Source organism: Balaenoptera acutorostrata, chromosome 13, assembly GCF_949987535.1.
Source record: "Balaenoptera acutorostrata chromosome 13, mBalAcu1.1, whole genome shotgun sequence".
Lineage (NCBI taxonomy): Eukaryota > Metazoa > Chordata > Mammalia > Artiodactyla > Balaenopteridae > Balaenoptera > Balaenoptera acutorostrata.
The window spans coordinates 75049206-75112290 of record NC_080076.1 but is presented as its reverse complement, the minus strand read 5'-3'; the positions used below and the strand labels follow the sequence as shown (position 1 = coordinate 75112290).

At 54.6% G+C, this 63085-nt stretch overlaps 1 protein-coding gene across 3 annotated transcripts; it reads right to left on the bottom strand.

The window, feature by feature from the left end:
- Positions 1 to 6176: 6176 nt before the first annotated feature.
- FAM222A (family with sequence similarity 222 member A) lies at positions 6177 to 61448 on the bottom strand. Of its 3 annotated transcripts, XM_057526783.1 has the most exons (3): positions 61323 to 61448; positions 32694 to 32825; positions 6177 to 7580 (listed from the first exon to the last, which is right to left on the bottom strand). In XM_057526783.1, exons 2-3 carry the CDS (start codon positions 32773 to 32775, stop codon positions 6298 to 6300), a joined length of 1365 nt encoding a protein of 454 aa, XP_057382766.1. In that variant the 5' UTR covers positions 32776 to 32825; positions 61323 to 61448; the 3' UTR covers positions 6177 to 6297. The 3 variants fall into 3 exon arrangements, with proteins under 3 accessions (XP_057382766.1, XP_057382768.1, XP_057382767.1); XM_057526785.1 differs by lacking the exon at positions 32694 to 32825 and having other exon boundaries at positions 61323 to 61379; XM_057526784.1 differs by lacking the exons at positions 32694 to 32825; positions 61323 to 61448 and adding an exon at positions 31202 to 31346.
- Between the last annotated feature and the right edge of the window lie 1637 nt (positions 61449 to 63085).

Genomic DNA, 63085 nt, shown 5'->3' with positions numbered 1-63085 from the left:
AGGAATAGCCATGTGAACCAGTTCTGGACCATGAGACAAAAGGGGAAGTCTGCCAAAGGAGGAAGAATTCTGGGGAAAAAAAAGAGAAATATAAAAAACACTGTCTTCTCTTTTGCTGGGCACTGTCAGGTCTGGATGTGATGCCCAGAGCTGCAGCAGCCATTTTGTGACCATGAAAGGGCTTGGTGGAACAGAAAGATGAAAAGGACATGGGTCCTTGATGACACCATTGTGCTATTGAATTAAGAAACCCTGGAGCTACCCTACCATAGGGTTTCTTATGATTGTTTGAGATAATTTTTTTTCCTCATTTATACCAGTGAGTCAGGGTTTCCTGTTACCCTGCCAAAATCATGAAGATACAAGAACAAATTTTTCTGCCTATTTTACAGATGAAGAAAGTGAGATCCAATGAAGTAAAGGCATTTGCTTAAGTACACACAGCCTGGATGTGGTGGACTCAGGATTTGAATCCTCTGGCTTAGAAGGAGACCCCTGCTGGTGGGTAGCAGGATTTCCTTTCTTTCTTTTTTTTTTTTAAGCGATTTGGCCTTTCCACAGCACGGGGACATTCTGTTTTTCTATAGCAACAGGCTGCTGTGATGGCTTCTAACAGGTGAAGATGGGACAGGTTGGGTGGAGCTGGGACTCAAACCCAGGTCCCCATATTCCAGCTCAGAGCCTTCTCAGCATCTCAAGGTGCACAGTGACATCAGAGACTCCCCCCTCTATCTCAGCCCCCCTCAGTTTGGGATATACCCACTGGATCCCACAGATCTGCCTTTGGCCACTACAGGGTGGGGCGGCTGGTCGTGGAGTTTGGCCACCAGGGGCTGCTGTAGTCACACCCAGGAGCCTCCTCGGAGGAGGCCTTAGGGAAACTTGGAACCTGGGGACGTGGTCGGGAGGAGCGCCTAGAGTGAGCTCCCCATTAAGTGAGGCTGACGCTACAAGACTGAGGAAACCCTGCCACTGCCACTCCTGCAAGGAGAAAAAGGAGTCTATATCTGCCTCTGGAAAGTCTAGGACCTAGTTGCTGTGTGCTCTCAGGCAAGTTGCCTCCCTTCTCTGAACCTCACTTTTTAAATTTTCAAAATGGAGGATCATCCCCAGTTCTCAAATGAGGGCTTTCTTTCTCTCCCTGGTGGTCTTTCCCTTCTTTTGGGCCTAGCTCTACACAGGTGACAAAGACCAATTAGGACGTGAGGCCCAACGACTCAGGTCAGGGTTGGATTCCAGTTCTGGCTCTGCAGCAAACTCATTAGGAGTCTTTGTGTTGCAATTGGGGAAACTGAGGCCCAGTGAGGAGAAAGGACTTAGTTTCCCCAATTGCAACACAAGAGTTAGGACTCAGTATTTCCTGAAGTCCCATTTGTTCCTTGGGATGCTAACAGATAGAAACAAAAACTTAGGTGATCGGAGAAAGTTAGGGAAATGCTGGGTAAAACCTGGAAGGGTATCTTGCCTGCAGGACTTTTCAGAGCCTTTAATATGCTAATGTGATTTGTGCATCTCCAAGGTGGTGGGGGGAGGGGGACATAGGCATCTATTTCTCAAATTCTTTTAACCTAGAAACCCACTTTCCAAGGTGAAAATCAGCCAGACTAGGTGAAGACAGAAATAATACATCTACAGAACAGGATCTGTGCTGCCTAGCGGATATGACTACCTGTCTCCTCTGTTCAACACCACGTGGTACGTGTATTGTAATATTAGGTTCACTTTACATTTGAGACATAGGTGGCTCAAAGAGGGGCAATCACTTGCCAAAGGCCACATGCTGGTGGGCGGCAGCCTCAGGACTGGAACCTTTGGGCCCCGCTGCTCTGGGGGTGGGTCCCACTCACAGGCCCAATTTGCCCTGTCATCCTCGTCACACATCACCTGATGCCATCCCAGTCCTTCAAAGGCCTCCACTCCCTTTGACAGAGGCTCAGAGAACTGGAACCAAGGCTCAGAGAGGCCCTACAAGTCACCCAGGGTCACACATGGAGTCTATGAGGACACTGAGGCCAGTTTTTCCTGACTCCTCCCCTCCTCCTGCCACTCTTTAGTGAGCTGGTGATGGTGATGATTTAAACAAAAAAACCTTTTGTCCACCGGGTTTGCCCGCCGCCCTGGCTGGGCCCCCTTCCAATGGCCAGCGAAGGGGGCCCTGTGGCGGCCGTGTGGGCCCTTTAAGAGCACCCGGGACGCGCGGGCGCAGGCGCAGTACAGCGCATGGGGAAACCCAGGTGCACGTGGAGTCTCAGATGCAGCTCAGAGCAGAGCGGTGCGGGTTCGGGTTCGAAGTCGCTGCTTGGAGGCAAGGCAGGGGTCGAAATGGGAGCGGGATCTAAAGGCTGGGATGAGTCAGGAAAACACGGAGCTACCCTGAAAAGGTGAGTGTTCCCCACGTGGATTCCCTCCACTCAAATGTTTGTCGAAGCCCTGCCTCCAGTCTGATGCCTCTGGAAGATGGGGTGATGTTCTAATTGTTGTTATGACCGGAAGTGGTAGTAGTAGACGCGGTTCTGGGCCAGCCACACGTGGTTACCATATTGGACAGCTCAGCTCTAACTGGGGGTGAACCCAAGACAGCTACACGGAGAAGAGGCTCCTAGCGTCCTTATGAAGAGAAAGGCTTGCACCTCGGGTGGGGGGAGGGGGCTGGATCGGCTGGCAGCGGCTCCCCTCTCCCTCGTTCACCCAACATGAAGTCCCAGCAGCGCGGGGTGCGGCAACTGAGGCCGGACCTGCGTTCTGGAGCCAAGTAGGCCATATTTGGGGGTCGGTGGTAGTTTTAGTCGCTGCATAGCACAGCAGTTAAGAGCTTAGACTCTGAATCAGAGGGCTGGTGTTCTACCCGAGCTGCTTCTCTGAGCTCCATCCTCAGCTGTGTGCCTTTAGGCAAAGTGATTGCCCTTCTCTGGGCCTCATCTGTGACGTGGCGGTGTGCACCCATATCAGGCGCACCTGAACAGTTGTGAGGACTAAATACCATTTAGCGCTGAGCCTGGTAGCCAATCTGCCTACAGTAACTGGGCTGTCTGTAATTGTCGTAATGATAATATCGCTGACACCTGTGCTGCTCCTCCAATGTGGTATAAAGGGCAGGGGTGCCTCATGCCAGAATGACGAGGCTGGAGGGCCCTTTGACATCAGCTAGCTCAGCTCCCAGGGAGAAGAAACCTGGCCAAGGCACCCAGGGAGCCAGTGCTAGGACAGAGCTAGAACCCCAGCTGGGTCCTGGGGCCATGCCCCGACTGGCTGTGCTCTGTGCCTGCACCTGCCCCGCTTGCAGACCCACCCTGCAGAGGGTAAGATTTTTCCCAGGATAGGGGGCGGGTCCTCACCCCCGGTGTGAGGAACCTGACCTGCAGGGTGGCTCCCATCTCTGTCCTCTCTCCTGATGCCCCAGTGTGGGCGGGCCTGGTGGTGGGCCCAGGACGTGGGGACCTGGGCTACCTAGAATTGGTGCTGGTAGCCCCTTAGAACAGCCGAGCCACAGGCTGCCACCCAGCCGTAAACCTGGCTGTAGACCCTGCTGCTCTGCTCTGCGCCCCTCCCAAGTACCCGCACTGTGCTGTAGTCTCCTTGAATCCCATCTCTGGTTCTGGCGCTGCCCCCTGTGGGGATGGACCTGTTCCGGGTCACTCAAAGTACCATTGGTAGGATTTGCACCCAGGGCTAGCTCACTCCAGGGGCTGGGTTGCCCTGGGCACTGCGATGCCCCCAGGCGTACGTCAGTGATGGATGAGGATGGAGTGTCGAGGCAGCCTGGCCCAGGGCGTGGGGCTTGATGCCGGAACCCGGCTCCCTCTTACCATCCTTGTGGCTGTTTCTCAGATTCTCTGCGTCATCTGTAAAGTGGGGATGCTTTTATTACATACCCGAGAAGGCTGTCATGAGACTCAATTATGTGTGGTCAGAAAAGCACTGTGTCAGCTGCCGTTTACATCCTATTTGTGATAACTCCCAGTGGCCTTTCACGCAGCTCTGACTTCCCTAGCTTGTCTCCCAGCAGGACCCCTGCTCCTACTCTCCAGGGCCTGGGTGGTGTGTTTGGTTCATTGACCCAGCTCAGAAGGGCCTGGGTCCCGCCCTGGACACAGCCTCTTCCTCTCGGAGCCTCCGTGTGCTGCCAGGCTCGGGGGTGTGGCCTTAGGGAGGTGGATGTCTGCACTGCAAGGTCACATCCAGGGTGTCCTCTCTGTCCCTCTTCTGCCCTGAACCTGCCATGCCAGGCATCCAGACAGGGCTCCGTGCATGAGAGGGGAGGCCTGAATCAGACTGGGGACTCCCCCTGTTCAGACACTGGGCCAACAAGCCAGGGGAGAAGGTGGGGACAGGACGTGAGGAAGAGTCTGTGCTTTGCTGCTTGAACTACGACTTTCCACAGACTTGCTGTGTGACCTCAGGCAGATCGCTTCACATCTCTGAGCCGCTTCTTCCTTGCAAGCAGTGGTGAGGCTCCAAAGAGCTGCCGTGTATAGGAAAATGGCCAGCACACAGTAAGTGCCTGATAAATGCTGAGCATCCCGGAGCAGGGATGGTCTCCTGGACATCCCCAGGCACCAGGGCACGGGGTGGGTGTGTGCTGGGGCTGGCCAGGGAGATGGCCACTGCTCAGCCACTTTGGCCTGTCCCCAGCCACTCTGCCTCCAGGGAAGCGTGGGTGGTGCCAGGCACAGAGGAAGAGCTGGAAAGGAATTTAGTGACGCAGGGGAACACCAGCCCCAGGAACACCTCTGTACCCCTCAGGGAATGAGCCAGAGCGGCCCGGACTCAGTTCTGTCTCGGCTGCTCTAGGACCGATCACTGACCCAACTGAGTGGCTGACACGTAAACAGGGTAAATGACAGTGTCCACTTCGAAAGAGCTGGAGAAGTAAATGAAACATTGCATACAAAGTGGCCCAGCAGAGGAGGGGCCAGGAGGCTCCTGGCCTGCTTCCGAGGGCTCCAAGCCCAGTCAGCAGGGGAGGAGACAGCCCGTTTGACTCCTAAGGGGAGGAAGGAAGAACGAACAAAAACAAGAGCTACAAAACATCCCACAGCTGAGACACCATCTGTGTTTTCCTTTTTTTTTTTTCTTTCTCTTCGTTTTTAAAACAATATAGTGCAGACCGCACTTCTCACAGTAGAATATAATGGTCAATTTTAGTATAAAAAAAAAAAACATTCTCAGAGATTTGTAAATGCACTTAGTGCTTGAACAGGCCTTGGAGAGAGATACAGTACCGCTTCCGGAGTGCCAGAGGGGCCAGGACTTGGGGAAATCGGGCCCTGGAGACTTAATGGGGGGACCCCCTGCCTGCCTTATACCCCGGAATGGTGTGGGGCAGGCCTTGGAGGGTGGCTTGCAGGAAAAGAGTTGGATTGGATCTCCCAATTAAAACCAGCAGGTTGCCCCCACACTGGCTCCTAGGAGAACCCCTGAAGGAGGCGGGGTCTGGTCCCTCTGACATTGTTAGCCCCTATGGCGCCTTTGTGCACATAGGTAAATGGTGCCCCTTCCTCAAGATTCAGAAAATTGCTGTAATAAATATACAAGTCTAGGATGCAAATGGTGTCTCCTCAGATGAGTTGCCCTTGTGCAGTACACAGCCTGCACAACTGTGCCCAGAAGCCCTGTAAGATGTACTGAAGGGAAGGGAGAAGGTAGTCCAGGGTTTGGAGAATGGAGATGGGATTCTGTGTTGGGAAGGAATGGTGGGGAGGGGAAGAGAGTCTAGAAGAGGAGGAACAGGGGGACCTGCAGTCCCCGGAGCCTGTATTAGAGTGGTCTTCGCCTGGAGAGGGCAGTGAGGGCGCTGTGGACTCGATGACTTCCTCTAGGCCCCCTCTGCTCTTTTTCCAGGAGATTGGGGAGCTCGTGGAGGGAGGAGCTGTCTAAGCCCCGGGGGCCACTCTGATCCCACCCCGACTCTAGACCCTAACGTTTCCTTCTGCATCCCACTGTGGTCTGACCCCCCTCTCCTGGAGAGCCAGAAAGAACCACTCCTGTTTTAAGTGGTTTCTCTCTCCCTGCCTCTGCCAGCTTGGATGGAGGAAGGCGTGGACGTCGGCAGCTGCCCCTGGCCCTCCGCGTGTCCTGGGGCAGCTGATGGTGGGGAGGGGCCTTGGTGAGTGAGGTCACCTTGCCGCTCCCCGTCGGCAGCAGCCGGCAGCAGCCGGCCTGGCTTCCCTGTGGGCATCAATGGGCACTCGGACGCAGGGCGGGGCTGGCGCCCCCGCCCCGCGTGCTGCCCACCCTGTTCTGCGGCCTGCCTCCCCCCGGGGCGCCCTGTCCGTCTGCGCATCTGCCAGGCAGGCCTTATCTGTAGACGGGCAAGCGGATGTGGGCGTGCTGGTGGTCGAGCAGCCGGGGCACAGCCACCGTCTCGTAGCCCTTGCCCAGCATCTGCTCCTTGATGCATGGGGGCCGGATGTCGTTGATGAGATACTCCAGTGACTGCAGGCTGCTGCTCAGCACGGCCGTGTTGCACACGCTCTTGCTGGGCAGGCCTGAGAGGGTCTCGGCCGGCGGCCCCGCCAGCTCCCGGGCCACCCCCGGCCCCAGCTCGGTCACGGCCACTGCCGCGGCTGCCGGATTGTAGCAGTCGCTGGTGGGGGTCACCAGCACGCTGTTCCAGGGGGCGGCGAAGTACTGGCCCACGGTGAAGCTGGTGGGCAGCCCCACGCCGCAGTTGACGGGCGACCCGCCGGCCCGCTCGTATACCCGCCCCCCACAGGCCTCGGGGGACTTGCTGGCCACTGTGCCGCCGCTGTAGGCCCGCAGTGGCTGGGGCAGCGGCGGTGGCGGCTTCTGAGGCCACAGCAGGTAATCCAGGCCCCCGTCTGCGTACCCTGTGGGCTTGGTGGCCCCAGCCAACGTCAAGGCCGGCGTGCTTCCCTGGCCCAGCTCGGCGCCCTTCCGGCAGTCGGGCGGGCCGGCAGTGGCCGGGTAGGCCAGGCTGGGGAAGCTGGGCACCGGGCCGTGCTTGGCTGGGCTGGGGTGGGGAACGGCCACGGCCTGGCAGGCGGTGGGCGCAGCGCCTTGGGCCTGGCACTGCTGGTTGAGCTGGTAGAGGATGCTGTGGATGGAGGGCAGGTTGGAAGGTGGCAGGGGCAGGCCGCGGCCGGGCAGGGGGATGACGGAGGCGGCGGTGGCCGCGGCCGCGGGCAGGCCGGGTGGCGGGGCGGGCGCCTCGGGCGGCTTGGGGTAGGCCAGGGGCCCCAGAGTGCTGGGCGCCGGGTAGGGCGCGATGCCCACCTGCACGGCGGCCGGCGACAGCTTGGTCCGCTTGCCCTCGGCGCTCTTGAGCACGCTTTTGGTGAGCCCGGGGGGCGCAGCCACGCCGGAGGAGGAGACGGCGGCCTTGACGACGGCGAGCAGGCCCTGGTAGCCGGCCGTATGCGGCGGGTAGGGGCTGTAGCGCTGGCCACTGGTGTCGTAGCCGTTGACGGTGCGGCTGAGGTGCTTGTGCTGGGGCACGCGGATGTTGGTGGGGAAGATCTTGATGGAGAGCGGGCTGTTGGCCACCTTCTCGGCGTAGGCGTCCAGCTCGGCCGGGCTTGGGTAGCGGGAGGAATGCATGGAGCTGGCCACTGTCTCGCCTGTGGGGACACGGGAGGGGAGGAAGCACAGGTGAGAGCCAACCCTGCGACCCGGGGAGGCCCGGAGGCCGCACCCCGCCACTGTCCCTGGAAGGACTCTCCAGCCACCCCTCCCTCGCTTTTTCCATCCAGTCACTTGCTCCATTCATTCTTTCTAAATCGTTAAGCTTCGGATCGAACTGTAAAGTACGTAAAGGAAACTGCATACATCACAAGCTTGCTGCACTTTCACAAACAGAACACACTCGTGTGACACCTAGGTCAAGGGAGAGGCCTGTGCCAGTCCCCAGAGGGCCCCCTGCGCCCCCTCCTAGTCAGTACCCACACCAAGGGAACGGCTCTCCTGGCTCCTAACGGCGCGGGCTCGTGGTGCCTGGGCTTGGCACAGGTGAGCTGGGATCCCGCAGTGCATGCTCGTTTGCACTGTCGGGTCTCCGCCACTTAAGGTTATGTTTCGAGGTTCATCCGGGTGGCCATGGGCGCGGCGGTCCGTTCATTCTCATGGCCATGTGATGTTTGAGTGTGACGACATCACAGTTTACTCATCCTTCCCACTGCTGATGGCATTTGGGTCATTTCTGGTTTGGGGCTGATACAAATAGTGCGACAGCCCCTGGGGCACGTATTCAGTGAGTCCTGCTGGGAATAGGCCCAGGAGCAGAACTGCTGGGACAAAGGAGAGACGAGAATGCTCAGCTTCAGGAGAGAATGCCCAACAACTTGCCGAAGGGACTGTGCCAGCTGCGCTCCCCGCCCCCCCGCGCCCAGCACGGGAGTTATGGGGGCTCCAAACCCTCCACTCCACCTGCCCGGTACCGTCGTTCATTGTATTGGGTTGGCCAAAAAGTTCGTTCGGGCTCCCCCATGCCGTCTTTTGGAAAACCGGAACGAACTTTTTGGCCAACCCCAATACCACCACTCTGGTGGGTGTTCATTCCTTCCGCCCCTTTACTTGTCCTCTCGGTGCCTCCCCTTCCTCATCTGTAGAATGGGGTGATGACGACCCATGGATGGTTCAGTGAGTTGCTACATGGGCCTGGCGCTGGGCAAGTTGCCGCAGTTGGCTTTCATCCTGGTGCTCACCAGGCAGCCGGGAAGGAGGGGTTTTGCCCCCGCTGGCTGCCCATCCCCTCCCCAAGTCTGCCTGTCACCTGCAAGACCTGTGTGGTGGCCACTGCCTTTTTTGTGAGCTGTCAGCACGTCAGCTGAAGGGTGTACTGTTTATTTTATTTATTTATATTTATTTATTTTTTTGGCCACGCTGCACAGCTTGTGATATCTTAGTTCCCTGACCAGGGATTGAACCCAGGCCCTCGGCGGTGAAAGCGTGGAGTCCTAACCACTGGACTGCCAGGGAACTCCCTGAAGGGTGTACTTTGTGTGACAGGCTGACTGTCCCCACTGTCAGTGGGCACAACTGGGCCCTGCTGTGGGGGAGGTGGGTTGCCGGTGGGCAGGCCCCCTTCTCCCATCCAAAGCCCCTCCCTGGTCCTAAGACATTCCTCAGTGCCGCCCAGGAACCCCTCTGGGGCGGGGAGTGGAGCAGGAGGCCTGCGTGAGGCAGATGGAAAGACCCTGGGCTTTGGAGCTGGCTGCCTAGGTGGAGTCCTGCCTGGTTGCAGGGCTGTGTGGCCCTGGGCAAGTTGTTGGCCTGGCCGAGCCTCAGTTTCCCCACCTGTGGAATGGGGATAAGGACTGTGGCAGATCTGCAGGGCGGCCTCAAGGAATGTCTGTGCCAAGGGGCCGAGCAGGGGGTGAGACAAACAGTAGGTGATGGGAGATCGTGACCTGGCTGGGCCCTTGGGTGAGGAGGACGCTACAAGGTCTCATGGTGCACTGCCTTCCTCTCGGCCCTGTGGGCACCCCTGGGACCCAACAGTGACTCCTGCGGGGGTGTGGGGGGGGTGTTCACCACTCTGAGCCTCAGTTTCCTCATCTAAAATGGGGTTATACCGCTGCTAACACTGCCTCCCAGGATGGCTGTGAGGCTTTCATGAGTCGTGCGGTGGAGCGTTAGCAGAAGTGGGTCTCTCTAAGTGTGCTCAGACCCTTCCCATCTGCCTGGCACAAGGGTCTTCCTGGGAGAGGAAGGGGTAGGGCTTGTGCATGGGTGGGCCTGGCATTGTGGCTGGGACACAGTGCAGACCCCACCGCCTTCCTTAGGCCTTCCCACCACATCCCCTCCTTCCCGAGCCTCACCCCTGACTCCCTTGTGGACTTAGAGCCAATCTGAGCAAAATGCATGCCGTGACGGGGGAGCCTCACCCCCAGGGCTTCAGAGGCAGCTTTCTGGAAGAAAGAGCATCCCTGCTAAAGGCAATGGTGAAAGGAGCGAGGAGGGAGGAGAGAAACATATTTCAGCAGAAGAAACTGCACAGGCAAAGGTCCAGAGGTGAGGAAGCCTGTCCCAGTGGGAACTATAAACCAGAATAAAAGCAGAAGCCCAGAGCAGGCATGCAGGGGAGGAAAGACCACGACAGGCAGCTCAGGATGGTGTCGGGCCAGAGCAGGGCCTCTTCGCTGTGGGGCAGTGGTTCTCAGTGGTTCTGTCCCCAGGGCACACTGTTGACATCCGCAGACGAGTTCGGTTGTCATAGCTTGCAGAGAGGGTTCTACGGCAGCTAGTGGTACGGGCCAGGGATGCGGCTAAACATCCTGCGATGCGCAGGACAAAGACCTGTCAGGCCCCTGGCGTCTGCACTGCTGGGTTGGGAGCCCTCGCCCAAGACATCGGCGGCTGTGGAAGGTTCTAAGCAGGTGAGGGGCAGGGCAGGCCTACGTTAGGAAGACCATTCTCCTCTGCCCTGAGGTGCAGGGATGTGGTCTGACCTGGGCAGGACAGTGGGGAGGGAAGAGGCTGGTGGCATCGAGTACCCCAAGGAGGCTGGGGCAGTGCCACTCCATCCGTGTGGCCTAACCTGGGCCAGGTGGGTGGAGCTGACCCCAGGCCCCCCATCCTGACCCTGCCTGGGGCAGCCCCCCTCCTAAGTGGCCTAAAATAAACTCGGTGTGGAGAATGGAAATGTCACTTTGGCCAACGGGGGAATCTTTCTCCGAGATTGGATTTAAACTACATTATACAAGCAATTTCATGGGCACTTAGCGCTGCTCGGAGAGTCCCGCAAAAAAGGGACCAGCTCTTCATTTACCAGCCATAAATCAGCAGTTGCTATAATGAGCACAAAAATGTCACTTTTATGCAATTTTACAGATGAACAAAACTGGTGAAATTAACTGTGGTAACCTACTATAGTCAGCAAAAGCGGCTGCCGGGGGAAAAAAATTATATCTGTATGTATTTTTGTTCCTCCTAAACTCTCTTCCCAAGCAAGTTTCTGCCATTGTGGTGTGAAAACTCATTTGTCCTCACCATTATACTTTCATTTGGAGTTTATCTTGAGTATCCAATGAGCCACCAACTGTGAAAATGATTAAATCTACAAAATCTATCTAATGGATGGAATAAATTAGGTGTTTAAAACCTTAAGAAAAAAAAAAGAAGAGCAATGCCTGTTACTAGTTTCCATTCATTGAAAGAAGAGGCCCATCTGGCCCCTCTGCTGGTCAACAGGGCTCAGCCAGGGTGGGTTGGTCCCTCCAGTTTGTTGGAGCCGACGGCGGTGCTGTGACACAGAGGCTGTCCTTTGGTGAGCGCTTAGTATACGTGAGGCCCCGTGCCTACAGCTTTTCTCCATGCCTCTTGTTTGGAGCACCTGACAGCTCCGAGAGGTGGGAGGTGGTCCCATTTTACAGATAAGGAAGCAGACAAGTTGTGACATTTGGCAGGCGGCCTCCAAGATCTGTCCCCGACCCCAGTGCTTCTCACCTCCTGGTGTTCACGCCCTTCCACTCCACACAGGGCTGACCTGTGTGACCTGTAAGATACCGTGGAAGTGAAGGAGTGTGACTTCCAGGGCAGGGTCGCGAAAGGCTCTGTGGCCTCCTGCCCTCTTGGATCACTTGCTCTGGGGAAGCAGCTGCCTGTGAGGATGCCGGAGCAGCCGAGGGGGAGGCCCCCACAGAGGGGCACATGCACCTTCTCGGAGGCAGGTCTTCCAGCCCTGGTCGAGCCTCCAGAGGACCGCAGCCCCTGCCGACATCCGCCTGCAGCCTCACGAGAGACACGGAGCAGAGCCACTGGCTAGGTGGCTCCTGAGCTCCCGATCCACGGAAGCCGTGAGAGACGGTGCATGATCACTGATGCTTTAAGCCACTAAGTTTTGGAGCAACTTGCTACACAGCAGTAGATAACTCATCCAGGCCCCCATTTTACAGAGGAGGAAATGGAAGCTTCCCGAGAATACACAGCCGGGGAGGGGCTGAGCTGGGATTTGCCTTCCATGTCATCTTCACGTCGCCTGCACCCCAAGGCAGGCCCCAGCTGAAGCCAGGACACTCAGGAGGCGGACAGTCCTGAGGAGGGACTATAGAGTCAGCCCGGAGGCTCAGAGAGGCAGAAAGTGACCCATCAGAGGACACACGGCCGGGCAGCTCTCACGGCTGCCCTCGGCTCCCAGAGACGGCCGGCTGGCGGCCCTCGGCAGGCCTCCCCTGGACACGTGCTTGTCTCTGGGTGGGCGTGGACCAGGGTCACCCTGTTCCAAACCTGGCTTGATTGCTGCACCCCTGTGAGCCTTTGCATCTGCGGCCTCTACTGTCTACCTTGTTCCTGAAGGGCTTTCTCCTGAGCCACCCCGGGGGCCTCAACCCCAGCCTTGTCCACCAGTGTACAGTGGCCATGGCTTGGAGGGGGGTGTCTCTGGCCACTCGGGCCAGGCTGGGCCCCCGAGTCCGTCTGGGCGAAGGCTCCTGACCCTCCCCTGGAGGTGGGCGCCACCACCAGTGTTCAGTGCAGTTGCACAGCCCCATTTTGGCAAATGTCATGACACAAAAAAGGCCTTACATGAAGGAACCAGCCAAGCCAGCTGTTTGTGGCGGGCTTCTACGCAGTGGCAAGGATGGGGGGCAGCGCTCACGGGGTTGATGGGCAGAGGAGGGGACCCATGGCCCTATGGGCCCCCTGGGGAGCCCCAGGGCCCACCTCCCCTGGTTCCCCGAGTTGGCCAGGGCACCCCCAGCGAAGGTTCGGCACCACGGCAGATTCTGACTGCCCTGGGCTTGTCCTGCTGCCCCAGCAGACTGGGCTCCCTGAGCTGGCTTGTTCAGTGCTGTCCCCACTGCCCACAGGACACGGAGCAGGAACTCAGGAATGTCGCGCTGAAGGAATGACGAGGCTGTGGCTAGAAGGACCCGTCCAGCCTGGGAGCCCCTGTTCACCGCCAGTCACGACACTTGGGAGAGTTGGTCCTGGGAGGAACGAAGCCAGAGACGGCCCCATGGAGAGACGCCTCCCCCGCAAGCCCGCATCCCCCGGGTGTCTCCTGAGCCCTCCCACGTGCAGGCACCGTCCTGGGCTTGGAGACAAGCAGCGGTCAAAGCAAACCAAAGTCCCCGCCCTCTCGGAGCTGACGTCTAGTCGGGGGAGACAGACAATAACGTGTAACGCGTCCGGCAGCGACAGGCCCCGTGAACAAGGAGAAAGGTGTTGTAGTTTATGTCCACAATTCTTTGGCGCTCCTCCCACAAATAGCGGAGGCTAATTTTCTTTACTTAAACATGAACTAACTAAGCAACTCGATTCTACTGAATAGGACGCGGCAGAAGTGGCGCTGGTGACTATCATGGCGCAGTCCTGAAGGCGCATGGCTGCCTCCTGGAGCTCCGGGTGGGTCTGTCTCTCGGGAGGTCCATCCCTGGAGTCATGTCCATCCCCGCCATCAGGTTCTGGGAAGCCCAGGCCACGTGGAGAGGCCACGTGTGGGTGTTTCAGCCAACAGCCGGCACCCACCACCCGATGTGTGAGGGAGCAGGCCTTCGGAAGACTCCAGCCCCGGCCCGGGTCTTCCAGCAAGGCCCCCTCCCCCAACCCTGTGCCCAGCGACATCACGGAGCAGAGACACCGCCCCATGGTGCCCTGTCTCTAGTCCTGAGCATACGACAGAGCTGTGTGAGGCCGCTGAGCTTTGGGGTGATTTGTTACACAGCCGTAGTCATCGGGACAGCAGGGCGTGGGGGACGGAGAGGGATGGGATGGAAGGGCGCCTCGTTTGGACACGGCAGTCAGCGCACAGGCTTCTCTTGATAAAGCAGCTCTTCAGGACCGCGGAAGGAGGTGCGGGAGTGAGCTGCGTGGACGTCTGATGGGAGAGTGGTCCCGGCAGCAGAGGCTGAGGGGAGTGGACGGGCGCCCCGGCGCCTGGCGCAGCGGGGCCGGCGGGGGAAGGTCATAGGAGATGGACCAGAGAGGCAGGGGGCGCACAGAGCAAACGGGCTGGGCCTTGGGGCCATTGAGACGACCTGGGCTTTGCTCCACGGGGGAGGGTTGGGAGCAGCGGAGGGACATGACCTGATGTGGGTTTTAATGGTACCCCTAAGGCTACTGGGTGGGAAACAGGAAGAAGTCATCCCGGGAGCAGCCTGACTGTCCCTATGAGACAGAGCACCCAGGAGGCCCCCGGCAGAAACATACCTCTCTGGGCACTAACGCTTAGGGTGTTGGAAGGCTCTGACGACGCTGGGAAGCGGGTACAGTACAGGGATGCCGGTCACAAAGCGGGGCTGTCTGTCTTCCTCCTTCCCTCTCGAACCAAGACTTGAAGGAAGAAAGCCCTGGATGCCAACAGGGGCTGGCCTGGGAAGGAGGCACGTTATTTCTTCTCTGTGCTTTTCTGTAACTGCCGGCGGCCAGCTACACCTGAGTGTTGCTTTAGGGTGGGGGAGAGGCACAGGCTCGCAAGGCTCGCACTCCTCCCACGGTGCTGCCTTTGATGTCTGCTTCAAAGCGTCCTCCACTGCCCTTGGCCTTGCGCAGCCTGAGGCTCCCCGGCTCCCCAGGTCATAGGACAGCGTCTGCTCCTGGGCAGAGCACAGAGGGTGGTCGGCAGCCTTTTGAGAAGGAATCACGGTCAGATCCCAGCTCTGCCACACACTGGCTGTGTGGCCCTAGGCAGGCCGCTGCCCTCTCTGAGCCTCGGTTTTCTCTTGTGTAGAATGGGGATGATACTGCTGTTGCTGACCTTCGAGAGTTTTTGTGAGCACTGGAAAGGGTGCCTGCCTTCATTGGGTGCCAAGGTTGTTGGTGATGAATTCACTAAAGCCCCTTCACCGCCTTCAGGCCCCCAGCTGCCTTGCCTTTCTCTGTAAAACCCTCCCGTGAGCCCCCCATTTGCGTGAGGTCTTAGCTGCTCAGGGTGGCATTCAGGCCACCTGGCCTTGACCTCCCTCTGCAGCCCCCCCTCCCCAGAGGCCCCTGGACGCCTGCACGGTGTCCCCGGGCCTCCTGTACACGCTGACCGCCCCCCTCTGTTGAGTGCCACCTCTGGGCCCGGCATCGCCCCAAACACCCTGGCTCGCCCCTCTGCCAGCCCCGTGGAGGCCCCGGGAGGTGGGCCCTGGGTTCCAGAAGAGGAGGGTAGGCATTCAAGGGACAGGACATCAGTGAGGGTTGAGATGAAAATCCCTGCTTGGTTTGCTGACTGCTGGCAGACAGATGGGCTGCCAAGGAGCCAGAGCCCAGGTAGGGCAGGGACGGAGGTGGGTGGGGAAGGCGTGCCCTGCCCCGAGGTGTCCTCTTCTGTTTTTTTTTATATTTTTTGGCCGCGCGGCATGTGGGATCTTACTTCCCTGACCAGGCACTGAACCCGCGCCCCCTCTGCATTAGAAGTGCAGAGTCTTAACCACTGGACCCCCAGGGAAGTCCCCAGAGGTGTTCTCTTTTGAAAGTGTTCAGACACCAGCAGGACACACCACACACCTGGTGGGCAGGTTGTGGCTCGTGGGCTGCCAGTTCGAGACCTCTGGTGGCAGAGAAACAATTTGTGAGCCAGGATTTGAGCCCCAGGCATCTGTGCCCTGGGCCCCTGCTCTCAATCACTGGGCACCGTGGACACCATGGCTGGACCGGTTCTCTCAGGTTGATGCCGATGGCCTGGACATCCTGCTCGTCTAGTCTGTGTCCGTCTGTCTCCCCCGCCCCACACCCCGAGGAGAAGTGCCCCATCTCTGGGTCCCCCCCAGTACCTGATCTGGAAGGGTGGACCTGGGGCGGGGTGGAATTGTCCATGCAGTGCCCAGCACGCAGTAGGTGCCTGAATTATGTGCCGAGAGGATGAAGAAGAGGTGTTGCTTACACCCCCTGGTCTGCTGGCTCTGACCCTCCTGGTCTCAGCCGAGACACGCCCCCCGCCCCCATCCAGGCAGCCTTCCCTGCCTGCCCCCCAGCACTCCCCTGCTGTAGCTGTTGGCTTGTCTCCTGGGCTGGATTTGGAGTTGTCTGAGGGCAGGCCTTGCTCCTTCTCAGCACCCTGATGCCTAAAAGAATGTGTGGGACCATGGCAGGTGCCCGGGGAGCATTGCATGAATGACGGTGCGGGGTCTAGCGAATCTCCCCCCATGAACTGGGCTGTCCCTGCCCCCTGCCCACCCGCCGTGGCCCCTGTGAAAGCCTTGTCGGGAATGTGAAAGGCTGCCTGGCTGGCTGGCGGTGCAGGCGAGCCGTCGCTGCCGTTAAATTAACGTTATGGGCCTTTTACAGGTGTGTTAAATAGACGCAGTTATTAACGAGTACATTAAGCCAATTAAAAGCAGCCCTTTGAGTGGGATTTCATGTTGCTCCAGGGAGACAGGAGAGCGGGCCTCGGTGGCACCCTGCCTTCCGGAAGCTGGAGGGGGAGCATGGGTGGAGGGGTGAGAGCGGGGAGAGGTGAGCGGCTCGGATTCCGACTGGAGGCAGGCCATGGCCTTTTGACGCCCAGCTCAGCCACTTGCCGGGGGTGACCTGGGGCAGCCGCTGGACGTGAGCCTCGGTTTCCCATCTGTAAGGGGCTGAAGGGGTGGGCGCATCAGGCGTTGCCGAAGTCAGCGTGATACTCTGTATGGGCGGGCACGTGGCACCTGCCCATCAGGGGGCAGGTGGAGGTGGGAGGGGTGGCCAGGGCAGGACGCCAGCCCAGGATTCCTGCTCGCACGCCCCGGGCTTCTCCATGCTGCCCCGGTGGCAGCCCCAGGTGCTCCCAGGCACCTACCAGCCAGACGCCAGTCCCTGTGCGGCTGAGTGCAGCTTCCTGCTGGGCCACTGGACGTCCCCACCAACCCTGGCCCCGGCGAAGTTGTTCCCTTGGTGGACCTCAGACTTTCTGTCAAATGGAGCTATTGGGAACTGTAGCTTTCCTCGAGGAGGGGTGGGAGAATGAAAGGTGTGCCGGGCACCGGAGCACAGCAGGCGTTTGGTGAATATGCCATTTCCTTCTCGTGCTGCCACAGATTTTGCCTATCACCTCCTCCCTAAGGCTCAGGAAGTGGACATGATCTGTGTTGAAACGGGGCTGGGGTGGGGTGTCCAGGACAGGAGGGGTGGGCCCCAGCCCACCGGGAGGAGCAGCCCGTATCTGCATTCCCCTTCTGCCGACACTCTGCCCTTGGAGGTGGCAGCCTTCTGAATGCTCAATTAACGTGACACTAATTAGCTGGTGGCACCGGCAGAATCCCTAATGAGGCTGCCCCGGAGGGGGGGCAGGGGAAGGCGCTGGGCCGGGGCAGACGCAGCTGTTCTCTGGCCTCTGCTGGGAGGGAGGCAGGGAGGGGCAGGGCGGCGGCCAGCCACCCCGACCTGCCCCCCGCCCACTGCCCCGGTGGCAGCCCCAGGGCCTTGGAGGTCAGGCCCGGGTGTCACTCCAGGTGCCCCAGCTACCAGCTGGGGGACCTCAGAGGGGAGTGACCCCAGCTCGCTGGCCTCCATTTCTCCTAAGGGGACGGAGTGAGGATTAAATGAGAGGATGTGTGTCAGAAGGCCTGGTACGTAGTGGTGCTCAGAGAAGGCTGGCTGCCTGCCTTCTAGCTCTTTCTGTGCCACAGCAGGCAGTACAAGGTAGTGGTGGTCATTGGGCGCCGCACAAAGGGTCCTCTCATTCTCTAAGCATGTTGTGTGTACACATGTCCAAGCTCACACACATGCTCAGATGCCTAGGGTCACACATGTGAGCCACGTGTGCCCAGATATTCAGGGATGTCCTGCACATGCAGAGGCTGGCAGGTGCTCGCAGGCACACGTACTCGTGTCTACATCCTCCTTCCCCACCTCTGGAGCCCCAGCTGGAGCCCTGCGGTGGCCAAGGTGTCACTCCCTGTAGGCAGGTCTGGGAGTACTTCAGTCCCTCCCCAGTCTGACTTTCCTGCCCCTCAGTTTCCCTGAGCTGCTCCCTGACTGGGCTCGGTCTTTGGGAGCCCACTCCTCACTCTCTCCCAGGACCCAGCAATGCCCATCCCCCGCCCTGGGCTTTGCCTGTGTTCCCGTCTCACCCTGCTGCATTGGCCGTGATGCATGTGGGATCTTAGTTCCCTGACCAGGGATTGAACCTGCGCCCCCTGCAGTGGAAGCTCGGAGTCTTAACCACCGGACCACCAGGGAAGTCCCTGTCCCTCTGTCTTCGTGGCAGCTGTCTTTGCCCTTTGGAACTGCTGCCTCATCTCTCCCTCCTTTTGGCCATTTTCCTACTCCTGTCTGTCTCCGTCCACATCCATGCTGGTCTGACCCCCCCATCCCTTCCCTCCCCCCTCCAGTCTCTGTCTCCAATCCTTAGTCTCACCCCCTCCCACCCACCACTGGCTCCCTGCCCCTCCCCGTTGCTGTCTTTCTGCCACCACATCGTGGCTCTCTATTCTGGATACTGGTCCGTTGTAAGTGCTGAAGACTTCCTCTCTCAATTTGGCGGCTCATCTTGACTTTTTTTTGGGTGTATTTTGCTGAGTTTTAAATTTTACCGTGGTCCAACCTGTCTCTTCACTTGTGCTTTTTTTCCCTCTCAGTTTGCAAATCCTTCCTATCCTGAGGATGATGTTCTCTGTCATTTTCTTCAAAGAAGAAATCTATCTGTTTTCCATGGTTTTTTGGTCTGTCTAGAATTCCTGTTGATGTATGGTGTTGGGTAAGGCTCCAATGTCATTTACTCCATATGGATAACCGGTTGTCCCAGCACTGCATATTCATCCCCAGTGATCTGCAAGACCCACTTCATCCTAGATGGAGCTGGATAGTGCATGGATCCATTTCTAGATGCTCTGCTCCATCCCCTGGTCCCCTCTTTCCCTTTGTTAGTCCCATGGTTTCAGCCTTAAGCCATGGCAGTACTGGCCCTTATACTTTTTTTTTTTTTTAATTATTATTTATTTGGCTGAGTTGGGTCTTAGTTGCGGCACACGGGATCTTTTGTTGCGGCGCGTGGGCTCAGTGGTTGTGGTGCGTGGGCTTAGTTGTTCGGCAGCATGTGGGATCTTAGTTGCCCGACCAGGGATTGTCCCCTGCATTGGAAGGCGGATTCTTAGCCACTGGACCACCAAGGAAGTCCCTGGTCCTTATACGTCTTTGTCAAAAGCACCTTGGCCATTCTTGGCCCTTTGTTCTTTCCTTATCAACTTCCACATCAGGTTTTCAAGTTATACACAGGATGGCCAGGATGTAGGGATTGGATTGAAGTTTTTCCATATTGAATCTCTCTCCATGCACAGGACATATGTCTAAGTTTGTTCTGGTCTTTAAAAACTGTCATTATATAAACTTAAATTTTTCTCCATAGAGGTTATTTACCTCTTTTATCAATTTATTTTAGGTTCCTTAATAAATTGTAATAGTATCATAACTTAGATAAAATGGACAATTCCTACATAGACACAAACTACCAAAACTGACTTAAGAAGAAATAGAAAATCTGAATAGACCTATAACAAATAAAGAGATTAAATTAGTGATCAAAACATTTACCCACAAAGAAAAGCCCAGGCCTAGAAGGCTTCACTGTTGAATTCTATAGAACATTTAAAGAAGAATTAATGCCAATTATTCCACAAACTCTTCTAAAAAAGAGACTAGGAGGGAACACTTGCAAACTAATTCTGTGAGGCCAGTATTACCCTAATGTCAAAACCAGACAAAGACACCACAAAATAACTATAGACTAATATCACTTATGAATATGTACTTGGTCCTCCATATCCACAGGTTATGTATGCTTCCATGGATTCAACCAACTGAGGACCAAAAATTCCAAAAAGCAAAACTTGAATTTGCTGTGCACCAGCAACTATTTTCATAGCATTTACGTCATATTTACAACTATCTACATATCATTTACATTATATTTACAACTATTTACATAGTATTTACATTGTACTAGGTATAAGTAATCTAGAGATGATCTAAAGTATATGCAGGGGAATTCCCTGGTGGTCCAGTGGTTAGGACCCCACGCTTTCACTGCCGAGGGCCAGGGTTCAATCCCTGGTCGGGGAACTAAGATCCCACAGGCCACGCAGTGCGGCCAATAAAAGAAAAAAGTATATGCATAGATTATACTCAAATACTATGTCATTTTATGTATCAATATAAGAGATGTGAACATCTGTGGATTTTTGTATCCACCTCCGGGGGGCGGGGGGGGGGGGAGTCTTGGAGCCAATCTCCCATGGATACCATGACTGTACATGCAAAAATCAACGAAATACTAGCAAACTGAATCCAGTCATATATAAAAGGCATTATATACCATGTCCAAGTGGGACTTATCCCAGGAATGCAAAGTTGGCCTAACATCCAAAACTCAATTAATGTAATACACCATATAGATAGAATAAAGGACAACTACCACATGATCATCTCAGTGGATGCAAAAAAGCATCTGATGTAGTCTAAGGTACCTTCATGATAAAATATTCAACAAACTAGGATAGAAGGGAACTTCCTCAACCTGAGAAAGAGTATTTAGGAAAAATCCACAGATTATGTCACATTTAATGGTAAAAGACCGAATGCTTTCCCTCAAAAATCAGGAATAAGATTGCCACTTCTATTCAACATTGTACTAAAGATTCTAGCCAGGGCGATTAGACAAGAAAAAGATAAAAGTCATTCACATAAAAAGCAAGAAGTAAAATTATCTCTTTTCATAGATGACATAATCTTGCACATAGAAAATCATATGAGGGCTTCCCTGGTGGCTCAGTGGCTAAGAATCCGCCTGCCAATGCAGGGGAAACGGGTTCACGCCCTGGTCCAGGAAGATCCCACATGCCGTGGAGCAACTAAGTCTGTGTGCCACAACTACTAAGCCTGTGCTCTAGAGCCTGCAAGCCACAACTACTGAGCCCACGTGCCACAACTACTGAAGCCCACGCGCCTACAGTCCGTGCTCCGCAGCAAGAGAAGTCACTGCAACGAGAAGCCCGCGCACCGCAACGAAGACCTGATGCAGCCAAAGATAAATAAATAGATAAATAAGTTTATAAAAAAAAGAAAATCCTATGAAATTCACTAAGAAAACTATTAGAATAAACAAGTTCAGCAAGTTTGCAGAATCAATATACAGAAATCAACTGTATTTCTATACATGCACAATGAACGGTCCAAAACAAAATTAAGAAAATGACTGCATATACAAGAGCATCAAAAAATAAAACTTAGAAGTAAATTTAACAAAAGAGCAAAAGTTATAATCTGAAAAAAATTTTTTTGAAAGAAATTAAAGAAGATTTAAATAAATGGAAAGACATCAGACATTCATGGATTAAAAGACTTAATATCAAGATGATAATATTCCCTAAACTGGTGTACAGATCCAACACAGTCCCTATCAAAATCCCAGATGGCTTCTTTGCAGAAATTCACAAGCTGATCCTAAAATTCATGGGACCCAGAAGACCCAATACAATCTTGAAAAACAACAAAGTTGGAGGATTCACAATTTCTGATTTCATGACTTACTACAAAGCTACAGTAATCATGACAGTGTGGTACTGGGATAAGGAAAAACACATAGATCCAAAGAATTGAGAATCCAGAAATAAGCCCTCACATTTATGGTAAACTGATTTTTGCCGAGGGAGCCAAACGATTCAATAGGGAAAGATTGGTTTCTTCAACAAATGGTGCTGGAACAAGATATCCACATGCAAAAGAATGAAGTTGGACCTTTCTTCACACCATACACAAAAGTTAACTCAAAATGGATCACAGACCTAAAAGTAAGAGCTAAAATTAGAAAACTCTTAGGCAAAAACATAGGAGTAAATTTTCCTCCTTAACGTAGGGTTAAGCAAAGCCTTTTTAGATACAACACCAAAAGCACAAGTGACAAAAGAAATTTTTACTTCATCAAAGTTAAAACCTTTTGTACTTCAAAGGACACCATGAAGAAAGTGAAAAAGGCAACCCTAGAATGGGAGAAAATATTTGTGAATCATGAATCTGATAAGGAACTTGTATCTAGAATATATAAAGAACGTTTACAACTTAATAAAAAGACAGCCCAATTTAAAAATGGGCAAAAGAGCAGAACAGACATTTCTTCAAAGAAGATATACAAAGGCCTGTATGCACATAAAAAGATGCTCAACATCCTTAGCCATTAGGGAAATGCAAATCAAAACTACAGTGATACCACTTCATATGCACTAGGATGGCTGGAATCAAAAAGATGACAAGTTTTGGTAAGATGTGGAGACAATGGAACCCTCATACACTGCTGGTGGGAATGTCAAATGGCGCAACTGCTTTGGAAACCAATTTGGCAGGTCCTCAAAAAAGTAAGCATACAATTACCATGTGACCCAGCAATTCCACTCCTAGGTGCATATGCAAGGGAAATGAAAACATATGCCCACACTGAAAATTATATACGAATGTTCATAGCATTATTCATAGTTGCCAAAAATGTGGAGATGACCCAAATGTCCATCAGTTGATACGTAGATAAACAAAACATGGCATATCCACACAATGGAATATTATTCGGCACTAATAAGGATGAAGTACTGATGCATGCTACAACATGGATGAACCTTGAAAACATTAAATTAAAAAAGCCATACATAAAAGGTCACATATGATTTCATTTATATGAAATATCCAAAGTCGGTAAATCTAGAGCGACAGATAGTAGTTTAGTGGTTGCCTAGGGCTGTGAGGGGGCTGAGGGGTAGCTGGGCAGTGACTGCTATTGGCTATGGGGTTTCTTTTGGGGGTGTGGAGAAAATGGTCTGGAAGTTGATAATTGGTGATGGTTGGACAACTGTGAATTTATGCTAAAAAGTATTCACTAGTATACTTTTTTTTTAAAGCAAGTTTTTTTTTTTTTTAATTTTTATTTATTTATTTATGGCTGTGTTGGGTCTTCGTTCCTGTGTGAGGGCTTTCTCTAGTTGCGGCAAGCGGGGGCCACTCTTCATTGCGGTGCGCGGGCCTCTCACAATCGCGGCCTCTCTGGTTGCGGAGCACAGGCTCCAGACGCGCAGGCTCAGTAACTGTGGCCCACGGGCCCAGCTGCTCCGCGGCATGTGGGATCCTCCCAGGCCAGGGCTCGAACCCGTGTCCCCTGCACTGGCAGGCAGATTCTCAACCACTGCGCCACCAGGGAAGCCCCACTAGTATATTTTTAATGGGTGAGTTGTAGAGTTCCTGTTACCATACACGTAAAACTGTCCCCACCCCCAACTGTAATAGTATCTTTTTGTAATACATATTTCCCAACTCTTTGTTATAGAAACAGAGCTGGCAAACTACCACCTGCAGGCCAAATGGGGTGTGCAACCTGCTTTTGTAAATAAAATTTTATTGGAACCCAGCCATGCACACTCATTTCTGTGTGTCTGTGGCAGTTTTCGCACCACAATGCCGCAGAGCTGAGTAGTTACAATAGACACTGTATGGCCTGCGAGGCCGAAAATATCGGCTCTTTAGAGAAGTTTGCCCACTTCTGCTGTAGAGGAATGAAATTGCATTTGTATGTTGATATTCTTTTTTTTTTAAATTTTTTTCTATTATTCCGCTTTTATTTTTTTAAAACTTTGTTGAAATGTAGTTGATTTACAATGTTGTGTTAGTTTCAGGTGTACAGCAAAGTGATTCAGTTATGTGTGTGTGTATATATATACATATATATTCTCTTTTAGATCCTTTTCTATTATAGGTTATTACAAGATATTGAGTATAGTTCCCTGTGCTATACAGTAGCTCCTTGTTGGTTATCTACTTTATGTATTGTATGTTGATGTTCTGTCTGCAAATCTTGCTGAATTCTTGTTCTCTTGAGGTTTCTATGCAGACAGTCTGACTTCTTTCTAATCCTTAAAACTTGTTATTTATTATCCCCTGTCTTACTGAGATGGCCAGGACCTCTGTACAGTGTGGGAAGGCAGTGATTTGGGTCTCTGTCCTCCTCTGCTTTTATCAACCCTTGGGTTGGTTTGTGGTGGATTGTGGTTGTATCCTCCGTAATAGAAGAAGGAAGTTGCCTACCGTCCTAGTTTGCTAAGAGCTTATTTTTATTCATTCAATCATAAAAGGAGGCTAACTCCATCCTGGCCTGTCCTGGCCGTCACCTCTGAGCGTCTCTCCCCTCCGGGGCTCGGTTCCGAGGCGGGGGTGGCCCTGGACCATCCCTCCATCCCCGGGGCTGTGCTCAGCAACAGCTCTGTAACTGAATCTGCTGTGCGGCCAGCGGCGGGTTTTTAATTTTATTGGAATTTTAAATTGCTGTGTTTCTTCCTTATTTTATTAGTGTTAGTGGAAGCAGCTGCACCTGCAGGAGTGCTTGTGGGGCGACGGCGCCAGCCTTTGGGATTGGGGGTGTTGGGCAGGAGTCAGGCGAGGAGGGGTGGGCGTTGGGGAGAAGCTCCATCTGTGAAGGTGCGAGGGATGGGCTGGGGAACCTCTTATCCCTTTGTGGGTATGGGTGTGGGGAAAGGGGTCCTGCCCTCTGGGGGAGATAGGGGCAGGTAAAGGGTTTGAGTCTGCTGCCAGGCCCTGGGGATTCTCTCCTTTTCTTCTTATTCCCACGTCACAGCGGAGGAAACGAAGGCCTAGAGAGGGCCAGTCCCTCATTTGCCCAAGACCACACATACATCCCATTCAGGGCACAGCCAGGATTTGACCCCCCAGGCCATCTGGTCTCAAAGCCTGTGCCCTGGGGGCTCCTGGGGAGGCGGGCAGGGCAGCCACTCAATCCTCATCTTCAGAGGACCAGCCTGAGGCACAGAGAGGCTGCGTCCCTCACCCGGGGTCCGGCAGAGCGAGGCTGGACGCTCACACCAGGCTCCTGGGGCAGCTGCCATGGCCCCTCCCTCCCTGGATGACAGGTCCCTGAGTCTACCCCTGCACCAGCTGAGCCCCCATGGTGCCTCTCTGCCTGGCCCGTACTTTTAGCGGCGTGTGACTCAAAGTTTATGTATCAAAACCATGATGAGAAAGTCAAATATTTATTAGGGGCACGGTCCTGAGCAGCTGAGAAGAACAGGCTTCTGTCCCAGGGGTGGGTGGGTCCTGTTTGGGACCCAGGGACTCTACCCAGCTGGGAGTAGCCCAAGATCTTAGGCCTGAGGTAGGGAAGGGGGATGGACTTTCCCTCCCGCCACATCTTTTTCCCTTTCTTTTTCTCCAGGTCACTCTCTCCGGTTAGCTGGAACAGGCTACAGCAGCCAGCCGCCTGGGCTCCTGGACACGTGGCTGCCCGCGCCCCCGGCTCCTCCACCTGCCTGACCTCAGGTCCTAGAAAGGTAAACTGCAGCCATTTCTGGTTCACTGGCTACGTCCTGGGCGCTTGTGGAGGTCAGTCCTCGTGCAGCCCAGTGTAGTCAGGCCGCTCTGATCCCATTTCACAGGAAGAAGAGGGAGGAGGGCTCAGACCAGGCCACGTCTTCTCCCCACCGGGTTTTTGACATTATCATCACAGATGGTCAGAGCTGGATGGCTTCTTAAGTCCATCTGATCTGACCCCTTGCTTTACAGAAGGGAGAATGCGGGCCCCAGGAGGCCAATTGACTCATCCAAGGTCACGCTACATGTGGCCCAGTCAAGACCTTTCTCCCTTAGTGAGAAACAGCACAGCCCGAGGTCTGGTCACGAAGCTCAGGGCCAGCCCTTCCTGTCTCGGTTCTGCCTGGGGGCCACAGGGACAAGAGGGTCAGCCTAGGCCTGAATGCCCGGGAGTCTTGTCCAGGCCTTGACCAGGCAGCAGGGCACCAAATTCAGTTTGCTTATCTCCCTTCCTGCCGCCATCTCTCCTGTGCTCTTCAGTTACAGGCAGAGTCAGTGTCTTTTCCAATAAGTGCAAAGATGTCAAAGGGTCTGAGTGGGCAGGGGAAGCAGGACATCCTTGGTGGCCCTCCACATTCTCTAGTTCCGGCCTTGGAGCAGGAAGGAAGGACTGGCCCAGGTCATTGTGCCCAGCCCTTATCTCCAGCCAGTTGGCAGCAGAGGGCAAGGCAGGGGACAGTGGCAATCAGAGGTTAAAATGCACAGATCCTTTAAACCAGCAAGCCCATCCTGGAAGAATTTTTTGCACAGATAGATATACGTACGTGTACGAAGCTGATGTTCATTACAGCACCGTTCAGAATAGCAAGAGACTAGAAACAACCTAAACGTCCATCAACAGGGAGATGGTTAAAACATTATATTCATCTGTACAATGGAATACGAGGGTACTCTTTCTGTCAGGTGAGGAATAATCTCCAAGACACATCGGTAAGAAAAAAGGCAAGGAGCTGAGAAGTATGTCGGGGTGCAAATGTTTACATAAAAGGTATTTACTGCCCCTCCTACGTGCATGCATTTTTCAGGAGGGTATTTAAGAAACTGCTAATGCTGGTTTCCTCTGGGAAGGAGAGTTATTTTTCACTGTAAATCCTTATGCCTTCTGAATTATGTGCCACGGACAATCTATTCAGTGGAGTATCTAATTTTATAAAAGAGAACGTGTTCTCCCTGGAGGCCATGTAAAGGAGGGAAGGGGGCTGTGCATGAAAAACATTTTTCCTTGAAACCGAAGGCCCTTCCAGATTATCTGTCATTGTTCTATTTTTGATGAGGCAGACATGTATTCTGTAAACCCCTATCTCTGAAAGAACACCATCAGAGGACCTTCAGTTCTGAGGATGTTGATATAACATCTTAGGTCCCCCTTGTCTTTCTGGAAATACCCTCCAGAGGCAAGTAATCAAAATTGAACCAGCACAGGACCTAATCAAAATATATAAGAAAAGGGAAGGAAAGGCAAAATATAAGTAATGGTTGGCAAAAAAACACTTCCCATCAGAAAAATGTGGCCACAGAAGAGATGAAGATTATGGCCAAATATTTCATTGTGAAGGAAACAATGTAGTAAGCAACTGTTTCCATAAAGCAGAAATGCAAAGAGTAGGAGGAAAAAACTTATCATAAAAGGAGAAATGGAATGAGCACAGGGAGAAAAAAAAGAAGTCATAGAAAACAGGATGAAAAGTGATCAAAATGAAAGGGAAATAGGGAGTCAGAAAGGCATAATTAGAAGAGGGTACATAGGGAAGATGGGCAAAAGACAGCCAATCTGTGCTTAACTAGAGTCCCCAAAAGAAGGAAAGTGAAATAATACAAGCCTTGGATCTGCCTGTCGAAAGGCACAAACTGTTCCAGGAGAAACAGACTCTGAAGGGTCAACCCCAAGACACAGGCTAGTAAAGTAATGGCATGAAAGATGTGGAAAGATCAAAATGAAATATAAAGGAGGAGGGCTCAGGCTTCAACTTCTCCATGGCAACATTCAACATTAGAAAAGAACAGAACAAGGTCTACAAAAATCCTCAAGGAAACAAAGTGACCCAGGAATTATTTTTTTGCTCATTCAAGTAGAAAGTCGACAGACCATCCTGAATGTGCGGGAATTCCAGGAGTGTTGTTCACAGGAGGCCTTAAGCCAGACTAGAGGGCAACTTCAGATGGTGGAAAAATAAGGCAAAAGAACTGGTGATGAGCATGGACCCTGTTTATCTAGGAGACTGAGATGGATAGAACTGTGGGAGTGTGGTGATGTAACCAGATGTTAACATCACAAGCCCTAGGAGTAAAATAATGGTATCACTAAGAAGAGAGGGGATGGGGAAAGAGGGGAACAGTAGTATAAGTACACAGGTGTCCTCATTTTTAATAGCTGGTATCAAAAGATATTTAAAGTTGATGTCAGTTAATAGAGGTTTAAAAGGATGAAGTGAACGCTGAGAAAGTGCTGTAGGGAGAAAAAGGAAATACACTAATTTCATCATTTTGTTCATTTTAGGGTAGATGGAATAGATGCTGTTACAAAGAGACAAAAAATTAGGGGATTATTTAATGCTACACCACTAGAACAAGAACACCAGCCTTCCCTATGATTAGTAGGTACACAAAGCAGAGAACTTAGATCACATAGGGAAAGACTTTTCAAAGCAATTAAAACAAAGCACAGCATGACTGAACTAATACCAGACATCTGTTGTATCAATAAATGTAAATGGGCTAAACTCTATTAACATTTTTTTTAAAAGGCATTCAGATTGGATCACAAAGCTTAATTCAACTCTATATTATATGAGTCACATCTAAACAAAGTAATTCAGAAAGGTTGAAATGAAAGGACTGGCAAAGGTTTCAAGAAAAATGTGAATTAAAAAAGCATCTTAATAGGCAGTTACCATCTTAATAGATAAGACTGAATCCAGGCCAAAAAGTATTAAATACAGCCAAGAAGGATGCAATTCACCATGGAGATTTAAGGTACTAATACCTGTGCATTAAATTCTATTGCATCTTGGATACACAAGACCTAACTAATGTAATTAACAGGGTAGATATAACTGGTTAACACCAAACTCTGAATCCCGGAAACAAAGCCACATCTTTTCAAATTCCCATAAAAAGTCACAAAACTCACAAAAATCACCAGAGATTATATCACAAAGAAAACTTCACTGAAGTCCAAAAAAGTAGAAATCATAGATAGCATTCTCTGATTATAATGCAATAGAACTAGAAATAACAAAACACAAAGGCACCTACTACCTGGGTGGATAGATGGAACTCAAATGAGCCTGAAGCCAAAGAAGAAGAAATCAAAGCCAAAGTTATAAAGTTATCTAGAAAATACTGATAATAAAAATACATGCTAGAACCTACAGGATACAGCTAAAGCAGTGCTGAGAGAATTCACAGCCTTAATTTTCCTTTTTTTCTTGTTTAGCAGTATAAAGATTTAAGCCTCTCAAGAAATTTTTTAAAAAGGAAAGCAGGAGGAAGATTTTAATAAAGATAAATACATAAATTAATGAATTAGGAACCAGAAAAGGGTAATTACTATAAATGGATCCTGAAGATGGTTCTTTGGGAAAGAGGGGTAGATAACCTCATTAGCTAACTAACCTAATCAAGAAAATGCGGAGGGGAGCACACACAAAATATACAATATAAGAAACAAGGGTAAAGTAATCATTTAAAAGAATTTTTGTGCAACCTCATGCAAATAAATTCAAAAACCTGGATAAAATGGGTACGTTTCTAGAGAAACATAATTTACCAAACTCATTCAAGAACAATTAGATCAATCATTACAGAAGAAATAGAGAACATTATCTCAGAGTTACCCAGCCCTCCATCTCCCAAATAAATACACTAGCCCAGACTGCTTCATGAAGGATCAAACAATCTTTAAAGAACAGATAATCCATTTCTACTTAAGCTGTTATAAAGCACACAGGAAGAAGGAAAGCCTCCATTGTCTTTATGAAGCAAATGTAACACTGATAGCAAAACCCAACAAAAACTGTTCCAAAAAAAAGAAAACTAAAGACTATTCTCACTGATGAAATTGAGGCAAAACTCCTAAACAAAATATAAAATCCAATTCTATGGTATGTTATAATGTAATATTTATCATGACCAAGTGGGAACCAACCAGGAATGCAAGGATGGTTCAATATAAAGAAATCTGTATCATTATTCATATTAACAGAACAAAGAAAAAACCCATATGATCAGTTTCACAGACATTGAAAAGTCATTTGGTAAAGTTCAGATTCCATTCTTGATTTTTAAAATTCTCAACTAAATAAGGAATAGATGGACACTTATTTAACTTGATAAAATATCTGCCCCTAAACCAGCATTCTGTGTAATGAGGAAATCCTAGAAGCTTCTCAAGGGCAAAGACAAAGCAAGAATGTCTACTGTCACCACTATTATTTTTCACTGTTCCAGGGATAGTAGACAACACTATTAAATAAGACAAAGAAATCAAGGTATAAGACTTGCAAGGGGCTTCCCTGGTGGTGCAGTGGTTAAGAATCCGCCTGCCAATGCAGGGGACACGGGTTCGAGCCCTGGTCCAGGAAGATCCCACATGCCGCGGAGCAACTAAGCCCGTGCGCCACAACTACTGAGCCTGCACTCTAGAGCCCATAAGCCACAGCTGCTGAGCCCGCGTGCCACAACTACTGAAGCCCACACGCCTACAGCCCATGCTCTGCAATGGGAGAAGCCACTGCAATGGGAAGCCCGCGTACTGCAACAAAGAGTAGCCCCCGCTCGCCGCAACTAGAGAGAGCCCACGTGCAGCAACGAAGACCCAAAGCAGCCAAAAATAAAAATAAATAAATTTATCAAAAAAAAAAAATTAACTTTCCAGAGGAAGGAAACTTTAAAAATGTGTAAGATCTAAATGAAGAAAATACTAAAACATTCCTGAGGGACACAAAAGAAAGTCTGAACAAACAGAAAGGTATAGATCATGTTATTGGAGGGAAAGACATCATCATAAAAATGTCATTTCTTCCTAATTTATAAATTGCATGCAATCCCAGTAAAAACCCAAACAGGATTTTGTTCTTACCTAGATAAGTTGATTCTACAGTCCAGACAGAAAACTAATGGAACAGCCAAGGAATTTCTGCATAAGAGGATGGTGAATAACAAGCAAGAAGCACCAGCAAATATTAAAATGTTTTATACACATGCTTACAGCATGGATGAACCTTGAAAACACTATGCAGAGGGAAAGAAGCCAGTCACAAAAGGCCACATACTGTATGAGTCCCTTCCTAGGAAAGTCCAAAATAGGGGAATCTATAGAGAAGGGAGGAGCCAGGGGGATGAGGGAGTGGGTAAGGGATTTCTTCTGAGGTGATAAAAATGCTCTTAAATGAACTGTGGTGATGGATGCAAAGTTCTGTAAATACACTAAAACCACTGAACGGTACACTTCAAATGGGTGGATTGTATGGTACGTGAATAATATCTCAATAAAGCCATTAAAAATGTTTAAACGTGTTATAATGCTACAATAATGAAAACAGTATTGCACTGATATTTGAATACACTTGCATCCATACCCCGCACTTTGCACCAGATAAATTATCAAATAATCAAAGATCGTATATTTTAAAAATTAAACCAGAGAAGAACTAGAAGAATCCCTGGGGACACCTTTTGTTTGTTTTTTAAAATAATCTCAGCATGAGAAAGTACATTCTAAGTATGACACAAATCCAAAGGCCATAAAAGGAAATACTGACAAATTTTAGTTCACCAAAAAACTACTCCATGGCAGAATCAAAGACAAATGACAATTTGGGGGAAACATCTGCAATTCATATGACAGACAGAAGTCTAATTCCATCATATACAAAGAGCTCCTATAAATCAATAAGGACAAAACCCCATGAGAAAAATAGATCAAGAAGATGAATAGGTAAGTCAGTCAAACCACATCCATCAAAATTACAAATGCACATACCTTCGACCCAGTATTTCTTCTTGTAGAAATTTATGCTGTAGTTTTATTCACACCTTTGTGACACATACACAGTGACAGAGTTTGTTGCTGCATTGCTTGTAATGGCAACAGGTTGGGTATGGTTCTTCTTAGGGGACTGGTCAAATAAATTATGGATCATCCGTGCTATGAAAAACTATATGGCAAAAGAATGAGGAAGCTCTTTAGAGGCTGACATATAGGATATACTGCTAAGTGAAAAAGTGAGGGGTAGGACAGTGGATAAAATATGTATATACACACATATTTGCTGGGATGTGCATAAAACATCTCCTGAGAGGACACACAACAGCGGGGAGAGGACGAATTTTATCTCTATACCCCTTTATTCCTTTTGAATACTGGACCACGTGAGTATATTACCATGTCTGAAGATAAAATACATATTAAAAAAGCAAAAAGCAACAACGTAAACACTATGGTAAATGGCAACCGCTCCTGCACTATAGGACAGAGGCAATAGGAAAGGGTGGGGACTGTGGTGAACTGGAGATGGGTGTCCCCTTTAAAGAGGCAATAGTTACATTCTAACCAATAGCTACAGGACAGGAACACAGGCTTATGTTACCAGATCCTCTGATCTGTGTTCAAGACACACTACATCCAGATTTTTATACAAATCTCCCCATTTTTAAATGTGTCTAAATACTTGGGAAAAATAAAAACCCAAACAACCTATGGTGGTTAAAAATAATCAGATCAGAGGGTTTGGGAGCCCTGTCCTGGATGGTAAAGGAGGACAGACCCTTGGAGGTTACCAAGTCCGGCTCCCTAATGGCCCAGAGAGGGAAAAGACATGCCCAAGATCGCCCAGCAATTCAGTCCCCAAGCTGGGATCCCATTCAGGACTACAGTGAACTTTTGAACAACGTGGTGGTTAATTCAGGCATAACTTACAGTTGGCCCCGCATATCCTCGGTTCCTCCATATCTGCGGATTCAACCAACCACGGACCCTGTAGTACTGTACTATTCACTACTGAAAAAGATCCACCTATAAGTGGACCTGCACAGTTCAAACCTACATTGTTCAAGGGCCGGCTGTGTTTGCTTCCCCGTTATCCTCTCTGCTGATGCAGAGGGAGACAGACAGGACACACGGTCAGGTCACAGAAGAAATGCTGGGGTTGGGGCCATGGTGCTGGTAGTGGTCAGAGAAGGCTGCCGGGGAGAAGGTCATGCCCAGTGGCAGTCAGCCAGACCAGGGGAGTGGGAAGGGACCCCAGGGAGGCAGCACAGACGGGGCAAAGGCCTGGGAGAACACGGACGGTCCAAAGCAGGGTGGTGGTGGGCAGATGTGCCGGAGCGTGGACGGCTTTCCCCGCCTGGGAGCTGCCCTGCGAGGGCCCGAGGTGGGGAAAGCTTGGTGTGTCCAGGAGAGAGGCAGCCCCGTGGACTCGGGGTGGGCAGAGGAAGGGGCGGGGCTAGGGCCACAAGGAGGGCGTGTCACTCACACTTGCGCAGCTCCAGGCTCTTGGTCGGGCAGGCCAGGTGTTGGCCGGGGGCGTTCTGGGTCCTCTGCAGGCAGGCCAGCATGGCTGAGCTGGGGGCCCGCGGCGGGGGGGACGCGCTCTGCGGCAGGGTCCCTGTGAGGAGGGAGAGGAGGCGCTGGTCACCGGGGCTGCTCTGTGCCCACCTCCCCCCTCCCCACCCAGCCCTGCTCACTGTGTGGGCCGCCTCCTCCAGGGGGCTTCCCGACGCCCCCAGGCCTGCTCAGACCCTCACCCCCTCCGTGTTCCCCCAGCAGGCCGTCCTTCCAGGGGTGGTGGCCTCCAGCTCTCCTGTAACCGCCCGCCAGCAAATCCGTACCAGCCTCCCCGCCCCTCACCTTCAGCCTTGAGCTCATCAAGGGCAAAGACCCCATCTGGTCATCTTGGGAACCAACATGGACGGGTGCCCGGGAACGGCCAGTGGGCGAATGGGTGTCCCCACTTATTCAGGTGTTGGTCTGCCCTCACCCCCGGCCTGGAGACTTCTCACAGCGCCCCTGGAGGGGAGATGCCCGGGATGGTGTCCCCGGGAGAACCAGAGGTGACCTGTGCTGAGCCCTGAGCCCAGGCCCCGAGGGCCACCAGGGCCCCCTGACCGAGTTCCCTACCCCGAACGGAAAGGGCGGGGCCACCCAGGGCAGCTCTGCCAGGCTGGGGCGAGGTCCCCCATGGGCAGCAGCTCAGATGTAGCTCCAGACAGGTCCACGTGTGCTCACGCACCCAGATTCACACAGAAACGAGCATTTTTATCTTCACAGAACCCATTTTCCCGAGAACCCAGAGCCCCCGAGGGGCAGGGTGACACAGCCTGCCCTGGATGGATGGGGAGAGGGTGGGAGGTCTCCTGCCAGGGTCAGGGTAAGGAGAAGGTGGGCTCAACCCTGGACACTGCTGATGTCCACCCAGCCTGGGCACCCCATGCCCACCCCCTCCCGCTCCCATGCCACCGCCACTGCCAAGGCCTGAGCCACCAAGCTGGGCTGGTTTGAAAAAAGAAGAAAGTGGAGGGGAGGGTGTGTTGAAGGGGAAGAAAGAGAAGTTATTTAACACTAAACAGGTGTCTGGAGCCCTAAATTCTGCCGCTTTCTTCTAATAATGAAGTATTCATGAGGAAAAGCCTTTTTTCACTACTTTCTTAAGATACTAATTTCACAACAAGCTCCTTGTTACGGCGCAATTATTCCGATCTTGTATTTCCCCGAGACGGGTGCAGCCTCCTGTCTGTCCTGGACTCCCGGTAAATGAAAGACAATCACGTACCCACCTTTCATTATGCTCTATTTTACTTTCAGCAAAGGTAGCCTGAAAGAAATGATTTACTCTGAAAGGGACTTTTATTCAGTTTCAAAACCAATTTTCTCCTATTACTGTCTCAGAAAAAAAAAAAAAGAGAGAGAGAAAGTGGGGGGTGGATGGGGGAGGGTCGGTGGTTCTCATGCGCCACCCCGCCCAGTCGCCAGCCTTAACGCAGCGATGCAATGAAAGATCTGGTATCCACTTCCTGGCTTTGATTTCTGGTAATTTTAAAATATGCCATTACAATCAGGCAGAAATTATACAGTTTAAAAAGGGAATGAAGTAGGGCTATTGCAGGGATGAAAACCCTTGACTGCGGGAACGAGGCGCCGCTCCCTGGGGATGCGGGCAGCGGGAGCGGGCCGTGCTGGGGCCCTTTGGGACACACCCGCACACATGGGGGCAGCCGGCCCCCCTGGACACCCGGGGACACGTGGACATGCTGCCCGCCATGCTGGGCATCCACACGCATCCCGGACGTGCTCGCTGCATACGCTTTCCTGCAGGTGGGCACACCCCGTCACACCCTCGCCCACCCCGACCGACACGCTCCTCTGGCACCTCTCAGCACACGCGGGAGGTGCACGGACACGCACAATCATGTGCCCACCTAGAAGGTAAGAGGCCTGTGGTGACCCTGGCAGCCCGGCCCCTCGCCCCTACTCCAGCCCAGAGCAGCGGCCACTTCTTGCTGCTCTGATGCAGGGGTTAGGGGACAAAGGGGATAGCTGGAAAAGGCCAGCCAGCTGCAGGGCCCAAGCAAGCCCTCTCCCTCCACAGATGGGGAAACCCAGGCCAGAGGGAGGCAGCACCCTCCCCGGGGCCACCCAGCAGACAGTGACTGGGTCAACCTGCCCCCTCTCCACTGGGCTACACTGCTTCCCACAGGCTGGGGCAGCGCTGGGCCGGGAAGGAGGGAGGCCAGCCACCTGGCACACCGAGGAAACCTGGGCTGGAAGCCTGGAACCTCCCCTGCCCCAGTGCCTGCTGTGTGACCCCAAGGGAGCTACTGCCCCTTTCTGGCCTTGTAAAAGCACTTCCATGATCCTTCCCAGGTCATTTTTCTCCAGGGTCCTGGCCAAGCCCAGCCCCACTTTGGGAGGTCCTCCCCACCTCTGGCCTTTCACCAGGTGCTGGGGGCCCAGAAGCCCAGCCCCTCTCCAGCGCCCCCCCCTCCCCAGGGGCCATGCACCCCAGCATGCTTTTCTGTTGAAAAGGGCAGGCTGGGACTGCAGTGCTAATCGGGTGAGGGGTAGGCTGCCTGTTCTGGGGCCCCTCTAGACCCCATCAGCTGCCCTCCAAGCAGGGCTCTGGTTTCCGAGTGCTCGGATGCTGGACGACCGGGCAGCTCTGGGAGCTGAGGTCACGTGGCCCAGCTCAGGGGGCCACAGAGGATTCCCCAGAGGGGACGGTATCTACGTGAAGGCCTCAGCTCAGCTATTCGGGTGCAGCCACCTGGATCATTTCATCCCTCGCCTCTGGAGGACCAGCAGCCTAAGAGGCTGTCTTCACTTGGAGAGGAGCGATTTCTCTCTCTACACCCCCAATCCCCCCAACCCCCTGCCCATTCTCCCAGGAGCCCTGTGCCTGCTGCTGGGGCGGGGGGGCGGGTGCAGCGTGGGATGTGGGCAGCAGCCAGTTCGGTATCATCTACATCATCTACAAACAAGACAAACAAAACAGAGCCCTCTTTTTGGCCATAAAAATTCTCTCTGGTCCCAGAGTAGAGCCTAACCTCCTTTACCTGGCCCTCAAGGCCACTATGACCTGTCCTCCCCGCCTCCCACCCCCATCTCTCCTAGCTCCCTCCTAGCGCTCCCTCCAGCCTGGCAGCCTCCCACCTCCAAACCTTTGCCTGTGCTGGTCCCTCTGCCTACAGCATCGCCACCTGATCCATTTTAACTCAGACTCTGGCTCCCCTCCTCTGGGCATCCCCCCTCACAGCCCTAATCACACAGAGTTGTAATTGCCAATTTTCATGTCTGTCTTTCTCCACTGGACTGTAAGTTTCTCAGGGGCAAGGACTGTGTCTTATTTGTCTCTTTCTCCCCAATGCCTGGCAAAGAGTAATCACTTAATAAATAGGTGTTGAATGAATGGCTAAATTAATGAATCAGTTATTGTCAGATGAAGTGATGGAGGCCCAGAGAAGCCAAGCGTCGTGCACAAGGTCACACAGCAAGCTTGGAGACAGGACTGGAGCAGGTGCCTAAAACACTCATGATCTTCCCATGACCCACCCCCCGCCTGGCATCATCCCATCTGCAGAAAGCCAGCCCCTCAGAGCCCCCGCCCCAACTCATTACTCCCCCAGCCAGGGACCATCCTGGGAGCGCTGCACATTCTGAAACCCTATCAGCAAATCGGGCTGTTTATAAGCCCAAGGTCTTTTGTGACTTTAATAATAAAAAAGGGGGGGAGGGGGGAAATGTCGCAAGCCTCAATGATTAGAATGCTTTGGCACCGTCCCTGACATGGGGGCTGATAAGACGCCTTATCTCGGAAGCACCCCTAGGAAAAGGTCCCCTCCACCAGATAACGCCCCCAGCTGTCGATATGCCCTTTCATAGCTGAGGATTTAGATAAAGAAAATGTGACAGGGGAGGGGAAAGAAAGGAAGGAACTTTCCAAGTCCGAGGAGGAACTGAGTCTGTGCTGCTCGCCTCGGCAGAACAATGCATAGCAGAAGGATGTCTAAAGGCTGTCTTTATTTTTATTAAAAGAACAGGGAATTGGGGCCTTTTGTCATCTCTCCCAGCCCGTCCGGCTGCAGAGGGTGTAGGGGAGCCACCCCTGCCACCCCCCACGCTGCCAGTGGGAACAGGGAGCTTGAAAATTACAATACGCATGTTAGTGCTAGTAACAGCAGCGCACATTTACTGAATGCTCCCTCTGTGCCACGCCCCATGTGCATCCTGTCTGTTATATCTCACAGCATCCTCCTAGCAGCTGCTGTGGTGGGTTCTGTTTTTAGCCCCATTTCACAGATTAGGAAATGGTCACAGAGAGCAGAAGTAATCTGCCCAAGGTCACACAGCTTTTAGGTGGCAGAGCCCCAGGGTGTCAACACAGCTCCACACTGTACGGCCTCCAGCCCTGACTCCAGAAGCAAAGTCCTGCTTCTCCCCGGTGCCCAAGTCTTTGGTTCTACTCCGGGAGGGGCTGGGGTCACAGACAGGGAGATGAGAGGAGGGAGAGGAGGAAGAGGGGCTCTCAGGAGTCCACCTACTCATCCCATGAACATTCATGGAGGACAACGTGAGAGGCCTGCATGAGCAGAACAATACAGAGGTCGCTAAAGCAAGGCCCTGCCTCCAGGAGGGAACTGTTTCGAGGCGGCTGTCATTTACCCAGCCATTCATTCACTCATTCATTCATTCAGGCAGCAAACACTCCCTGAGCATCTTTTGGGGGCCAGCCCCGTGCCATATGCTGGGAGTATGGAAATCGGTGAGAACATCCTGCCAAAACAGAATATCCAACCGGAAGCGACTGCCTACTCCCAAGGCCAGCCTGTTCAAAGTGGACTTCCCTGGCCTCTCCCTCCGGCCTCCAATATTTCTCTGAAGTGGCAGGTGGGCAGGACTTTCCCCCATGTATCCTGTAGGTCAGCAGTCTGCCCCTCACCAGGCTGGGCTGGCCCTGGAGCCCGTGGAACGCAGGGACGTACTTGGGCTCCACAGCAGGAGGCCGTGACCCTGTGAAGGCCACGAGCGGTGCCGCTGCCAGCCCCCGTCCTTCCCTCCTCCCTGGAGCTCCCTACTCTGGCCTCTATGGCTCTACTCAAGGCCAAAGACCCGCTGCGGCTTGGAGGAGAAGGTCATGTGAGGCCTTCCCGTCGTCCAATGGGACTAGGAGTTCACAGTAGAGGGCCAGCCCCGGAGGCCTCAGGGTTGCACCTGCCAGGCAGGGGCCAAGCACCAGGGTTCTGACTGGCTGAGTGACTTTAAGGAAGCGACAGCCCTTCTCTGAGTCTCAGTTTCCCTTGCTGAACCCTGACGGGCAGTGGCCCAGCCAATCGTAGGAGGGCCTTTGAGCCTTTGAGGGGATGTTACCATGTGGTTTTCAAACACAATCCAGTGCACTAGCTGTGTGCAAGACACAGGGCTGAGTCCACACAGGGTGGGTTCCAGATGTAGTCTGTTCTTGAGGGATTTGGAATGTTAAGTCAGGAAGCTGGTAAAACCCAGCATGTTAAGTGCTGAGTGGACAGTCAGGGCTCTGAGTTCCCTAAAAATAGGCGAAGGAGAAGCCTTCCCAGGGCTATTCCCTATTCCAAGCTATTCCCAGGGCCTCACAACCTTCACAGGGAGGGGGCAGGAGTCCCCCCCCCCACCCCCCAGTTCTCACCTCCATCCCCAGTGCTGCACTTGAAGCCTTGCTCTCCTTCACCCTGTCCTGGCCCCAGAGCCTGCCCCCAAATGCAGGGAAGAATTTGAAGTAGAGGCAGAAGGCCGAGGGCCTGGGGAGGGGAATGAGCATTGGATTGAGAGCCTGGAAGAGCTGGGTCGGATCCTGGCTGTGTGGCCCTGAGTACCAGCTCCCTTCTCTGGATGGGTCCCCACCACGAGCCAGGCCAGCACAAAGCCTCAGAAAGCTCAGTGCCCCCCTAAACCACAAGAGGCAGGATTTGCCTGCCCTTGGCCAGGACAGAAGGGTGGAGGGGCCCTTGCCTGAGAGTGCCATAGGGAACCTGGGTGCACAACCCTTCCCCAAGGACGGGCGGATCCACTGTCTGTCTGTCTGTCTGTCTGTCTTTCACTCCTGTCTCTATGGCTGTCGCTCACTCCATCTGCCTTCCTATCCTGGCGCTTCCCTTCTTCCTCCCTGCTGTCTCCTTTCTCACTCCCTTCCTGACCCCACTCTCCCCTACCCCTTCCCCCTCCACCCGCCCCAACTCTCTCTGCAAGGCAGCCAGAGTAGACGCCCTCCCCCACCCCCTCCTGCCGCTCCCTCCCCCATTCCTGTTCCAAGCCCGAGCCCGAGGCCTTCCAGGGGACCCTGTTAATAATTAAATGTTAATCTAAAAAGCAATTTGAGCTGCGGCTAGGCAGATCTGGTTAGAGATTACATTAGCATGGAGGAGGCGAGGGTAATTTTCTTTAACCCCTCTCCTGATCTCTCAAGCCCGGGAATCTTCAAGTCACACTGGCACTGCTGATTAAACTGGCGCAGGGCTTGGCTGTGGATAAAGGGGCCTGTGAAAAGTGATTATTTCCCACTGCCATTTGGGCTGCAGCACCAGAAAGGGGAGTCTCACTTTCTTTTTTTTAAGGTTGCGGGAGGGGGAGGGCACTGGCCCCTTCCAGAGGAGGGCTCCTCTACTGCCACGCATTACCGCTGCGTCCATCCCCACCCCCAGAGGCCGGAGGTCTCTCTAAAATGCACATCTGGCCACTGAGCATAGCCTGGCTGCCTCTGTTGCTAGGACAGAGACGCCGGCCTCCTGCCTGGGGGACAGCACCCCTCCACTTAGTCCTCAGGCATAGCTCCTAGCACCCTGTCTGGGCCCTGCCCTGGGCAGACCACTGGAGCCACAGAGGCTGGTGGCTCTGGGCTGCAGGGGAGGCCGAGGAGTGAACCACCAGCCACGAGTTCTGGATGGCGGGCAGCAGAGTCCAGAGGCGGGCATCCCTCAAGACATGCCTCTCACCTGCACACTTGCAGGCCTTTGCCCATGCAGTCCCTTCTGCTTGAAGCCCTTGAAATTCTACTCAGCATTCACCTGAAGCCCAGGCTCCTCAAAGGCTTCTTGGAGACACACGAGATGCCTGATAAGTGTTTGATGAATAACTGGAGTGCCCCGAGCGGCTCTCCGCGGTCCCTCCTCCATGGGTTCACAGTGCCATGACCAGTGCTTGTGAACAGTAGGCCCTCAGGAAACCCTCTCATGAAGGAAGGATGGGCGAGAGGCTGGCCCAGGGAGCTAGGGCAAGGCGGGATTAGGAAGTATCCGACTGGGACACAGGGCTGCGGGCTGGGGCGTGCGGCGGTCCCCAGGCCCTTCAGCACCATGGCCAGCTCCCAGCACAGGCACCCTGGAAAGAGGGGCGGGGCGGAGCCTGGGAGCCTAATGATGTCAGTCGCCATGGGAACTACCTTGACGTTATCTGCCCTGGGCAGCGCTCCAACCTTCAGAGATGACTACGTGACAAATTAAGCACCTACTATGTGCCAGGTCCTGTGCTAGATGCTGAGGCAGATGCCAGGAGAGGGGTGGGTGCGTCCGAAGCACAATTACAAGGCAGGGTGACAAGTGTACCCTTGACGGAGCCACCCTACCTGGCTTGGGGGCTGTCAAGACAAAGGGACAGCCCCACTGCCTCATAAGGAGGGTGACAGTATTGTGTCCCAGGCTTCAGAGCCAGATGCCTGAGCTTTGTCTCTTAACTAAATCCCAGCTTTATCCATTAAGTCTGGCCTTGGGCAAATGCCTCCATCTCTCTGAGCCTCAGTTTCCTCGTCTGAAAAAGGGGTTAATTCCTTACCACAGCTCAGTACAAACAAAGTGCTAGGGTCACAGTAGTAACTCCCTAAGTGGTAGCCGTTACTAGTATCATTTATGATTATTATCAACAGGTAAGTAGGAAACAGCCAAGTGAACAAGGCGAGGGGGAGGGGGTCCCAAGCAGAGAACTACACAGACAAGCTTATGGAGACCTGAAAGAAATCAGTGAGTGTGGAGAACCTGAAGCAGCTCTGGGTTGCCGGAGAAGACCGAGAGCATCCCGTCCTGGCCGGGCAGGGTCACCAGGACAGAGGGGACAGCGGCAGGGTCCCCCAAACCTCAAGGTGGGGAGAGCCGCTTTCTGTGGACACGTGCTGGGTCAGGGCAAGGAGAGGCTAAGAGCAGGTGCTGGGTGCATGGGTAGGTGGGGGGTTCACAAAGGCTCAAAAGCCGCCCCCTCAGTGATGGGGGTGAGATGGGCAGTCAATGCCACCAGCAGCAGACCTGGCTGGCTCTATCCCAGAGGCCCCCTCCACAGTACCTAGGGAGTGAATGCGGGGCTCATTCACATGAAAATGAACCTTCAGGAAGCCCTGGCTGGAGAGCAAAGCCCCCAAATCTCAGAACCCCTTGGCCAGTTTCCCTGAGAGCCTTCTTCTCTGAGAGCCAGCCCCCAAGGGGGGAAGTCTGGGGCGGGGTCCCATCCTACAAGTCATTTGTTCCTCTCCTAGTTCTGGCCTTGGCTCTTGAATGACAAAGTGGCAGTCACCTTCCAGCAAAGGGGTGGGGCGTGCGGTGAAGCCGGAATCAATACCAAATGTCATCAGTGCTGTGATGCTACTACAGTGGGGGCCGGGGGACCCCAGCAGAAAGGCCCCAACCCAGTATTTCTGGAGGGGGGCATGGACCCTTCCCAGAGGAGCAACATGGTACCAGATGACTCCAGGGATAACGGGTCTGGAAGAAGAAACACTGTGCGCAAAGGGCATAGGTAAGATGCACGGTAGAGCCAGGAAGGGCTGGATGCGCCCAGCCCTCCTCCCACCTACTCCAGGTCCCTACACCCGCAGTTCAGCGTTAACCCAGCAACGGAGAAGGAGAAAATCTAATACTCAGAGCAGTAATAGGAGCTCGTTTTTATTTTTAGTGTTCCCCATGGGCTCAGCACTTTACAGACATCACCTCATTTAACCCACCCCAGGCCTGGGAGAAGGAGAGAGATGATTACCATGGTGTGTGTACCCGTGAGGAAACAGAGGCCCGAGGAGGGGGAGGGGCTGGAAGAGGTGGGCCTGGGCCAGACGAGCATGAGGTTTAGACCCTGGGGGGAGGGGAAGAACGGTGGAAGATTGGGCCCTGGCAGGAACGGCCAGGAGTGCTTAGGAGAGAAAAGCCTAGGTGGGGGTGGCCGGTGAGGGCTAGTCTTTAAATCAAGGATCAACAGATGCTTCTGGGGGTCAGGCTGGGGCAGAAATCAGTAGAACCTTCCAGGCAGGGGTGGGGGAACAGGACAGGACACTTGGGACCAATAAGAGCACAAACATAAAAGTATTAACCCCTGAGAGGCAAACCCCACTTCTGTGTGGGCCAGGTCTCCCCATTCTGCCCTTGCTGTGAGCGAGGCCGGGGATGCAGTGTCCCTAAGCCCCTCCCTGGTAGGGGAGCTCCCTCTGTGTCGTCTGGCCACAGGGCGCCATGATTTTAGTGCTGGGGTGCAGGGGCCAGACCACCTGGGTTCAAACCCCAGCTGGGCCAGAGCCTCCCCCACCTCTGGGGAGTTTGATTTTTCCTCTTTGTGCTTCTCTGCATTTACAATTTTTCTATGGTAAATATGCCATCATTTCTGTTTTCTTAAAAATAACTTTTCGGAAGGGATTTCAACCACTGACCACCTGGACACAAAGCTGGGGTGCTGTAAATTCACTGACTTGACAGGGAAACAGCGGCCAAGGAGGGTAGAGGTGGGTGGGGAGAGAGACAGGAGGAGGGGAAGGCATCGAAATCCAGGAGTGGAGAGACAGACGGAAGCATATCGGGTCTAGCCCAGCTTCCAGCAGGTCCTGTGGACCACTCTTCTACAACAGGTCCCTGCTCCCACCATGCGCCCCCATCACCTACAGGCCTCCACTCAGGCCCCTTCACTCCACACTCCACCCTGAAGGGGCCAGGCTGAGCTTTCCTATGTGGAACTCACTGCCTTCCCCACTCAAAACTTCCCCACTGGCCTCCAAGGCATTTCTAACAATATCCTCTGCGGCCCTGCGCGTACCCCTTCCCCACTCCTTGCCCACTCTGTCACTCTCCCCTGGTGCACCTGGTCCTCTCAGCGGCCGACCCTGGTCTCACCCCAGGGCTTCTGCAATTACAGTTTTGTCTCTACCTAAATACTCTAGATCCAGTGCTCTCCCATAGAAATATAATGTCATTATAAATTTTCTAGTACCAACAGGGGGAATTATGTTTAATAATATATTTTATTTAATCCAATATATCCAAAATAGTATTACTTCAACATGGAATCAGTATTCAAAAATTACTAATGCGGTATTTTATGACCTTTTTTCCATAGTAACTTTTTGAAATCTGGGGTGGATTTCACACGTAGAAGACATCTCAGTTCAGATGGGGCGGCACTCTCTGTGCCAGCTCCGTCCCCTCATTCACACCTCAACTCAAACATCACCTCCGCCAAGAGGCCCTCCTTGATCACTCTGTCTAAGCTGGCAACCCTCTGCCCTGGCCACTATCCTGTCACCACTGTAGTTCCTTCACTGTCATTACCACTTTGAAATGATCTTATTGAGGAATGGTTTAGCATCTACCTCCTGTACTGGAGCACTGACTCTGCTGTGTTTGCACACTGGGGCACATAGTAGGTGCTCAGGGTGAGCAGGTGGTAGGGGGTGGAGGTGGCAGCCTGGGGCCCTCATCTGCCTGCCTCATTCCAAATTCTACTCTCAGCGACGAGAGGCAGAGGCCTGTGTGTGTGCGCACATGTGGGGGGGACGTGCACACACACACGCACACGTAAAGACCCCCCCCCTCCCCCTGCTTCTGAAAAGCGGGCCCAGAAGATGGGCCTCCTTTCAAAATCAGCCCGGTGCAGAAAAACGGCTGTGACAGCACAAAGCCGAGATTGAATCAGCGACGGGGCCGATTGCCTGGTGACGGTTACAAATGATCTGATGTGGAAAAGACGGGATCAGATGTGTGCAGAACAACGGCTGCTCCGGCCCCTACACGCCAGACAATGGGCTGCTGGGCAGGCAGGCGAGCGGGCAGGTGGCTCCAGAAGCCCAGGCCGGAACGTGCCGATCGGTGCGGGGCCCAGGAGAGACTTGGCCGTGTCCCTGCACCGACTCACGTGAGGTCTGCTTGACCAGGATGGTCGTTCATGCCACGCAAGACCAGACCCTCCCCAAGTGCCCTACACCTGGGAAGGAGGGCCCCAGTGTGCGACCAAGTCCCCAGCTCTGGGCAGCTGGATGATGGCCAAATTTTTTGTGATCAGACTCGTCATTTCCAAACACTTAAAGAGAAATATTACTTTTGTCATGCGGGAGGAAAAAGAACTTTCTCCCTACTTCTTGTACCCCACTGGCCCCCGGCTTCTGCTCTCAGAGCCAGGAGCCATGCCCCCTCCACACACAGCCACCGAAGCGGCGCCCACCTACCCCCAAGGGGCGGGGCAGGGCAGGGCAGGGCTTTGAACCTCTGAGGGTGGAACTCCGTGGCTCTCAACCACCTCGTACTGAATGTCGTCCCACCTTGACCCTCTCCACAGCCCCCTGGGAGGAGGCTGGGTCCAGAAAGACTGCCTGGCTTGCCCAGGGGTGCACAGCCGGAAGGCGGCCGAGCCTGGGGCCTCACAGACCCAGCTCTAGTCTTCCCACTCTGAGGCCAGGCACAAAGCAGATGCTCAATAAATCTGCACTGAACAGAGGATACACTGGGGCCTTTCTTTCCCGACCACTCCTTGCGTGCCTGGGGCTCACAGCTCTCCTCTCCGGTCATCTGCCCTGGCCCCTGGGGTCTCTCCCCTCCTTGTTTCACTGCACAGTTTACCACTTCAATCCAACAAACCCCTCTGCACGTCTGGAACACCCGGGCCCCCAGAGAACTGAGCGGGTGTTTGTCAAAGCAGGTGGGTGAGTGGCACATTGGATGGGAGGCCACGCGAGCCCCATCCCAAGCTGTGTCCTGGAGGCGCGAGGGCTGGGAATCCTCTGGAAGGGGGGAGGGCCGCTTCCTCACAGGTCTGAGCAAGGGGCTGCTTCAGCTGGCAGCGACCACATGCTGGAGCCATGTCCCAGCCTTGAGCCCATCCTGAGAGGTGCGGGCACAGCCATGCCCCCCATGCTCCTGGGGGACAGAGCACAAGGGTTTGTCTGAGGCCAGCTGGTGGGGTGGGGGCATGAAGCTGGGTCTGCTGGACTCTCAGGCCTGTGGCAGGGCCATGCCAAGGGAGGGCTGGGATTCCAAGCGGGCACCCAATGTCCCACCAGCCACCCCTGGGGTGGGCACTGGGTCACCGCCCTCAGGGGGCCACCATGGCCCTGAGTGGTGGGCGTGACTGTAGACCGAGGCTGATGCCAAATAACCTGAGGCCAATGAAGTTAACCCTCTACCACCACCACCAGGACGGCGTCCTGCTGGTCCTCACCGTCCAGACCTGCTAGACACTGCCCCCTTCACCCCTGACCGGTGGCATCCAGGAAGGGCCAAACAGCACCGCGGCTAAAGCGCAAACCCAGAACTGCTGTGTTTGAACCCCAGCCCTGCCACTTACCAGTGGGACTCTCTTGAGTCTGAGTTCCTTGGGGCCTCAGTTTCTCCATCTGAAAAATGGGGCTAGAAACCTCCCCTCCCTCACCCAGTCGTGGTGAGGACTAAGCCGGGTGATCAAGTACTGTCACTCGATCGGGGACAGAGGCTACTCTGTTGCCCTCTTAGCAACTTCAAATCCACTGCCCACTAGGTGCCCACCGTGCTGGCGATGTCCACCCTCAGCTTTCACCGTCATGGACCAGAGACGAACGCAAGGGGCTTGCAGAGGTGAAGGGATTTGTCTGTGGTCCTGCAGGGCAGGGAGAGGGGGCTGGGGAGGCATCCTCAGCCCTGGCCTGGGGACCCTTGAGCCCCAAGATCTTAAGCCCCAAGTCCTTCCAGCACAGTTTCTCCTTCAACTCCCAGGGACAAGCCCCAGAGATGCCCAGGTGGGGGTGGGAGCGAGGGGATGGCTCCACTCACGGAGGCTTGCCTGGGCACCGGCTGTGCGCCAGGCTGTGGGGACCTGAAGAAGAATCAGACACAGCAGGGAGGATCCGGCGCACGCCCAGCAATCCCACCCCCGGGTCAGACGGAGCTTCGCGGGAGCCCAGAGAAGAGGGCTCATTCCCAGGACGAGCGGCTTCCCGGCAGAGAGGGCCCCTGAGCCCCTTGACTGCGTGCTCCAGAGGCAAGGGCAGCACCTGGCTCGGAGCCCAAAGGCCCCCAACAGGGGCTCCTCTGACGAGCCAGGCCTTGGAGGGCCAACTAAACGGTGTGGGGCTGGGAGGGACCCCTCCCCGTGGGCAGGTGCCAGAGGTAGTACTTTGCAGTCATTCACCTACCAAATCTCCTAACCTCCCTGCGGAAGGGACCATTATTATCCCAGTCTTCCAGGAGGAGAAACTGAGGCACAGAGAGGGCCAAGTCACTTGCCCAAAGCCATCCAGTGAGGGACTGACGGATCAGGGGTCTGAACTCATCTCCACGTGGTTCTGCGATCCTGACCACCACACCCACACAGCCCTCGGAACGAGACAGCGTGCCGGGAAGGGGTGGGCAAGGACTCCAGGGCTGATCACTCTAGGTTCAAACCCCAGCTCTTCCTCTCCAGCTGTGCAGCCTTGGGCAGGTCAACTAACCTCTGCGTGCTTCAGCTTCCCCATCTGAAGAAAGGGGTTCAGATCAGTGAGGCTGAATTTTGGCATACGATGAATTTCATGCGTTTATTAAATTGGAAAAGAAAAGAAAAAACTGAAGAACGTGAAAGCCGGTGGACTTAAGACAGTGCCCAGCCAGGTGTGGGGACAGTCAGGTCGCTGGGCCTAGGGCACATTTTGGCCCTGGGCCGTGGGCTCAGCCTGGCCCAGCCCAGCCCTGCCAGGTGGGTGCCAGGCCTGGGGAGGGGTGGCAGCGGTGTCTCCCAGCCTCGCCAGGGCATGCGCCAGCACGTGCGTGTGCGCGGCTGTGTGTGTTGCTGCAGCAGTTTCTATGCAAACATGTTAATTTGTTTTCATTTTGTGTTTTTTTTTCTCTCGCAGGATAATTGGGTGAGTTTGAAGTCTTGGCGAGGCTGCTGATTATAGCTGTTTGGGTGGTGCCCTCGTCGGGCTCGGGCCCTGCCTCCTGCCTCTGGCAGTGAAGGCGGTGGCTGCGGGTGCCTTCAGGGGTGCGTGGAGCTGCCGCTGGGTTCTGGGGACTCTTGTTGGCCGGGGTCGGGGATGGGGAAGGCAAGACATCCTGGGAGCCCCGTCATTCCCGCCACCCAGATAACACCACATCAGTGAAGGGTACAAATCCTGCCCACAAACATCTTTTCTGTGCTCTGTTTGTTGAAGTAAAAAGAAATTGTGACATGGCTGCCAATATTGAAAAGAAAAGAACTAAAATTCCATCTAAAATTCTCATTGTCTGGTTTCTCTTGAAAACAAACTAAAGCTGGCAGCTCTGGAGCCCACGTTCCCACGAGGCCCAGTGGCAGCTGGCTTTGTTCACTGTGTCACCTGGTTGGCCCCTGTGGGCACCTGAATTTTCCACCCAGGAGCAGGGCACAGGCTTTGGGGTCGGATGGTCCAAGGCTCCAACAGAGGCTCCACCCGCAGAAGCTGTGTGACCTCAGCCGGCATCTGCCTTCCTGAGCCTCCTGTCTCATCCGTAAACCCCTGCCTCGCCCTGGGAGGATTAAACCGAGATGGCCGAGCTTTCAGGAGCATAGTAAGGGCTTGGAAGTGTTCGCTCCCTTGGGTGGAGGAGGGACAGCTGGGGTGGGACCTGCCTGCTCCTTGGATGTCCTGGACTTGACCCCATCCCCAGACATGCAGCCTTGTCACTGATCTGTTTGTATCTGTTTCTTCCACTAGGCTAGGCAGGGACCTGGTCCTGATGGCCAGGGCTGCATCTTTGTTTAGACTTCACTGAAAGCCTACCACATGCCACACTGTGGACGGAGAGTTTGGAGAAGGAGGCTTGGGGCTGTGGCACTGGTGAGCAGGGTATAGGCCCAGACGAGGGACTTGGAGCCCTTTAGGGAACAGGAGAGTTGGAGTCACCCCTGAAGAGAAGGTATGAGTGTGCCCGCATGAGCGTGGGGTGGGGAAGGCACTCCCGGTGGGAGCCCCGGCCTGAGCAAAGGCACAGAGCAGGGAACGACCTGGTGGGTGCAGGCTCGTCCCGGGTTGCTGGACTATACCATGGGAAGCCAAGTGGCCTTTGGGGGCTTCCTGTGGGTGGTGCTGGGCCTCCCACAGGGCTGAGCTCACAGACGGGACTTGGTCAGTGGCTGCAGGCCAGGTGGGGGTCAGAAAAACACTAAGAGCTGGGCTTTCTGGGAAGCTACCTTCCCTGTGTTCCTGGGCTCCTTAGGGCCCTGGGACCCCTGACAAGCCACTTCAGCTATCTGAGACTCAGTCTGCTTACCTGCAAAATGGGGCTACGGCAGGGACCCAGTGAGCTAATCCCTGCCATGTGCTTGTGCTCCTAAGAGTTACCCTCACATCCCTGCCACCCACCCACTGCCTTGTCCTCTCACCTCTCCCAGGAGGTGGCAGGGGTGCCGGGAAACCCCAGGCCACGTTTGTGCAGCCTGAGTACGTGCAGGCACTGAGCTCGGCACATTACTTGCCCCCTGGCCCAGCATCCCTGATGCTCCCAGGGGTGGATTCTATTTCATTCTCATTTTTAAGCCAAGGGGATCGAAGCTCAGAGAAGGTTTAATGGGTAGGGCAGCCCTCAACAGGTCCCGGGCTTGGTCTCCACTAAAGCTGCAGCTGCTAGCCCAGAGCCTGGCCAGGATGGAGGGATGGAATGGACGCCTGGTACCCTGTTGCCCAGGCAACAGAGACAGCCAGCAGCCTTCCTCAGGCCACCCCGGCAACTGAGGCGGTACCTCAAATTGCAAGCTCTGGGTCCAGGCCCAAAAGGCAACTCCATGGGAAGAAAAGGCTTTGAAGTCGGCCAAATCCTGGCCCCAGGACCAGCTGTGTGACTATGACAAGTGGCCTGTCCGGAGCCTCAGTGTCTTCACCTGTAAGTGGGACTATTGCCCTTGACCTGCAGGGTTGGTGGAGTGTCTGGCCCAGTGCTGGCACACAGTAGGCCCACGGCAGACCAGGTTAATGGCTGCCCTTGGCTCCTCTAGCAGCTGGGGCCCCCAGAAAACAAGAGGCAGGCAAATAATGGTGGAAGGAGGTGTCAGGGAGAAGATGACAGGCTCCCTGGCCAGTCCCTTGGGGATGGCGGCAGGCCTCTGTGGAGGACTCAGGCCTCCCCGGTCACACAGGGTGGCAGCTGGCAGCACCCCCTCCCCCACTGAGCACCACACAAAGGGGCCTCTATTCCTGCTCTGAGCATTTGTCCCTGGCCGGCTGGGCCGCACCGCCTCTCCCCACTCCACTGGCTGCCCCGCCTGGCCCAAGCCTGCCCAAGCCTACACAAAGGCCGGTGTGTCCCTGCCGAGCCAGCCTGGCCTCAGAAGACCCCATCCACAGAGAGCTAGAGAGCTCAAAAGGGTCCTGGGGAGGGTTCGTAGAGTTGGCCAGGCCTCACATCCAGGCCACTGATGGGGAGGCAGCTGGAAAGGCATAAGAAGGGCTTTGGAGTGGCTGAACCTGAATCTGGCTCCAGCTTCCCCACCTCCTAGCTCTGCAGCCCTAGATCAGTTTGGACCTCAGTTTTCTCATCTGTACAATGGAGGCAATGATGACAACCTGCCCAACTTTCTGGGCAGTGGAGGGTTTGGTTAGGTACGCGGGCCTGGCGTGCAGTTAGCACCCAGCACCTCCGAGGCAGATTAGAGGCAACTGGGGGAGGGGGCGGCAGGCAGCATCCCCCTATAGACCACTCCCCTCACTACCTCCATCCAGCAAGGTCCACGTGTGTTGGTGGTGTCCCTCAGGCCTGGGCCTGAGCCCCTTACTGCCCCTGGCCCATCTGCAGGCAGTGGGATGACAGCAGCTACTGTTTATGAAAACACCCACTGTGTGCTGGGACTTTTAGCTCCATCATCTCCTTCTGACCCTACAGCTAGCCTGGGAGGGCACAGCAGGATGGGCTCTGCAGTCCAGCAATCCTGGCTCCACCACTTCTGGCTGTGAGACTCTGGGCCTCACACTCCCTGTTGCTACTAAGAAGAGCAGCCCGCCCTCAAAGGGTCCATGTAACAACTAAATGAGAAAAAGCCTACTTCATGCCTGCAGCCCAGAGCTTGGCCCCAGCCAGCTTGAAATCCTGACCTACTGGGCTATGACCCCCAACTCACAGGTGGGGAAACTGAGGCCCGGCTGGCAAGTGGCACAGGGCCTGACATGCAGGGGGACGGCAATAAACCTGATGGATCATTCTAGGAGATGGGATTCAAAGCCAAAGTCTGGTGGACACTGAGCCCCTCTTTTCTCCTTGAGGATTTTGCAGATGTATTTTAGGCGGCTTTTTTTTTTTTTTTTTTCTTGTTTCACAGTCATCCTCAGCCTGTGAAGGGTGTGGCTGGAGACCCGGGCCGGGCACCTGACCCATCTCCCTGGCTGACCCCCAGGAGCCCTCACCCTGCCAACACAAAGTCCCCCTTTCTCCCTTCCATGGGCGCGGGGCGGCCAAGTGAACAGCAGAATCCCAAGTAATTAAGCCAGCGTGCACCATCCGGGCGCCCGGGAACACTGGAGTTTCCCTTTTATGTTTATAGCAATTGTATGAAAATGTGCAACACGGAGCGGCACCAGCTGACAAATGAGACGAAACAGACAGGATTCCAGGCCGGCTTTTTTCCGGCCCTGATTGGCATTAATTGTGAGCGTTTACAAAGCACAACTCGGCGCCTGACATTTGCTTCAAGCGAACGTTTCCTTCTAATAGTTTTAATGATTACAACGGGAGCTGGTGATCACTGCCAGGTGGGGAATGGGCTGCCTGGTGTCTGGCCTGGGCTCCTGCCAGGGGCCTGGCTGGCCTGTGCTTGCCCGGGTCCCAGGGGTCCCCTTTCCCCCGCTACCTGTTGCAGGAGGGCTGCCCCAAGTACCGGGCCTCAGGCACCAGGACCCCAGCATGCGGCCTGGAGCTGCCAGTTTATGAAGTTGATGGGAAAACCCACTGGCACAGGGATCCTGGTGCAGACCTGGGGGAGCTGGAGGGCAGAGGAGGAAGGAAGAGCAGCACACTTGGCTGGCCTGGCTCTGAGGCTGGAGGGGCTGAGTTTCCTCAGTTTACAAGGGACTAGGAAGGACCCCACAAACGCTGCCTGCTGTTTCCTTGCCGTGTGACCTGGGCTGAATCCCTTCCCCACTCTGGGCCTAACCTTCCTCACCTACAATGTGAGGGTCAGGAATATGGTCAGACCAGAGTTCCGGTCCCAACTCGGGCCTCTTTCCAGCTGCCTGACCTTGGGAGAGGCCCTGGCTCTCTCTGGGCCTCAGTTTTCCCCATCAGTAGAATGGAACTCATAATCCCCACAGTTTGCAGAGTGGTTTCTAGACTCCAATAGAAAGGGTGTAAAAACCCTGAGTTTCTGGCTGGCCTGGAGCCTGTGTCTCATTCCCTCCCCAGAGAGTCCTCCAAATACTTCACTCACTCATGCATGCATTCATTCACTGACTTATTCATGCAATAAACATCGAATGTCCTGATCAGGAACCTGGGAAGACATCAGTGAACAAAGACCTTCACTTGGGGAAGAGATATGACAGATAACAGAGGCTTTTCACATGCAGTTTCGCACCCACTTCTTATCCCCATTTTACAGAGGAAAAAACTGAGGCATGGAGGGGAAAAAACAGCAGTCTGACATCCCCCAGCTGGGATGAGGTGGTACGGCAACAGAACCCTAGCAGGCTGCCGCAGAGGTGAGTGCTCTCACTCAGCCCTTCCTGAGGTCCCAAGGAGCGCTGACCCCATGGACAGGGCTCATCTGCCCAGCCGGGCTGGGCACCATGCCAGGTGGCCAGGACCAATGGGAAGAGCGGAGTCTGTGAGGCCTGGGCAGCTTGGGGGAAATGAATTCCTGGGGCTGCATTTCCTGGGCTAGAAATGGAAGAAGAGGCGCCTCGTCCGGGAGCCCCACTCATGCCCACATTTGCATCGACACTGCACAGTGCCCATTCCATGCCAAGAAAGAACAGCAGATACTTGGACAGCTCCATGGCACGTGCAAAGGCCCGGAGCCCAGAGAAAACCCAGTGGGTTCAGGAACTTCTGGCAGTTTGCTGAGGCCAAAAAAGCCTCCTCTCAGCAGTCAGGCCCCATGGGGCCTGCTCACCCCTGCCCCACCTAGCCCCCTGACTTTGCCGGGCCCACACTAAAGGAAGCCCCCAGGGTGGATCCCAGCTCCATGCTTGGCTCCAGCCAGAAAAACCCTGGCAAATGTCTCTTTTGGAGTCAGTTTGGGGGATGGGGCAGGGAGAAACGTTTTTTCTTTTTTATGGGAATTTTTTTTTTCCCTTTTGCATATGGTGGCACAGATGGGCCCATGATCCATAAAAACTGTTTGCAATTAAACTCCCACTTTGCATGGCTGGATTTGTCAGTTGTGTGAGCCACAAGCACGGGGCTCCACACTGACGGGGAGATGGGACTTGGGGCAGGACGGGCGGAGGCCCACGAACCTGCTCTGGGCTTGTGGCCCAAGATGATGGTGTGCTGAGACAGCCATGCCAGCTCCCTCTCTGGGCATCCCCCAGCCCTCGCCAGGAGTCGGAGTGTGGCCAGGCAGCTGGGGTGGGGCTTGGCAGGGCTCCCCTGCCCAGCGGAGACTTGGCCAGTGCTGGGTGCCCCGGCTGTGTGGGTAATGAGGGTGGAGAGGGGGGAGGTAATCACCACTCAGCCCCTGCCAGAGACTGGGGCTGGGACCCAGGACAGGCAGGAGGGTGGTCGGGCAGCACGAGCCATAATGGGGGTCTAGCGGGCAGAGTGCAACGCCAGGTTCAAGGCTGAGGAGCCAGAACCTCTGGCCCAGTTGGCAGAAAGGATATCAGGCGGTGCCAGGAAGAGCTGCCAAGGGCCAGAACTGGCTCCTTCCTCATCCCCAGGGGAACTGGCAAAGCCTCTTTGTACCTCTTGGAAGCAGGTAGGGAAATCGAGGCAGTCACTAAGAATATCTCAAGGGCCTGGGCTTCCCCTTGCCACACCAAGGGACCCTCTGCATTTGGAGCCATTTCCAAGGGCTTCCAAAGTGGAGGTGAGGGGCCTGCACCCCTTCCACTAGTCCTGGCCTCAAAATGCCACCCCAGCTGCCGCGCTGGCATGCCTGCTTAATTTGGGTTAATAAATGCATCATTTGGCTTTGGGAAATCCCGCGTTCACTAATAATTGTTCCCCAATGAAAAGAAATAAGGCCCCGATACCCTCTTTCCCCCCATCCCCTCCAAGCTGGGAAAGAAAAGTCATAAAAATAGCTTGTTATCTCACCTATTGAGGCCCCGACTGGATGTTACTGCTAATTGGGTATAACATCCTTGTCTTGTTCTCTTAGAAGCTAAATCAAGAAAGCGCCACTGCTGTGAACTAATTATATCTCCGGCCTGCAGCCTGCAGCTTGTCTCTCCCTTTATTGAGTTAAAAAATGGTCACGAACCTTCATCTTTTATCCCCACCAAGCGCTGGGTCCAGGCTGCCTGCCACGCCTGGTGGTGAGGAGAGCAGACAGCCCTGTGGGAAGGTCTAGGAGGGCTTTGGGGACACGCAGCAGGGTTGGGGAGGGCGGGAAGTCCCTGCCCCAGGTACCTGCCTGGTTCCCTCCCCCAGCCCTCACCCCCAGGCCTGGTGTTCAACTTTTCCTGGAGAGAGAGACTCTGGCCTCTCCTCCTTGCAGCTGGGCCCACGGGGACACCAGGAGCATTTCAGCCCGGCAGGCATTTTCATTCATTGATTCATTCAACAAATATTTCTTGGATGCCTACCTACTATGTGCCAGGCAAAGGTTCTAGGCTAAAGCCTCCAGTAGACCAGAGGTAGCCCCAAGCACCAGCTGACCTCACCTTGGGTTCATGGAGGCGCTGAATAAATACACTTAGACAGGATTGGATCATTCCTCTGCTCCAAGGTCTGCCATAGTTCCCTACTATGGGAGGGCAAAGTCTAAATGCCAAGACCACCACAGTCTCCTCCACAGCCCCGTCCCCTCCCACATTCCAGCCACATCCAGCCATACACTAGTCCCTCAACCGAAACACTCTTGCCTGTGGCCTCTGAGCTGCTTCTCATGCTGTTCCCTTCACCTAAAAGGACCCCCTTCCCTTTCCCAGAAGGCCCAGCTCTGTCTGCCAGAAGTCCACCAGCCTTTAAGGCCTTGGCCTTTAATGACACCTCCTCCAGGAAGGCTGCCCGGTCTGTCCCAGGCTGTGGACTTCAAGACCTGGATTTGAATGCCAGCTCAGCCACTCAGTAAGTATGTAACCCTGCTCTGCTTAATGGCTCTTAGCCTCAGTTTCCACATCTCTAAAATGGGTTAAGACTTCTTCCTAGGAGTGCTGAGAGGCACACTGCAGGTGCTCTGGGGAATGATGAATGAGAGGGTGCCCAGGAAGGACCTGGCTCTCAGGAAGAGCTCAGTAAATGCTATTATTATTATCCAGACTGAAAGCATCTGCAATCTGCTGACAGCACTCCATGCTGAGCATGTGATGGGCTGTGCAACTCTGGGAGTTGGAGGAAGGTAACAGACTCTCACACCTCAACAGTCTTCATGGCTGAAGAACAACCCATATCCTCAGAGAAGATTCCCCAGAAATCCCTCGCTCTGGTACCCTGGTCCTCTGAACCGTACAGAGATGGGCTAAAGGGACCCCTGAGCTTATTGAGGCCAGGCAGGCAAGCAGGCTTCAGCACACAGGCCCCACTGATTGACTGGTGCCGCCTGCCCAGAGCCCTCCCTGGCAAGAACCCAAGGTCAGGGGAAGAACTCAGCGGGGGAAGAGGGCAGCAACTGACTGGCGATGTCTGCCAAGGGCACAGCAGTGTAAAGCAAGCCAGACCTGCCACGGATTTGCTATCCTTGACATCTTACAGAGGACACGGCTGAGGCCGGGCTAGAGTGGAGGGTGACTTGCTCAAGGTCGTGAGCTCATGAAAGCAACAGCTGGCCCAGAACTGGTCCCCTTAGCTCCTGCCCAAGGATCCTCCTGTGACAGCCCCACCCAGCCCAGCACCCTCACAGGCAGAGGACAGGCAAAACTTGTGTGGATAACAAAGGGGATTCTGTTGACCTGCCATGTGGCCCTGGGCTGAGCCTCAGTTTCACCATTTACACAACAGGGACAAAACCTTGCTGAGTCTCAGTTTCTCCATTTACACAACAGGGACAAAAACACCCTTCCCAGAACCACATGAGAATGTGGTTGCCAAAGCGGAAAGCTCTGTCTGGCACACAGCAGACACCAGCCGTGTCCTGTGATTCCCGTAATAGGTGAAGGTGTTCAGACAGAAGCCCCCAAAGCTAGCAACAGAAAGTGCCTCCTTCTCCAGGGAGCCCTCCCTGAATACTACAGCTGGAAGTAGTCATTTCTACCTCTGATTTCCTAGCGTGCTTTTGAAAGACTGGGGGCCCCAGAGGGCAGGGGCCATATCTGGCTTCTTCATTGCTGTCACCCCGCCTCTGGCACAGTGCCTGCACACTGTGAATTCCTATATTGTGGCGACCTACCTATATTGTGGCGACCTACCCACTGTACTGTGATGGTGTGTCTAAAGCCTCACCACCTCTCAAGGCAACTGGGCTTGTTCATCTTTGCATCCCCAGCTCCTGGCAGGGAGCCTAGCACAGAGTGGTGAATCTCCCGGAATGAACGGATGAATAAAGAGCAAAAATAGCAGTTCCTGTTGACTGCCCGCTTACTGTCAGTTCCTGCCAAGCCTCACAGCTGCCCTCCAAAGTGGACCTCTGACCCATCTGACAGATTAGGAGACTGAGGTCATACAGATGCTGAGGGGCAAAGCCGAGCCCCCAGTTCAGGCCTGGGGACTGCAGGCCAGGAGGCTCTGCCACCTCTTCCTCTCCCAGTGCCAAGCTCAGGCCTGGACCCTGCGGGGCAGCTGCCCCTGCCTTGGCAGCGAATCCTGGAGCAGACAGCTGGTGGCTGGACCTCCCTCCTCCTCCTCCTCCTCCTTCTCCTCCTCGGCCCCCTGCCCCACAGACTCTAGGTCAGTAAGTTCTGAGTCATTAAGTCCCCATCCTCAGGAGCCTGTTCACAGCCAGCCTCGGCCTTACCCCCTGACCTCCCAGGCCTTTGTCCCCTGTGCCCTCTGCACAATGGCAGGGGCTCCTAGGGCCCCAAACAGCTGCTGTGGCCAGGATGCTGGTTTGTTGTGAGGCCAGGATGACTGGCTGGGTCCTGGGTCTGAGCCCACCTAGCTCTGAAAGGCTCAGTCAAGCTCCCCCAAGCACTCCGCACACTCAAGCTCATCCCACCCACAAGCCTGTGAGAAAACTGCTATTACACCCTTGAACAGATGAGGCAAGTGAGGCCCAGAGAGGCAAAGTGACTTGTCTGAGGACACACAGCCAGCGAGAATGCAGTCAAGGTTCATCCCAGTCTGCAACACCCAAGTCCCTACAGAGGCTGCCAGACTGACCTACGGGCACCCAGATCATATTGCACCCCTCCCTGCCAGACACCTTCACTGGCTTCTGGCTGCTCTTCCCCTGGACAAGTCAGGTACTTAGTGCAGCACTCCTAGCTTAACTGCACATCCTCCTAGCTTAACTCCCTTTTACCTCCACCCTCTTATAAGCTCCCCCTGCCCCTCTGGTCATGCACCTGGGTTCTCAAGCTCCCTCCTAGTGACATCCCCATTCACTCCAGACTGGGCAGATCCACCCAGTCCTCAGGGCCCAGAGCAAAAGCCTCCTCTGCAGGAAGCCCTCCACGACGAGTTGTAGTTTCCCCCTCCTCAGTGTCTCTCCTCCAGCCCTGCTCTGGCTCTGTCTGTAATTCGAGTCAGCTGCAGACTCATCTTACTCCCCATGGAGGCTGCAGGCCATCTGATTCCTTAGAGCTTTGCCACCCAGACAGTGGCCAGCAGGGTGCCCTCAACCCAGGCTGATGCCCGTTGTTTACCAAATGGAAACACAAAGGGGTGAGGGAGAGGGGAGCTGGAACCCATGCCTGCCCTTTCACCCTTCTCACTGCCCACGCTGCACCCCTATTTCTGGCCATCAACAGACCTCACACTTCTGCCCCTCCCTGGCTGTGTGACCTTGGGTAGTAATGTAATTTCTCTGTGCCTCTGTTTCCTCCCTGGTAAAATGGGGGTAGTAATAGCATCTGCATTTCTTAGGGCTATGACATAAACCCTGGGAGGTATCAGACAGGAATGATTACTATTATTATGTCTGTCTACACCCTACTCCAGTGGCCAGCGCATGAATTTAGGGTCAGAGAGACTTAGGTCCCGACCGACCACTTATTAGGTGTATAATTCTGGGCAGGTGGCTCGTCCCCAGGGCCTCTATTTTTCCCATCTCTAAAATGGTACTAACTCCGCCCCTAGGAATGCAACCCGCCCCCCCCCCCGGCCTTTTGTTCCACGCACGCAGTAGGCATTCAGATATTTCTCAACTAACAAACCAACCAACGGCCCAGGTGGAAGGAATCCCTCCCCCTTCCAGCCTCCTCCCTCACCCCACCCCTCCAGCCTCCAGAATCCCCCTCCCCACCCCCAGCCCGTGCAGACTAAAATAGTCATTAGGCAGATTTCAAAAGATGTCAGTAGCTTATAATTATAGTCGACATCCTTCTGAGATAAAAGTGATTACCTTGGATGCAAATCACTTAGCAACCAATCAGGGCGGTGGGCGGCGCCCGCAGAGGTGACCGGCCAGCGCGCAGCCCTCCTCCCGAAGCCCGCCCCGCACAGGCAGAGAAAGCGCACAATAGCTCTCCACACGCAAATGGGTTAACACAATAAAGGCGGCTCCGGCCGCTGCCGGGGCAGAGCAGCAATCCCCGGCCCGCGGGAGGTAATAAGGCGGCCCTTTTGTGTGCACCTCCCCGTTCTCACCCCCGCCCCCGAGCCCAGAGGAATCTCCGCCTGATTGAATTACGGTCCATGAATATGAGCTGCTCCGCTAGCTTCCTCCGGTTGGAGAGGGACTGGAAGGCGGAGGGCACAGAAGGGAGACTGGGCAGGGGGGCCCCTGGCCAGGCCCCAGGCCCCCAAGGGCTCACATGGGAGCCACGTGTGCTCCCCACGTGGGGTGCTCTGGGAAGGTGGGTGGGAGACACAGCACAGGCAGCTGGAAGGGTGGGGGGTCCCTGACCTGCCCTAGGGTCTTTGATCTTTGGCTCCAAGAGGGACTGGGAGAGCCATTCAAGGCCCTGTTCTGAGGATAAGTGGCCATGAGAATGTGCATTTATGGAGGGCTTATAGTATGCCATCGCCTGTGCTCAGCCCTCACTGAATCCCTAACATGAGGCTGGGCAGTGGATGCTATTATCTGCTCCTTCTCACAGATGAGGAAACTGAGGCTCAGAGAGGCAAAGCTACTCACCCAAGGTCACACAGCCAACAAGGTGGACCCACTCCACAGCCTGGCTCTTAGTCATGAGCCACTGGGCATTAAGAAACCCAGCCCAGTGCAGCCCCGGTCCAGAGCAACTGTGAAGCTCAGAAGGGATAGGGGGTGGGTGAGCTTATATGGAATTAGACCTGTGATAAGGATTACTGCGGGTGGAAGTAGGGAGCTAACCTTGAGAGAGGAGACTGCGCAGAGATTTGAGAAGGTTTCCGCCCCCGCCCCCGGGACTGGAAGGGATGTCCAGGGTCTCCGTCACTGTCAAGGGAGCCCTCACCGGATCCTCTCCCTGCTTAAATCTCTCCCATCACCTCAGCCTCCAGGACACACCCACCCCAGGGCCACCTCTTCCCCTCAACAGCACACTCCAGCACTCAGGCTTGCTACATGGCCACTCCCAATGCCCAGAACACTTTTCCACTCCCCTCCCTGGCAGGTCTCTATTTGTCCTTTCTGAGACTCACATGGTACCCCTGCTAATAGGGCCCTTCCTGACCCTCAGGCTGGGTTGGGAGCCAAAGTTGTCATTGCCCCATCAACATCCTTGATTTCCCCACCAGCTGAGTGCCAACCAAGAGGGTCCCCAGAATGGCTGAGGGCAGACTCACACCCCTCCCCGAGGTAAGCCCAGAGGGGCAGGTGACAAGGAGCCTAGGGCTGGCTCTCTTGACCCTTCCTGGCAGGCAGGTTTCATGCCATACCTTTCTTACCCCAGTACTGGAGAAAGGGGTGCTGGGGGTGAGGGGAACAGGCTGCCCACAAGGCCAGGACAGAAGTTGCTACTCTGCTCAACACTGTCCTGTAGGTAATGGGGAAGCAGGATTCAAACCCGGGTTTCAGTGTGGGAAGGCATCGCAGTGCCTCCATAGCAGATAGCCCCTGAGTCTTACAGGGACCCTTGTCCAACAAGTGGGGGTGCCTCCCTCCACCCATGGAAGGGGGTGGGAAGACCTGGGGACTCAGGAGCCAAGGCAGTTCAGAGCTGAACCTCTGCAGCTGCCTGGCTGAGCACCTGTAGCCTGTTGCTTCCTCTGTTTGAGCCTCAGTTTCCTCATCTGTAAAATGGGCCACAGCACATAAGCTACTCCAAAGAGTAACTGAGATCCTGTAAAATGCCTGGCACGTAGGGAGACGCCGGGTAAGCTGGCACTCCCTCCTGCTTGTCGCCTGGTGCTATTGCCAAGCCCAGGGAAGGGAACAGAAGGAATTGCCCAATTCTGACAGCCTCTCCCTCCGCCTTGGCTGTGGAAGTGTAAATACTCCACGGAGGACCTCCGACTGCCTGTGTTTGTGGATCTCTGGCGCACACTCTGAGTTTGTTTCTAAACTGGGAAGCTTCTAGAGGCAGCGCAAACAGCCCTTCTGCCCACCTCTCCCGCTTCTACCCCCATCTGCCGTTGCTCTGTCCCTGGAAGCCTGTGTGTTTAATGACACCATTTCAGCTGGAAATATCATCTCCCTGCCAAGCCCCCCAAAGCAGCTCCACTGATACTTATCGACCTGTTAAATCTAGCTAGAGAGCCTGGTAGGAGAACGGGGGGGAAGAAAAAGCTCACTACGTAGAGACTGGGGCCTGGCTTCTCATAATGACCCCCACGCACTCCCCTCTGCTGTCACCCCACCCCACACCGCTTAAGCAATGACACAGTTCTCTAACCTTTTCCTAGAAATGTGATCACAGCAGTTTCACCCACATCCAACACCAGCAGCAACTGCTGGAAGGAACTTAGAAGAGGAATCAAAGAGCCAGCAGCAGAATGCTGCTCTGGGCCTTCACACGGAACAGGGCCAGGGCTGGGGTGTGGCGGGGAAGAGAGAGCTGCTGCCTGACCCCCAACAAAGCTGGCCCCTGGCAGGGGCACGCTTATTCAGACCTTGGCACTGATGGGCCTGACTTACCCTCCATTCACTTAACGAGCACCACACTGTGCTTGTCAGATCATCTTAAACACCAAGAGGAGAGTGGGGCAGTCAGGAGTTCAGGCTTGGCCAAGGCCCTGCCATCTTGGGGTCGAGCAGCAGGGGGAACCCCGGGACTGGAAGGGCAGCAAGCAGCAGCTCCCCTGCACCTTCCCGGGCTGGGGGTGGGTCACCCCCGTTTCCCTAAGCAGAAGTAGCCTGCTTTAAGGCTGGGGGTCCACATCACTCTGGGGACCCTGGGAACTCCAGCCTCATGGTTGGGGTCCAGGGAGCTCTCCTCTGCAGCATCCCCTTCTGAAAGCACAAAGTTGCTCTGCTTGGGAGTCCTGCGCCCCCAGGCACTGCCAGGCTATATGGGCAAAGCCAAACACCTGTCTTTGGGGGAGGGGCATCAGCAGGGACAGCTGGCGCTCCCTCCCTCCCCCACCCCATCGGGCCGCTGGGGATTTAGGTCAGAGGACTGCAGTTGGAGATGGGGGAAGTCTGCTTTCACCCCTCCACTACCCAAAGGCATCCAGCCTCGTCCCAGGTTACCACGACCCCGCCCCCTCCGGCCTTGGGTCAGGACAAGTCGCGTCGCCACGGCAACCGCAGCGACGTCAGAGGTCTGGCAGTGACGTCACGCCGTGACCCCACTGGGGAACTCATCGTCCCTGCAAGCTCTTTGTAGGAACGCGGCGGTAAGGTGAACCCTGCTACAGTCCAGCCTCAGAGGGCACAATCCTCAACGCAGCCACCTGCATGGTCGGGACACTACGTCCTCCTCTGAGCTAATGTCCCTTGAAGATTTCAGAGGCTACTCGGGAGAAGCCCAAGGTGTCCCATCCTGGGTGCTCCCCCAACCCCTCTAAGACGCGAGAACTCCCGGGGAATTTTCGGATGATTGAGCTGCTACCTTTGTCTGTTGGCTTTAGGGGTGGGGTGACCTTTCCTCTCCGGCATACGCCCCACCCAGGGCTCTGCTGGAGTCCTCACAACGAGCCCCCCGTGTCCACTCCGGCCGACAGGCCGGTCTAGACAAGTTGTGCGCGGAGAGAAAGGGGCAGACAAGGGCCACTGCTGCTTCAGGATCCCCAAAAGCCCAGGGCCTCTTTATTTCCAATCTGGCTGCCCCGACGCCAGAGGGTGCCCCCAGCTTCACCCCGGAACCCCGGCCCGCGGAACTCACCTAATCAGCCAGGCCGTCGAAGGGCACCAGGTCTCAGCGGCTACGACTCTCCGCTCGCCGGGTCGCAGCCATGCAGAGGTGGCAGAGGCGGCAGAGGCTGCCTGAGGAAGCCCCCTTTGGGGGCCGATGCCTCTCTCCGGGTGGGAAGAGACGCTGTCGGTGTGGTCTATCCAGGCGCCGGCCCACGCCGTCCGAAGTCGGGGGTTGGGGTTCTCTCGGCTCAGCGGGGGTCGTGCCCGCCCGGGACCCGGGCCGCGCGGGCGCTCAGGCGGCGCATCCTCGCCGGGGGCCTGTGCTCACAGCGTCCGGCGGGCGGCGCTGCGCCTCCCCTCGGGGTCCTGCTCGGGGCTGCAGCTCCCCGGGGCGCCCTCTCTGCCCGCGCCAGGAGCCCGGCGACCACGGCTCCTCTCGCCGGCCCCAGCTGCAGCCTGTCTTTGTTGCTTCCTCTCGCTCGACCGCCCGCCCGTGGCTTGCAGCCCCCCGGTTCGCCCGAGGGTGGGGGGGTCGCCTCCTCCGAGGCTGCACGCACCTGCAGCGGCCCGACTCCTCGCCGGGCATGCACCGGCCCCCGCAGGTTGCAAAGAGAGGCGGTGAGAATGCACCGGCCCCTCCTCCTCCTGCTCGGAGCCCGGGTGTGGGGGGAGGGGAAGCCGGAGAGCAGCGGCAGCCGCGGCGGCGGCAGCGGGCGGTGGAGGCTCGGGTGCAGGCTCGGGTGCAGCCCCGGGGGCCTCGGCGCCGAGAAATGGTCCGGGTGGCGCTGGGCGGATGTGAGGACGGCCCGGAGGATGGTGCACTGGACGTTCGAGCTCTCGAGCTGCAGCAGGGGCGGCGCGCGCCGGGCTCTCACGCGCCCATGGCCCCGGGCGGCGCGTGGGGGCTCCCGGGGCCTCAGCCTCAAGCCGCCTGGCGCGCGCCGGCGCCTCGCCTCGCCTCGGGCCCGGGTGCCGCGCGCCGCGCCCCACAGGCGGCGTGCCCGGCTCTTCGCCTCCCCCGGGTGCCGCGCGCAGCCTCTCGGCGGAGCCGTCAACCCTGCAGTCCTGCCCGCTGCTTCGCTCCGGTCCGACTGACAGGCGCTAGCGCCCGCAGCCGCCGCCGCGTCTCGCCCCCCGCCCGCCCCCTGCGGTCTGGCCCAATCAGCGGCGGCCGAGAGGCGGTTACCAGGGTGACGCGGCGCCGCGTCCTGCGGGGGGCGGAGCCGGGGGCCGCCACGCGCGCTTTTCGCGGCAAAATTCAAAGGCCGGCAGGGCGGCTCTCCAACCTCCTCCCCCAAGCAGGGGCGAGGCGGAGCCTGCCTCGCGAGGACTGCAACTCCCGGCATGCAGCGCGCCGGCGCCGGTCGTAAGGGCCCCAACTGGGGCAGCAGGGCATGCTGGTACTTGTAGTCGCTTTGTCGGGAACGAGGGGTGGAAAAATCGGTATCATTTTATTGAGCAAGTATTTGGTAGCACAAGCTAGGTGCGTTGTCTGCATTGTTTCACTTAATTTTGGAAACATCCCAATGAGGAGTTTGTTAAAAATAATAAAAGTAATAAAAGAAGCTAACACATGTAACCAAGTATTGATACTTTACCTAAACCTCACACACAACCCTGAGAGATAGGTATTATCACCCTCATTCTACACATGAGAAAAATGATATAGCAGGTACTATCATTATACTCCCAACTTATAGAGAAAATTGAGGCTAAGAGGTGTGAAGTGACAGTCCAGAGTGTTTTGCCTCAATTCATATTGTTGGTAGTGATTGATTTCATCATCACAGC

Bases quoted from the DNA above. Each gene is read 5' to 3' on its own strand.
- FAM222A (XM_057526783.1), bottom strand. From the start codon at position 32,775: ATGCTGGCCTGCCTGCAGAGGACCCAGAACGCCCCCGGCCAACACCTG. The intron at 7,581-32,693 runs GTGAGTGACACG...GTGTCCCCACAG, and splicing joins GAGCCTGGAGCTGCGCAAGT to GCGAGACAGTGGCCAGCTCC.